The 60948-nt window shown below is 39.7% G+C and overlaps 3 protein-coding genes and 1 long non-coding RNA gene across 5 annotated transcripts in view; 3 read left to right on the forward strand and 1 right to left on the reverse strand.

Annotated features, from left to right (window-relative positions):
- Window positions 1-376, reverse strand: part of LOC113007130 (uncharacterized) — an 8783-nt gene extending 8407 nt beyond the window's left edge. The window contains exon 1 of the mRNA XM_026143568.2: window positions 59-376. Within this exon, the coding sequence (XP_025999353.1) occupies window positions 59-74 (16 nt within the window). The 5' untranslated portion in view covers window positions 75-376. The remainder of the gene's footprint in view (window positions 1-58) is intronic.
- A 14715-nt stretch (window positions 377-15091) lies between these two features.
- LOC145420537 (uncharacterized) lies at window positions 15092-17804 on the forward strand. The gene is made up of 4 exons (XR_013901860.1): window positions 15092-15472; window positions 15849-16001; window positions 16363-16452; window positions 17027-17804. It is a non-coding gene; the product is annotated as an uncharacterized LOC145420537 (long non-coding RNA).
- A 14543-nt stretch (window positions 17805-32347) lies between these two features.
- Window positions 32348-36545, forward strand: rpl7l1 (ribosomal protein L7-like 1). Its single transcript, XM_026143184.2, has 6 exons — window positions 32348-32829; window positions 33441-33549; window positions 33683-33843; window positions 33921-34058; window positions 34149-34258; window positions 35900-36545. The coding sequence occupies exons 1-6, from the start codon at window positions 32705-32707 to the stop codon at window positions 36106-36108; spliced, it is 852 nt and encodes a 283-aa protein (XP_025998969.1). The 5' UTR covers window positions 32348-32704; the 3' UTR covers window positions 36109-36545.
- Window positions 36546-38727: 2182 nt separating this feature from the next.
- On the forward strand, window positions 38728-60180 carry slc5a6a (solute carrier family 5 member 6a). 2 transcript variants are annotated; one of them, XM_026194805.2, is made up of 18 exons: window positions 38728-38859; window positions 46900-47001; window positions 48397-48639; window positions 48741-48962; window positions 49581-49646; window positions 50660-50711; window positions 50812-50879; window positions 51120-51274; window positions 51589-51729; window positions 51836-51965; window positions 52062-52150; window positions 55105-55217; window positions 55933-56000; window positions 56255-56341; window positions 56557-56726; window positions 56911-57014; window positions 59530-59651; window positions 59737-60180. In XM_026194805.2, the coding sequence occupies exons 3-18, from the start codon at window positions 48514-48516 to the stop codon at window positions 59944-59946; spliced, it is 1923 nt and encodes a 640-aa protein (XP_026050590.1). In that variant the 5' UTR covers window positions 38728-38859; window positions 46900-47001; window positions 48397-48513; the 3' UTR covers window positions 59947-60180. The 2 variants fall into 2 exon arrangements, with proteins under 2 accessions (XP_026050590.1, XP_026050589.1); XM_026194804.2 differs by lacking the exon at window positions 38728-38859 and adding an exon at window positions 39510-39648.
- Window positions 60181-60948: the final 768 nt, after the last annotated feature.

Consider the following 60948-nt stretch of genomic DNA (forward strand, 5'->3'; position numbering starts at 1 on the left):
CAGATAAAGCCATTTGAAAAGTAGTCAAACTGGTTTTATCCTGCTGGGTGCCACTTACCTGAACACTCTGTCATCTCAATTTCTAGGCAATGCCCAATCCTCCTCAAGTCTGACTGCTTTGTTTTCAGCTCTTAAACAGTACAAACTTCACTATAAAAGCCTCTGCTGTACACTGTTATATAAGAACAAGGTGCCAGTCAAAGAGAATTAGTCCAGCAGTCTGTGGCCTTTCTTCCAGTGGGCTTTAAAATCTGATTTGTAGGTTCACAATTTATATACTACTGATTTCAAGACTCTCTCTGAGCTCTGAAGCAGGCAGATGAAACTATGCAGCATATGAAAGACTTGCCAGTGTGATGGTGTGGGAACACAGCCTCAGCCGTAGCAGACGGTGAAAAAAGGGTGCGAAACTCCTGGAGCTGCAAGCTCTGCAGAGTCACAGAGCACAGAGAAAAGTGGCATCTAGACATTATGGCACCTATCCATGTTTCACTGTCTGGTCTACATAGTGTGTGTGTGTGTGTGTGTGTGTGTGTGTGTGTGTGTGTGTGTGTGCGTGCGTGCGCGCGCGCATGTGTGTGTTCTTGCTTTATTTGTGTCCTTGTGAGAACCAACTTTTGACATTCAAAGTCAGGATAATTTTAAGTGTATTCTTATAAAAAACTGACATCCTTTTTTAGTAAAATACATGACAGAATTTATTAATAGACTCATTTAGATCATCAGATTCATTCGCATGATATCACATGACTGTTGAAGAATCTTTATTAATGTAAAAGAAATATCACTTAAAGCACTTGTGGGAACACATCGGTCATAAGAACATTTTCAGCTGCATGCTTTATCTTCAAGGCAGCAGCAAAAAAAACTAATTAAAAACTTGTATTCATCTCTATGTAATTGAGTTACGAGATCACACAGTAATGAAGGACTATATAAGAAAGGTAATTGAAATACTTTAATAACCATAGCCACAAGGGTTCTTCGTGGTTTTCATCACAGTTAAAGATCTCATGCTGGCATGGGTCACAAATCATATGCAGATATTTGATAATGAGCTTTAAAAGCAGGTTGATCATAACAAGGGCATCCATGCTATCACTTACAGTTTATGTATGGATTTATCTTTGTTTCTGTGAGTTACTGAATAGATGGAGTTTATATGAAAATGTGTTGTCTGTCAAAATGGAAAAAAAGGAACTAAATTATAAAGTATTGCCATATGTTATATACTGTGCTTTTATAAACTAAGGCTACGTTCACACTGCAGGTCTTAATGCTCAATTCCGATTTTTTGATCAAATCCGATTTTTTTGTCTGCTCGTTCACACTACAAATAAAATGCGACAGCAAACGCTCTCTAGTGTGAACCCTCAAAGCGGCCCGCATGCGCAAAAGAAGATGTCACACACAACGCGCTCTGTTTAGACCCAGAGCAACAATATTGTTTGACTGATGGCCCTTAATATAAAGACTTCGGACTTCACGTTTCCCAATTTTTGCTTTAAGTTATTTTGTTATTTACATAATAATGTAGATAACCTAATAATGATCCTTATCGCCGTTTAAGAGAGGAGCGGTGCTTCAAAGGATAGCTGTAGATTTCTGTCAGAATCTGCAGATTATACAGTACAAATAAAATGTTTATGTTGTCTTCCCAACAGTTTCACTGACATCTACACTGGATGGCCAGGAAGCGTTCGCGATGTCTTCTCGGGCGCTTCTCTGGCGCTGATAATTGGCTTCAGTCTTGTGTCGGTGACGTAAAAGGCGGATTTAATGCGACTTGACCGTTCAAACAGCAGTCGCTTTCTAAAACATCGGATATGTATCGGATTCAGTACCACATACGAAAGTGACCCAGATCGGATTTGAAAATATCGGATTTGCGCCGTTCACACTGTCATAGCATGATCGGATATGGGTCGCATAGGATCAAAAAAATCGGATTTGATGCGCTTTCGCCTGCAGTGTGAACGTAGCCTAAGATCTGTTCTGACTAGATAAATAATAATGCCAAAATATATTATTTACTTGCATTTTTTCACTTTTCTTACAAATTGGTCTTCTTATTACTGCAAAACAGGAGACCCAGTACGGTCAAAAACAGATTTCTGACAGTGCCCTATGCTCTGAGCTAAATCTACAAGAACAGAAAGACACCCACAGTGTTGGTACACTACAAAGTGTTGATGTTTGCAACTGTCACAGTTTGCCTAAACAACAAATAATAAAAATATGGATAATACAAAACTAATTCTAAACGTGCTGCCTGTGACAGAAGAGTTATAAAGAGAAACGTTTTAAGGATACATTCCCTGAATACATGTGTGCCTGCACATTCACTCATACACAATGTATTAGTTTAAATCTGTGAATAATTGGGGGTAATCTAACTCAGCTCTGCATGTGCTTCTGAAGTGTAAATGGACTGGTTATTATATAGTGGCTTTCTACTCTACCTACAACATGCTTCATTCACCCAAGCATGTTCTTTTAGGTATTTTGTATGTAGCATTCAAATTCTGATGGGTGTCTTTAGGGCCTGCTATGTTACTGGGATATTTGGCATGAAGTCTGACACAGACAGGGATCAAACCACTAACCTTCCAATTAATAGTTGCTCTATATCCTGAGGTCTGAGCTTGGAAAGGAAAGTGTCTGGACTTCTTTAAGTTTCCTTGAAGCATTTCACCTCTCATCTGAGAAGCTTCTTCAGTTCTAAAAGCAACTGGTGGAGAGTTCCAGATTTTAAGCCCTATGGGAGTGTCCCCAAGAGAGTCATGAACCCCCTGTTGATCCTCCACCTAATCACACGAACCAAGGTGTAAAAGCAGGTGTGGGTCACAATCAGCCAAGGTTTCAGGTGAACCCACTGTGAAACCTAGCCCCACCCTATCATGTGATTTATGGAGGTCAAATGGCCCAGGATGTGACTGGGAGTTAAGGCGTCTGAGAAGGATCTCAAAACTGGATTACCTCCTGAGCTACAGCCACCTGGGAAAATACGTTGGGTAGGTTGAACAGTTGTGGAGCAGGCCGAAGACCAGAGTAGACTGGGAGGCAGACTCTTCAGACACCTACTATGAAACAAGCTCCCAAAGTGGAATAAGTGGACAAACACCCTCCCTACTTTCAAGATTAAACTTCAAACGTTCCTTTTTGATAAAGCTTACAGTTGGGGCTGGGTCAGGAGACCCTGAACTGCTGCTGGGAGTTTCCTATGCATGATGCCCTGACCATTTCTTCTTCATTCATCCTTTCCCTTTCCGAATGCTTGTCTCTCCCCTGACTCCCAACCAGTGAGAGCAGATCACTGTCCCTCCCTGAGCCTCGTTCTGCCAAAGGTTTCTTCCCATTAAAAGGGAGTTTTCCTTCCCACTGTCGCCAAGTGCCTGTGTGCGTGATTGCTGCGGTTTCTTTCTTTACCTTACAATATTAAGCAGCTTTAGAGTTCTGCTCAACCAATTGGTAGAGCACATTTTCAGTCCCTATATCTAACTGAGGCTTTCACTGAAATTGCCATACCTTGTTGAGTCTTTTCTACCAATTGGTTTACATCTGTAATGCCAAAAAAGAATCCACCAGAAGGCACTGTGAATGGAAACTGTTGGCTCTTCTTATACCTCTCCAACCAGGAAGTCAGAAACAAAAAACCATCCAACATATTTTGAGTTTTTTTGATGAAACTAAGATAGGAAGATATAATTTTTTTTTTATATATGATAGTGTTAGAGGACTTACTAAACAGATGTATGTCACTTGACAGCATTAAAAAAGTGAAATTAAATGTTTAAGATTTTTTTTTTAAAAGTGCTCAACCAAACGGTTGATTTGTTCCTTTATGGTGCTACTGCTAACATAACCTAAATGTTACTAAAATTGATTATTTGCCATAAAATCAGGCCACTAGACCCATTTTGTTTATCCATTGCTATTCATAAATCACATCAAGTGTTAGCACAGCAAGAATATGCTGAAATAATTTCCTCAGTAACTCATTTTTGTAACTTTCTGAGTTAATGTTAGTAAATATTGTAAAAATCAAGAATAACACGTGGAAATCACAAATATCACAACTGATTACCTTTTAACCAAATTACAGTAGTTTTAAATTAATATTACTAAATTGTCAAAATTATAATTTCATGTTTAACAAGTACTATATGGACGCGAAACAATTATATGGCTAAAAATCACATGGTCCTGTGGCATGATACTCATGATACCATCCATCTTCAACCACAGTGTGTTTGAGGTCATGGTTTGAAGCCAACAAGGCTGGCACTCTCCACCAATATATTGCCAACAAACCAGATGAGTGGGGCTTTAAATTGTTCTGCCAAGCAAGTTCATCTGGCATCATCCACGACTTGCTGTGTATCAAAGGGGATCTACATTCTTCAATGCTCCCCTCAGTGAAAAAGAACAGAAGCTACCTCTAGGGGCCAAAGTTGTAAAAAAAACTGTGTGCAAACCCATAAAAGAACCTCAGCTCTTCACAAGTTTCAGCTTGGTCCAGAACTTGCACACCTCCTTGGGTGTCAGGTCCATTGGTACTGTATGACCAAACAGCACCGTGGAGCTCCCCTGATGGCAGACAAAGACCTGATGAAGAAGGGCCATGGAGCCTGTTATTACAGGTCTGATGAAGGTCTGAGTGCAATAAAATGGTTTGACAAGAAATGTGTCAACCTTCTAAACAATGCCTGTGGGTTCATGCCTCTTTCATCAGTCAAACGGTAGAGCAAAGAGTCCAATGCAAAGATCACCATTCCATGCCCATCACTCATCCCTGTATATAATTAGCATATGGGAGAAATGACGCTTTCTGATATGCTATTACACCTGTATAAGGCAAGTTATAAGTTACAAGTTAAGGAGATGGCATATTCCACTGTTCGGCTACATCCTTGACTTGAATACCTGGTCTACAAGAGAGACTGTGCCCTACTGGACCAGTAACCGATGGCTCTCAAAAGGTTTCCACCTGGCTGTGTCTGAACCAAGTTAACAAGCCAGCACCTAGAGTTGGACAACCATGATTCAACTCTCCAAGACTACAGAATAAATGCTACACCCTAACACCCCAACGATCAAAACCACAAGCAGCTGTGCTTGATTTGCACTGTTTTAGGTTTTTATTTTTAAAACAAACATGATTTTGCACAGTAGAATTCAATCACAAGTGGCCTGAATGTGAGTATTTTGTGCTGTTACACATTTTTCACATTTGCAGATTTAAAAAATATGCATTTTGTTGTTTGATAGAATACTTTCTTTTGATGGAATGAAAACAGCAATGTTCACTGGCATGCTACTAGAAATAAACTGTATCCAATGCCCTGGATAGTTTTTGTTATTAATTTAATTATAATTTGGCCCTTTATTTGATTTTTTCAACTGTATTATCTAATGTACTTGTATTTGCATGACATTTCATACTTTTACCATTAAGTGACATCTCAACCATTTGGTAGAGATTAACATTTTAAAAACTACAGGGTCTATTGAAAAAAAATTATTGATTGTGGTTATTACTCACACAAATCAATAAGAAATGCAAGCAAAAATGTTTCCATTGTTTATTTTCTTGGTGTGGATCTCAAAGGGTTAAGGCAACTGCTGTTGTGAATTTGGGCTATATAAAAAGAACTGATTTTAACTGAGTTTACACACAGAAAAGTTTGAATTATTAGCATTGGTATTTCCAAATATAGCATTACAGTAAGGATGAGGATGTTTTCAGAGAGAACTAAAATCATGTAGGAGAACAGTTTCTGTGTAGATATATGTTTTCTCAGTGTCTTCTGTCTCACAAACAGGAATGATTGGATTAAATGCTGGGACTCTTTTGCCAACTGCCATAATACTGTGCTGTATTTACAGAATTGATATCATGCGATGACAACAGGACAGTCAGGTATTTTGAACATCCTTTGCTGTGACAGTTAGTGACACAACTGGTGCCTCAGCCATGTGTATGAGGCAGCTGCTGCACATGGAAGTAGGTCAGGACAGTAATTCCTTATGAGAGGAGAAAGCAGAAAAACTGCCAAACATGTCACTCTCTGTTACACAGCAATGAAAAGACTAAGGACTGAGGGTAGAGAGGAGAAGGGAGGGGGACAGAAACAGAGAAGGAGAAAAAAGAGAGAAACAGAAGGGAAATGGAGAAGATGGGAGAAAACAATGATGGAGCAGAAGGCAAGAGGCAAGAGAGCAAGCCAGTGAGGGAGTGGGAGGAGAATGCGAGGATCAGAGTGAGAGGAAAGAGAATATGACTGTACGAGAAGAAACCATTGCAGAAGAGTGATAGGTTAAGAAAGCGAGAATAAATAGAGCGGTGGGGGAGAGCACGGGCCAATGCTGAGCCGTGCAGCACGACATTAGGATTAATCGAGACTCTGTGGAAAAGAGGAAGCAGATGGACAGCTGTGCTGACTGGACTGATTCCTTTGTCAGAGAAAGAAGAAGATGAAAGATCTTTTTCAAACCTGGCCAGCACACACACGCACACACACCACAGTAGGCGAGCCATCTGGAATAGTGTCATTAGCCAATCACAGAGATAGAGACGGAGACAAAGCAGATAGGAGGAGAAGCAGAGAGGTGAGAAGGGAAAGAGCAGTACTGTGTGTGTGGGTGGGTGTGTAATACAAGGGCACAGAGGCAGCTTATACAGCAAACAAAGATATAACCAGTGAGAGAAGTTAGTTCAAGCTGATTTTTCCAACTCATAAGCCAATAATGATTTGAGTTTTTAATTATGGGTTATGGGTTTTTTGGGGGGGTTTTTTGGCATATCCAGAGCTTTTGCTAGAAAAGTCCAGTGGTCTGAGATCTGTTATAGTGGAAATACAAGTGTTATCAATAACATTTACAATTACTTTGTTCTATTCAGATATTCCAATAATTCAATGAGAGCTTGATCCATGAACAAACCCTGAGGTACCCCTGAGCAAGGTACCGTCCCTACACGCTGCTTCCCGGGCAACCAATGGCTGCCCACTGCTTCACTGAGTGAATGAGTTAAATGCAGAGAGGAATTTCCCCACGGGGATCAATAAAGTATAAAGTATACATTAAAGACACAGAAACAGAAGCACAAATGCACATAGTGTGTGAGTATGTATGAGTTTTTGGACTGCAATGGACTGTGGACTGTGATGGTCACTATATTTGGTTGAGAAGGAGCCATGCTAAGTTATCAACTAATGCTAACAAGTGTGGTTAGCAAGCTGCAGCCATAAAATGTATAATACACAGACATACGTCTCTGATCATTACTATTAAATAATAAAATACAAGAATTCACTCCCTGGAGGGCAAACTTCTTGGATGCTCTGTAAAACACAGCAGGCCATGTTATCTGTGAGACACTTCTACTAAAATGTTCCAAAAAGACCAGGAGTACAAACAAACCATTAAACAGCAGTCGAGATATTTCACAACCAGAACGTAATGGCATAGTAGCTCATGCCAGCTCAAACTAACACATAAACTAATAAGAAATCCACAAATGTGTCCGTTACCCTAAGAAAATGTGGGGGAAGACCCATTAGGTCAGACCTTCCCAAAGTGTGGGGCCCACCCCCTAGGGGGGGCGCAGAGCCATTGCAGGGGGGCACGGCATGAAAAGGGAAAAAAAAACAAAAAAAACAAAGCTTGGACACTGCTAGCACGGGCTCCCACACAAACGCAAAGCAGGAGATGAAGCATTGCTGAATATGTTTCCAAACCAACTTCATTCTAAGCCAAAGACTAGAAAATATGGTGAAGCATATCTGCCCTTTGGCTTCACCTGCACAAGTGCCAAGGTAGGTCTCCCCGGCAGAATTGGTTTTCCCTTCGTCAGGAGCACGCACTGGGCTCTCCAAATCAGGGACAAACAGTATCCTACATTCTTGATTTTTAGTTCACAAACACTTCTTGTAATAACTAACTACTCCTGACATTTTAGAGATGTTAGCTCTTTATACAGTAAAGTTACAGCAGGATAAAAAAAATAATATCAGGCTGTTCCTGCCACAATTTGTTCCCCCTGTCTAAATGCCGGTATGGGAAACAGTATGTTTATGTTTTTAAACCCATTTTGCACAGAGAGGCATTTTTTTAAAAAGGTATTGATAGCAATGTTGAATATTATTACACAGGAAAAAAAAACAATTACATGCAAAATAATTACACTGTGATGCCTCTGCCTTTCTAAATGGAGGGACAGTAATTGCATGTGTATGTGTAAAAGCGTGTAAAACCTGACGATAGAGACAAAATACTGTTAATCTGACTATCTGCTATTCTGCAATTCATCTCATGTAAACAATAACGTGGCGCACAGCGTGACTTGAAAGAAGGCACACTGTTAGCCTTTGCAGTAATTTCCATAGCTTAGTACTGCAAAATCAACAGTAAAAAACTCTAAAGGATGTTAGCAGTTTAGTACTGTAATTTGCATGTAATTGTGGGAAAATTCCATGCGATTACATTATTTTTACGGTAACTCACCGTACTCATGGAAACAGCTGTAAAATACAGCAAATGTAACAATTGGTGATGTTACTGAGATTATACTATTACACCATCCAGATTTCTGTTGTTTTCTACTGTAGATCTAAGAGTAATTACTTAAATCCTCATTCAGAGTGTATTACTATAAAATGTGATTCACTGTGAAAGTAGTATAACATATAAACTACAATATACAGCATCATTTTTAACTTAAGGAGTAAGTTGCAGCCACACTAAAATTTAATTCCTTGAACTGAATGGAACCTCATATATTAATAAATGTATTTGTTTAGTCAAACAATGTGAAACATTAGTAATACTATTAGTTAATAGTATACTTGTACGGTTAGTATTGTGATAGTCGAGTATATTTTAATTATACTCTTGTAGACATTATGACATTATGCTAGTACAATTATGGTGAACAAAAAGTACATCTAAAAGTTAATTTCAAGAATACTGTTATGTACTAAAATGGGGGCCAATATAGTCCCAAGAAGCATTATTAGTATACGTACTAGGTAAGGTATACTTGGGAAATATAATTGAAGTATACTTATTTTTTGTATGGCCAGTAGGGCTGGGCGATATATCGAGTTTTTTAAAAATATCGATATATTTTTATACGAGATATAAGATGTGACAATATCTTTTATATCGATATAGTCTATGTTACGTTATAATTGTGGAGCCACAAGTTTGCCTCTCTTTCGTCCGCTTTTGTCTTTACACAACGTTACTCGGCCTCGCCTCTCCTTCACTGAACACAGCTCCCCCTCCTCCCCCATTGCTTCACCTGCAGGCAGCAACAAGATGGACACGGCAAATCTCCCTTAACGTGTTACTGCGCATCGCCCCGTGCGTGGGGCTGGACGGCGTCAACGTGTTAACGAGCTAACCACGCTAATGAGCTAACCACGCTAACGCCATGCACGGCCTGAAATCCTTTCATTTTCTCAAAAATCGACAGCGCGCCCTATGTATGAATCTGGTTGTGCTTGATGACCGCGAACCGATTTTATGTGGAACACGGCGCTCAGCAATCTGTCAAAAGATGTTTTAGTACGACTTTGCTAAGCTACGGAGCATCACCGGCTTGATGGATTGTTGGAGCATTACGGGTACCGAGGAGCCTTGCGGACAGTGTTGCCAACTCCTCAGTAAGGAAAATCGCTATTGGTTGTCCTAAAAGTCGCTAGAAGTCGCTAAATGACGTCATCGCTTAATTTGCATAATTGGTCATGCTAATCTAATTGTAACCTATGTTGTTGGAGAGAGAAATAACATTGTGGAAGAGACATAAAGTGAGTAAAAAACGTCCTAAATGCATTTAGAGTTTATTTAGAACTACAAATTAAATTTCTTTTAGCAATTATTGTTTTTTTAATCTCACAATTCCAACCCTGCTCCTTTACCCGGGCTTGGACCGGCAAAAGTGACCCTAAATAGGCACTCTGGTGGAGTTACTTTGTGTGTGTGTGTTTATAAGTAGTTTTAAACCTTGTGATCCACAAAACAGCATAAGAGTAAAAGAAGAACTGACTGCGTTACAGCACCCGCTGCTTGTTGAGAGTAAAAGCAATACGCGCTTTCACGTCTTTTTTTAGCGACTTTTTTTCTAAAAAAAAGTCGCTAAGGGGTCTGAAAACTCGCTAAATATAGCAACAAAGTCGCTAAGTTGGCAACACTGCTCGCGGAGTGATACGTACTGTGCTTCAACGTAATATTACCGTATTGTGTGACAGGTGCGATAGCCGACACCACACCTTCACCTGATGTACAACGTGACGTATGACGCACACGTCGGGTATTCACTTTCTAAACAACAATGGGGATAGAAAATATTGCTCGAGGTGGTTAATGCTCCTTTCGCTGGTTGCCAACCACCATTAAATAAGAAACAAGAAGAAAATATTGATCTGCTTCTTCTAGTTTTACACGTTTAAGACGCAATTCAGACTCAAACAAAGCTGCAAAGCAGGAGAACAACATGACCATCAACTATTCTGTGCCACAGATCCAGTTCACTGCAGCACAGAGTGATGATGAGACCGTTAACATGTGCAACTTAGAAGTGGTCAGAGGTAACTGGATGTTCAATCGGATTAAATGCAAGGTTGAATGGATTATATCTGAAGATCATATGCTATTCGTGATAACTCTGCTAGACTCCAAATTGCTCATCCATGCAGGAGTATCTCAAAATTAAATGAAACCACTTAACACTTTTTCCCTAAAAAGGACTGACATGGGACACATTAAAGTTGGATCGGAACCAGTTAATCAGTCTGAAGGTAAGTGTGTTTTTCACTCATTCGAGAGAAGTCCGAAATGCGTTCTTATTACTGTTTGTTTTGACTTTTAAGCTACCCTACCAGGATATTTTCATTCAAATGCTAAGACAAAATGTCAATAGCTATGAATGTGGAGACTCAAAAGACTAGTTAGGTAATAGTTGCCGATGGATTTATGAGACTTGATAGAAACTTGGACGTTTGCAACAGGTGAATCGGTGAACTACCGAGGTTGCGCCCAAATGCTTAAAGCTGTTAGCTGGTCAGTGTTTTCAGGTGTGCTTGTACTACCTGTACGGTGCAGAGTGCTGACTAAGTCATGTTAAACCCATTAAAGCGTCGAGCTCAAATATCTTTTCATTTTTGTGCACTGTTCTCTTGTAGGAACACATTTTCTGTTTATTGAAGCCTTTTGTGAATAATTTTGATCATGTAAAAACTGGGAATTGGTCCCTATTGACAATACTCTTATTTTTTTGCATTGCATATGTCATTCAGGAAAGGTAATTGGTCACTTGTGGCGGACCACCAGGTGGCTCCACTCACACCCAAGTTGAAGGGAAGTGTTGGGGTGGAGATTTTGGCGCTCAATATATGTGAAGTTCTGAGAGAGTTAATAAAGTTGGAGTGAGACACTGAGACCTCTCCTGTCGTTATTACATTACCTCCACACACTGAACTTTTTCCAACTATGTGTATTTCTAAATTTTGTGGCTTCAGTGCACGCAAATTTATATTGTTCAGTTTGCATGTTAAAAGCTTGCCAAGCACCCCAAGGCTGATTATGCTTGGTAAGAAGTCATTTATGAAATAGAGCTGATTAGACCATATTAAAATTTCTGTTTGGCACAGGAGCTTTTCGTGGACACAGGTATCCAGTCTCTGTTTTGTTAGCTCAAATTTCTGTAATTTCCTTTATAAACCAAGGTTGTTGGACATGTGTCTCAGTGAATCCAGCAAAGTAACAATATCAAATTTCACATTACATATTATTGATCAACATAGTAGTCTAGCTACACCAACAGCAAAAATACTGAAGTCAATACTGTAAAGTTTAACAGCAGCACAAACTATAAACTCCAAAATAACCATACAGTTGATTCATCTCCGGTAATTTAATTGGTCTGACTCTTTGCTAGGTGTGTTTAATGTAATTCCCAATTATGTACAATTATAATATGTTAAAACGGACTTATGTACATAAGGCCATTAATAATTAACTGTACATAGCTCCTCCTGGTCAGGCTCTCCAGCTGGATGAGCCGAGGTCTCCCCTCTTGCCGCTGCCTCTGAACACAGAAACACAAATTGCATCTGAAGCAGGAGGTGCAGATTTTTTGTGTTATTCTTTTCTAAATCCAGGCTAGATCACATGGAGGTATTTGGAAAACTTTTTTGGCCAGTGGACGACTGTTGTCTTGCAGAAAGTCAAATCAAACATATGCGATACACAATCAATTCACAAGAACACATTATAAAAAACAAGTCCAGTTCTTGCCTGATTTCAAATGAATTCTGCATCAAAACAGGGTAAAACGAGTGTTTGCAGCAAATATGAGCACAAAGCCTCACTTTGTACAAGCCTGCTATTAAAGTTCTCCTCTATGCAGACGACTTTCCTGTTTTCAAGGCACAACTTGGATCTGCTGTACGAATCTTATGGATACACACTAAATGAAACAATAGCGTGCATGACTCCAGATTCTGATCCCTCATCCTAATATGGTCCCAACATAGCAACAGCAATAAAGCAAATGTTGAGGCTTCAAAATACAAAGTCCATAAACCAATGGCTGACATGGGTTTTATCATAAGGGTGATAAATATACAGATTTCAGTCTGTCTTAGAGATTTGATGTTCATTTAACTGCAGATGCACTACACGTACCTGCTCCATGGTTTTTCACAATATTTTGCACATCACTATTTAATACAGGAAATAGGTGAACTAAAACAAGTCATCTTTCTTTGTGAGAGGACCATGTTAATGAAACAAACCTCAATGACATCATAGGGATCTCTAAAGATGCTCCTGCTGCTTCTCTTCCTCCTCATCCAAAGCTTCCTTCTCCTTGTCCTCGCCTTCCATCCAATTGTAATTCAACCTAATTGTGTTTCTCCCCCTCCTCTTCCTCATTTTGTTGGAGCTGTGAACACAATGTGAATCTGGATTAATTTGTGCAAACAAGAAAAATCTACAGCTTTTTGGTCAGAGGTGCTCTTGTGATTTAAGCCGGGTAGAGTAGATTTATGTGTTGATGCTACCTGCTTCAGCTCTGGCTGCTGAGTGATATTTACACCCTGGCTGGATTACAAACTTTAACCATGTGCTGAACTTTGGCCCGGCGTTGATACCTCTTGTTAGTATAACGACCTCTTCTTAGCTTGTATGTATGATGTATGATGGTGGATAAATGAAATATACAAAGAAAATTTAACTATATTACAAAAGAACATCTATCTTGGAAACATCAAATGACCGGAGCATAACTTGTCAACTAGTCCAAAAATAAGTTATGCAGGAACAGTCAAAGACACACCTTCTCATGTCACATTTCTATTCATTTCTATATTAGACAATAAAGAGTTATCTAATCTAATTATTCATTCAAAACACTTATGCATAGCTGTATTTTATACAGCTCATACAGAATTCAAAGTACAGGTTCATGTGAGTATTTAATGTACGGCTCAGATCTACAGAATTTCAGAGTTTCTAGAGCAGACACAGAGCTCACATCACAACAGGCTTCAGGCGCCATTTTAGTGACTTTAACAATATATTACATTTTAATTTCGGTCTAGCTGACATTAGGTTATGTACGCAGCACGCAATTGAACCACATATTTTAGAACCTTTCGCTTCACATGGGACCACTGTGAAGCGAAAGGTTGTTCACATTAACCCTCATGTCACAACTTTCCTCCAGTGGCTTACTGAATTTGAGTGGAGAACTTCAAATTAGGTAACTGTTTTTGCCATTTTTAGTGAATTTCTTGTATAATTTAAGTGACCAATGTGTTGTTACCCATGTCTCCACAGATGATCCATGGCTCATGCTTTCTGGACATTTACACAAGACGAGCAACAATGAAGACAAGCTCTCTTGCCATCTTGCAAGACGCTGTCTCTGTCCAATAGGTTTTTTGAGTGCAACAGTTTTGATTTTTTTCCCTTCTTTTACCCGTTTGTTAAAAATTATTTCAGCTACTCACATGTATTGGCTCACCCTACAAATCAATGAACTCAGTTCACAAAGCAAGATCAGGGTTCAGTGCAGGTCAGTCAAGTTCCTTCACACCACACACGCTCATCCATGTCCTTGTGGACCCTGTTTTGTGCATTGATTTGGTGGTGTGAGCCAGTATTTTGGACAAAGTGTATATAAAGGCAGAAGTGTGGGGCTTGATATTGTATTCATTACAATTCAATTTATTTGTATGGTGCCAACGAAATGAATGCCAAGGCACTTCACATTGTAGGTTTAAGACCCTACAAAATATAACTAAGAAAACCCAACACTTGAGCATGTTGTCTGCCATGATATGGATATGACATAATATCATTATTGTTTGTACAACCATATGAGAAAATAATGGATTACATGGTTTAGTAAAAACAAGTGCTTCCTCAATGAAAATATGTTTTCAGTTCTTTTCAGTTTTTGATTTTGGAAATGTGTATTTCAGCAGGGAAAAATCAGAATTGAAATAAAGTGGTGTAAAGCACATGAATTATATTTTGTGTGTGTGTCTATCTACCTATCCATCCATCCATGCATCCATCTAGCCATCCAATTTTTTTGGAACCCTCCAGTCTCTTACAGTATGTTACTGTTAATTGAAATTACAGTAAATTACGACCTGTTAAACAGTAAATGACCGCCTGTTGCACTGAAAAAAAGGGACTGGCCATCTCTTGGATTTATGTAAGCATCTTGCATGTATTTAACACAATTGCCTCATGTTTTAAAGATAAATGTAACTATATAGTGTAAAAACTACATGATATGCAGAAAGGGTGTATTAAATTGTTCATATCATGTTCAGGTGAAGTAAGTCAATAAGATAGCAACGTTAAATCTCGTGAAACCACGCGTGATTTCATCTCGCGGGCTTTGGATCGTGGTTTAAAAAATGCATCCATCTCAGTCAAGTCAAGCAGCCAACTCTACGTTTTTTGGTATGTCTTGATTTTTTGAATTAATGTTTACCATATTTCAGCCAAATGTAGTTAAACGTCTAAAGTGCCGCCATGTAACATGCTAAAAAAGAGCCGTTAGCTTATTTGCTGTTTTATCTGTTGTCAAAGAATTGGCGCTTTTTCATTTGAATTTGTCTTTGGCACAAGAGCCGTAATATCACATTAAACCTAATTGCGAGGCACTCATAACATAATTTGGTTTTCTGTGTGAATAGATTTGTCAACTGACTCTTCAGTTACATTGTGTATTTACTGCACCGTGGTGTTAGTGAGATTTTGGACATTGAACAGCTTTAGCTAATATCATCAGCGGTATTATGCTAGCTTACATCCCTACCCCTCCTGCCCTCACCTGCTGTCCTTTTGTTTTTGTTTTTGTTTTTGTTGATGCACATTGAGAGACCACATCTATTCTGCATTTCACCAGGAGTCAGCTGATGGATTGTGGGTTCAAGGTGTTATGGTAAGAAAGTATATTCTATTTTCGCTTAAGGTTTCTGTAACTTAATTATAATAGGTTTTTTATAATTATTAGGTGCATGCATACTCAAATAGACCACCCTATTAATACAACTGAGAAATCCAAAATCTGCCATAGGTTTAACTTATACCTGTATGTATTGTCAGAAAGGTGATTACTGGACTCACATTAATGCACACTTGAACTAAAATGAGGTTGTAACTTGTGGGTTCTTGGGTTGCAAATCAGAAATAAACATCTTTGGATTTTTTTAATCCCATAAGATCTGGAAACACAGTTTTTATTCAACAAAACATTACTGATTATTAACCAAGCACAGTGCCTGCTGTTATTTCAAAATAATTTTATGTCATTTCAGATGAAATGCAGCATTCCAGTGCATCCCAACCATGCCTTTACAGTCAAGGTTTCTGACGGAGCTGAGTTTCTCTCTGACAGTCTGCTGAAAGTGTTTGCAAAGTGATCGGGGGAACAGGGCACAAAGCTAAAGGATGTAGCTGCCATAATGACAGTAAGAACTTTAAAATTCTTTAACTACAAAGTGTATATGTATTGCATTAGGTCAGTAAAAGATTTTTATGCTGCATCCATTGAAACAGTCAACTATTACCTGTGAGTACTGATTCCACCGAAAGAATGCCATAATTTTCGTCATGCATTTACTGGCCCACTGAGAAAAATTGATCTTTTTAAAAAAATAAATGTTCTGGAAACTATATATCCATAAAGTTGATGTCAAACAGGAACTTTTGATATTGCTTTGTAGATGCTGGTGTTGCATGTTGACTGGTTTAAGTTTTTGTCTGGGATCATTTTCTTCTGTGCTACTGAAAAGTTCACAAATCTCTGTTTTCTTTGTTATAATACTTTAGGATGACATTAATGCTCGAAGGGAGTCCCTCATCAAAGTGCTCTGCATCTGTGTGAAAGACAATTGCAACATCTTGGTGCAGGAGTTCATGGTGAGTGTTTTATGAGTAGATTGTGGCTTTGCAACATTTAAAAATGCATTTAGTTATCCACTTGATCCTCATTGGACTGGTTAGGACCAGTAGTCCTCTTTAATAATTTGAAGTTCACATGAGGCCTAGTAGTGAACTCGGCCACCGGCCCTTGAGGCCCCACCCCTGTATTAGGGGTCACATCAGTGTGAAAAAACTTTAAATTTGTCATTCTAGTGAACAAAGGAAAATCCCACCAATATTTACATTAGCTTTTGTTTGAAAAAAAAAAAAAGACCAACAGCTAACCAAATTGTGGGGCTGAAAGTCTAAATTCTAACATCTTCTGAGTGACAAAACCTGGATTTCTGATGGGCCGGTGTCTTTCTAACAAAAACTAATGTAAAATTATGTTTTTCACCCTCTCTTAGAAACTCTGTTAGACCATGAATGGCAGCATGGCAGGCCACTCTTTGGCTATAGCTATTTACTATGTTGCTTGCATTGGTTTAAATTACTCTAACATTAGAACTGGTAGATTCAAAAGAGATGAGTTTAAAAGGGAATCTTAAAAAAATGTTTTGTGTTTAACCAGGACTTGACTGAGGCCACTGCACAGATTGAGAAAACCACAATGAACATCTGTCTCCAGAGGATGCACCAGGCAATGACTTTTCTGATGTTGGCATCATCATCGAGGGTATAGTAGTTCTTCAAGATCTGGATAACGTGACCTTTGCAGTAGCCATGCTGTTTGGACCTTTTTTATTCCTTCAATATGAGTTACCCATCACAACTCTGCTACACTTTTGAGGTGATTCAAAGGGTGGTAATGGAGTTGGAAGCAACTCAGCTCTCAAGAAAAGTTCACAACTAAGACAAAACTGCTCCTGCAACGAAAGCTCACTGTTATGCATGTGAGGTGACCAGCTCTAGGTGAGAAGACATTTAAATCTCACACTTGTTCTGCTGCATTTTTGAAGCTCAATTCCAGGAACAGATCGCAGGGTTCATTTTTATATACACTGCAACTGCCATGAGGACGAGCCGTTTTTTTGTTGTTGTTGTTGTTTGTTTTTCCTTTTGCTCTGTACAAGTTCTCTGTTTGGCAGCATTTTTAAATTTCTCTTTGTATTTTTTCTTTCTTTTACTAGTGAAGAGATGTAGCATGAACAGTTATGCAGTCTAAATATCCCATATGGGCCGTGTGAAATGGTATTTTCAGTTTCATTCAGTTGAAGTAAGGAACGTTGAATATTTCTAAGTGTGCTGTTTTGAACCAAGATGTCACAGTATGATCAGTGCTGTAATTTTTGACAGTCACTGTATCAATGTTATTTTTGCATCTCTTGAATAAAGGTTTTGACCTGCAAGTGCTAATTTCTTTAGTTATTGGGGTAAAATGGGTAATGTTAATAGGAAGGTGTTTGCCAATTCAGTAACCTAATTTAATGTTAATGGAAACTAACATTACCTCAAATTGTTTAGTTATAATTGTTGTTTAACTGAATCTTGACGTCAGAGGCCTTAAATAGAATGTTTTGATTTGTTCTTTCCCAACATTTTTAAAAAGAAAGAGTCTAATTTCTTTGCTGTGATTGATTCCAGAGAACACGGAAGAACTGACATTATTTAACTGTTGATTTATGTAGATTCAGTAGTGGAGTAATGTCAGTTTAATTCTTTACCTACTGTCAATGCAGTGAAATTAGACATTTTGTTTTGAAAGGTTACTGGTGGATGCCAGCAACCATCTTGGAAGAGGACAATATAATCTGTTATAAGGCCTCCATTTGAAAATTGTGTATTTGATACTAGAATATAATAGCAAAATGTAATTTGAAGATAACATGTAGTATTTAAGTGACCAAGTAGTATTGGGTAAAAGTTATTGAATGGTGTTGGGATAAAGTGAGAAAATTGTGAAGGATTAAAATATTTCAAGAGCTCAAATTACTTCATCAAAACAAGTCACATTTTATCAACACAAATTGCACAGGTTTATTGAACATGAATAAATTGTGTTAATTTAACTCAATTGTTTAAGTTGCTGCCAAAGCAAAACATCTGTGTGCAACAAATGTCCACCATTGAATTAAGTAAATCCAACAACATATTTTTTTCAGTGTGGGACACGGTATCCTCTAGCAGAGATGAATATTTTTGGTACTGATGATGCGTGATAACGGTAAGTTACTGGTTAATATATTGCAGTTTATTACCTTGCAGCGGGCTTACAGTGACATATCGTGAATAAACGGTAGTATACCAATTTCTTTATCACAGTATGATGTTACTTTGTTGACGTAATTTATGACATAACGGTATCTCACTGGCGTCACTGTCGCCAGTGAGATACCGTAAAAAAGGCTACAGTGCGTTACCATAATTTGTCCAAGAGTATTATACCATACCAGCAAAAAACGGTATCATCCTGCAGAACGGTAAGCTACCGTAACACAGCGTCACGGTATGAGCTGGCAACAGTGACGCCAGTATGTTACCGTAAAGTGGCGATGAAAAGTCTAACAGTGCACATAGCTTTAACATTGCATGAAGAACTCTGTATTCCTCGTCCACACATAAACGCAAAGAAGGTTTAAAAAATCTCCGTTTTCAGTGATTCGAAACGCCGTTTACGTGTGGACGAAACAGCTGCGTTTTCAAAAATACCCGTGTAGGTGCGGACGCAGCGTAAAAGAGTTAGTAGTTTATTTTCTTACTACCTGTAATTTATTGCAGTTTACTTGTATTTGCTTAATTGTTTACTAAATGTTTGAGGTGTGAAATAAACCGCAATGGAGCAAAATATGGGTGTGTGTGGTTGGAGGATGTGTTAGTGCGTGCGTGTGTGCGCGCGAGGGGGGGCGCGAACATTTTTCCTGTAAAACAAAGGGGGGCCTAGCGAAAAAGGTTTGGGAACCACTGCATTAGGTGTACACTCTAGGAGGAAAAGTGATTCTTGTGAATTGTGGAAGGCCAAATGTGTCGCCACGGCGTGAGCTCACCGGACCTTGAGCTAAAAATAAAATCTTTTACATTCAGATATTAGGCTTCATTAGGTTGATGACTAATAATACTGCAAGGGTGCTAGATACAGTAGCTATCCATATAGTATTTGTCAAGATGATTAAGTGTGGAAAACGTGATGGCCCAATTACTGCTAAAAATAATCAACATACATCAGCCACTTGCAATTCCTTAAACTGCAATCTAGTAATTTAAATAGTAGCTTTTTTTTCTGCTTTATATATAATGTTACAGCAGTGCAGCAGGGGATATTGATATTAAACATGGCAAACAGTTTTTAAAAATGTGCTACTATTTGTGCAAATCCCTGTGAGCCAAAATCTCATACACTTTGTTCAACTCTGTGTATGATGTCAAAGAACGTGGCTATCCATTATTTGTTACCACTTAGAGACATCTCACTTTAAGTGACTCAAGTAAATACAAAAATGAATTTATGGATCTACAAAGACGCATGATGGGTCCACTCTAAACAGCATTGGTCACAAAGGTAAAGTCCAAGGACAGTCTGGGTAAGTCAGAGTGAAAAATAGATAAATAATAGAGTCAATAAAGAAAGTAAAGAGTAGCAGCAGCCTTCTTCTTCAAATTCCAAATAATTAGTATAATTTTGGCAGTACTTTCCATAACTGCAAAATTCAGCTGTTGTTCTCGTTTATCGGCACAAATCAATGGGGGAAAAAACATGCCCAAAATGGCTACTGTAAAAATATAAAAATGGAACACTGTAAAGTTGGAAAAGAAGTGACAGACCAAGGAAAACAATTAAAGAGAAGCTGGAAGGAAGGGTTGAGGGAAGAGCAAACACACAGTGCTGATGATGGCTGGCTGGTAAATGCCTCCCTCTCTCTCCACGCAGCCATCTGAAGCTGTTTACAGCCACTCAACCCACAGCACATGGCCATTCGTTTTGTATGGCGAGCTTCCAGTCGAAGCGTTTGTTAACAATGGCCCAATGCCATCAGATTAAACCTAACAGTGATCAGATGGCATTTTTATGGAGGAGCCCATCATTTGAGGTGGCTTCCGAAAGCATCGCTGTCAATAACTGGCTGCTGAAAGAGGAATGGATGCACCGAGTGCTTATTGATGAAACGACTTGACTTTACAGAGTCAATACGCTACAAATGGCGACAGTAAGTAATTGCCTTCTGGAGCACACTCCCTCAACATCAAAGCCATGGAGCTCATGAATTTATAAGGTAGTGCTCAGGTTTCTGACAAACCGCCCAACATACATGAACATGAATGATGCTCTCCCCGTGTCGGGAGGCAGGTCATAAGGGAGCAGTAAAGTTTTTAATTTGTAGTCTAAAACCACGCTAAACATCATTATTGCAGGAAAATGCCAGAAGGGGCTATGACTGCACCAACGGGAGAAACTCTGAGGATAGTATCTTGTTAGTAAAAGCTTCAAATGAGGTCTACAGTCAGAGTCAAATGTCACCACTGCAACGTATGAGGTTTAAAATAACTTGCACTGAAAGCAAGCGCCAAGGGAAAAATTACTCCAACAGTGCATTTGGTTTGTGTCGCTATCACTAAAAGAGGAGTGAAGGAATGCAGCTCTTATACACATATATGAAATATGTAGCAATATTAATATTCTGCCCTACGCTATCATCTCTTTTTCATATATTTAGGTAGCACCATTCAGTGAATGTCAGAATTTGAACAAAGATCTTCAGGGACACTGCAGCAAGGTCAGGACTGGCGCTGAGAAAGGCAGATAATGTGAAAAACAGCCAGAGCTCCGAAGCTCCGACTTCCTTTTTTTACCCGCAGCTAAACACAACATGGATATGAAGACACACAGAAAAATGACAAGCAACATGGAAAGGAAAGGAAAAGGAAGCCATGTTTTTTAATGTGCTGTTTTGCAGTTTAAGGAATTAAAAATGATCATGTAACCAGACACATTATAAGACAAAGGCGTGGCCCTCAAATCAAAAGATGTGCATGTTAGGTTAACTGGTGATTCTGAATTGACCAACAATGTGACATAAACATAAAGTATTTGAAAAAGATACACTATATGAATGCAAAGATAAACAGCACTGACTTGTAGTTTAAAGTGCTTTGAGTGGTCAGTGACACTAAAAAAGTGTCATGTAAAAGCAGGTATATTACAAAGGGGTGTCTGGGTTAGGTGACTAGCGGTAACCACGGAAAGTCAGTGAATGAAAAAACTTCTGTTAACACAAAGTGGAGTGTCTGAATCAACTGGATTACTGAGAGTGGAGGATACTGTTGATTGACACATCACACTGTGACAAAAACCTGAAAAGTTGTATTGACGTATATTTTTGGATGCTTATTATAGTCATTGGTATGGAATTTCTAATCTAGACATCAATGAGAAAGCTCACAAGTGAATTTATTAGCATTAGCATGATAGAAAGGTTGCATATGATTGCATTTGTAGGCAATATACCCTACCACGCTAGCTACCAAGTTAGCAAGCTTCGTATATTAAAACGTACAACAGAAATGTTGATGTGTGGATGAGGTTGTAGCAGGTAAACAGATTGCTGTAATTAAGCTTAGTATTTCTAGTTTTTCTTAAATTCTTGGATGTTAAAATTTGTAGTTTTCTGCTTGAACTGGCAGTGGGGGGTGGAAAAGATGCATGTATATTTGCTAAAAATTAATGTGTCTTAAATCATTGGTGCTTTTTCATTCTTATTCTCTTCTAACTGCAGTTCGGACTTAAACTCCTAAGATGTCAGCGCATGCATTCTCTGATAAGATGATTTGGGTGCTAACACCAGGTCTTCTGGGCAGGTTTCATATGGACAGATGTTGACCATAATGACACTCGAGCAAGCATGGTCAACCTAATTGCCTATTCCCCTATTGAACACCGACTCAAATGATGAGTCGAATCAACCATTGCCTATTTAAACAAGGACCCTAATTGTTCCCTGCAGGCTAATGGCTCATCACACATTAGACTCCTGAGCTCTGCTACCTCCCAGGTTAAAAGTCTGGGACCACTGAGTCTGCGGGGCACAGTAATGAATACATATCATCACCAAGGTAATGGGAAGCCCTGTGTTCAACGTGGGTCTCCAGCATCCCCTACTGGAAGTTGGTGTTTAGTGCTTCACACCCTGGTTTCAGGGGATTTGAACACTTTTCATAGGTTGTAAAATGAGATGCTGTGACCATGGCAGAAGCACCTGGCGGCCTTTTGCACTGCAGTCTGAGTTTCAGCTTTGTGCCTTGTTTTGTGAGCAGAAAGGTTTCCGTACATGTGCAAAACAGGAGCATTTCAGTTTAAGATTTTACTAACCCTGCTGATACTGGCAACTCCAGGAATTTTCAATAGATAATACATTTCAAATAAGGTCTCATAGATTCATTTTGGCATTATAGTTTATTTTTTGTTGTGAAAAGTTGTAACATTTGGTCCAAATAGGTACAAATTTTAACCTAATGTAAGAGGTTAACAAATTAGCATTTAAAACGTTTTAACTCCTGCTCTTTTGAATCTCCATTAATAAAAAATATTTTTTAAAACCGGCTTACCTGAGCTAGTCTTATTTTGACACCCTGCATTACTTGTTGTTTTTTATTTATTATTTCCTGTTACCCCTTCATTAATATAATATATATTATTTTAGAAACTGACGGTTTGAACATCAGATGGCTGCAGCTGCTCTGCTCACAGGCAGAAAAGTGTACCTGTGATGACTACAATAGTGATATCCATTCTCACTGACATCATATATAGCCAAGAGTAAAACGAAACTGTAGATCAGTCTGGCTCATGGTAATTAGTCATACATTCAACATCTCAAAATGTGGCCATAGTTGTGAACGTTTTACTTACATTTTGTAATTACAGTTAACTTACCTGAACACTATTGTTATATCATAAAGCTTATTATCATTATTTCTTAAAAACTATTCCAGTAACAGATTAGCAAGCTTCTGTGTGGTTGGTGCTTGCTTACACAGCCGTTAGCACAGATTGCTGCATAAATAAAAAGGAAAATCAGGCCATGCTGCATATTATGTAATAAATGTGTCCATCAAATACCTCATTATAGTTTGACTCATTCTTGTGAAATCATTCAGTGCTATCCACCATGCTGACGCCTCATATCTTCAAAAGGCACATGTGACGAACAGCCTGATTGTCCCATCTGCTGCGTGTGCATGAAGGAAATATGCAAAAAGAGAGCCCGAATGTATATAGCTGTGTGTGTATGTGCAAGTGCGTGTGCACATACACAAAACGTGCTGTACCTGTGTGTATGTGATTTAACACCAGGGAAGGCCTTTTTGCATCGTGTCAAAGCTGTTTGCTTGCACCGCCTGTCACTGTGCTGTCTCTGGCAGTCATACACAAACATCTCTGAGCTCAGTGACTCATCCTACTGCCAAGAAATGGAAAAGATCATATTTTCAATATCCTTTTTTTAAGTTGGCTCTAAAAGTGAGTGAGTCCCTATAGGCTCCTATTTTAAGATACTTTAGCATAGAAAAAACACATTTACCACCACAAATGTATTTATTTATTTAGTCTCTATTCAGGATAAAACCATTTGATGTTAACTTACCTGCCATTTTGAATGTGTGACATCACATAAATGGCAGACCTATAGATATCTTTACAATGGCTTTGGTTGCCCAATTTTGAATGGGCAATTTTTAGTACCATTTCTCTAGTATCTAGCAAGTATTTGCTGACAAGTCGGTATCTTCCATGGAAACCACAGGTGATACAACAATCTGGGAATGGGCAAAGCAATTACAAGCAGGTTTTTGGTGCAGCACTATGGAATTACATCTATGTTGAAAATTCAACAATTAAATTAAATTAAATTAAATTAAATTTCTCTTGCATAATTTTAAAAACCCACGCACGTAGAACTCAGAAGCCACGCACACAAAGAAACCATCGTGTACGCAAGAGTGACAACGGACAACTGTTGTTTAACAGCATCCTATTGGCTAACAACTTCTCAAACATATTTTCAGGAGATGGCTGCCCCTCCCTAAGCCTGGTTCTGCCAGAGGTTTCTTCCTGTGAAAAGGTTTTTCCTTCCCACTGTTGCCAAGTTCTTGCTGATGGGTGTCATCTGATTGTTGAGGTTTTCTCTCTGTTATCTTTATATAACAGTATAAAGCCCATTGAGATGAACTGAATTTGGACAAGAAAAAAGACAAAGAGTATAACAAGAAATCAAGGTCACCTGACCAGGTGGCTGAATTGCGCCTGTTCACATTGTCATGGCTTAAAAAGATGTTTGAATAGAACAAAACCACTGTTAATGTGAACAGTAGCAACTGTGATTTTCTTTTTATCACAAGTCAAAATATCTGCTCTATATTGTTTTGAAAATTTATTCTGCACATATAAATATGGGGTACTTTTCATATGGATTATATTGAATATAACTGTTTTAAATGTTAAGTGGTGAGAATTGTATTATCAGTTATTAAGCAGGACTTCATAAACCACTGTTAACAGCACCTATTGTCCGTACAATGTCATTCAAACTTCACATTTTCATTCATTGTTCCATAAGTCATGTTGCCACTGATTGTCAATCGAGTTAATGTGTAATTTAGCTTAGCTCAGCCTTTTCGCTTGGTTTCCTTCCTTAAGATTGACTTCCAGTTGCTCTCAGGCTTCAGCGAGCAGTACATGGATCAACCCAAGGTGTCATGGTCCCGGGTGTCCCAGTCTTTATATTTTTGATGATTAATATTCTGTGATTTAGTGGTTTTTCATGGTTTAGTCTTTTGTATTTCTAGGTCCATTAGTTATTCATTAGTATTTTGGTGATTTCTAGTCTTTAGGGTTTGTTACTGCGCCTCCCCTGTGTTCCTTGTGTTGCATCTAGTTATCCTGGTTTCTATGTTCGTGTATTTCCTGTTTTACTTTGACAGTCCCATGTCCTGTGTTAGAGTATTCTGTTTTGCTTCCTCCCTGTCTCGTGTGTGTGATTAGTCCCAGCTGTGTTTCCCTCCTGTTCCTCATTCCCGCGTTACCCTCTTGTGTATTTAGTTCTCTGTCTTCCTCTGTCTGTTGTCGGCTTGTCTGCGTTTTTCACCCCGTGTTTCCAGGTTTCTAGTTTTATGCAGTGTTTTGTATTTAGTTTTTCCAGTATAGGTTTCATTAGCTCCATTCTAGTCTTTCTTTGCTTTTTGTTTGTACTTTTGCTCAGCCAAATAAAAGGCTTATTATTTGTTCATCACCTCACTCTGCCTCCATTGTCTGCTTTTGGGTCCATATTATCCTCACTCCACCCCGTCTGCCTCTGCAGATGTGACACAAGGGTCAAATACATCTTAGGTCCTGGGTCATCTCTTTGTTATATTATATCCTATAGCCCAAAGATATCATTTTCAGATAAGGTTCATCTACTTTAGAGAGCTTTCTAGGCCTGACACTTATGGACAGCTTTGTGGCTTTGGCTCAGGAGGTAGAGCAGGTCATCTACTGGTGTTTCAGACTCTGGTTGTTCTAGTCTGTATCCCAAAGTATCCTTGGCCAAGATACAGAACTCCCAAGTTCTCCAGTTCTTTCACTGCAAACCACTTAGGTGTAGAAACACATGAATGGGTGAATAAGACATGTTGTATGAAGCACTTTGAGTGCTGAAATAGAAAACTATACAATAATAATTCCATTTACCACAACTTTTTAGGGACACTCAGCACACCATGCAGATATATAGCCAGTTTTTAGCTTAGGAATCACCTGGAGTAGATTTTTATATACCATTCAAACTCTACTTAATTATATATCTTTGTGACAAGCTGTTAGTTTAAAAGTGCCTAAAGACACTATTTAAAATGGGTTCTTTGCATTCTTTGCTCAAGACCACTTTAAAAATACAACAAAGTCTGGTTCCTTTGAAGCAAATTACAAACTGAGGGTGGCTCGAGACTTTCACACAGTAATGCATGTGCATCTATGCCTGTGAGAGGGAGAGCACAAAAAATAATCAATAAAAAATAATGTGTTATGCTTCACACACTCCTGACTTCAAAGGGACTTTAAAATCAATTAGCCTTGTCATAACCACCTCCGCCTCCCATCTATCGCTCTCTGTCCCCCACCCTAGAACCCCCACCCCAAACCACTCTGAATATATGCACAGACCTTAACCTGAATATTGTGATAAAGTACAAACACAGCCAGATGCAGGCTCAGCAGTGGTAGAGCCGCTTCTCTTTGAAGTCTGATTAAAGTGACTATTGTGCTGCATAATGAGACTTGCACTGACCTTTGTGGAATAATTTGGCTTTATTAATTCAAAAACAAAAATTATCTGAGACTTTGTAGTGTGTGTAGGGGGTGTGCATACATAGTGTGTCTGGGATTTGAATAACACAGTAAATGCATATTGCCATGGGAACCATCTGACAGTTTACCTAGGGCAGCTTCTCTGTCCTTACAAAAGGTAATATGATACGGTGGGACTGCACTCCATTTGTCCAACCATTTCAAACTGTCCCATTTACTTGACATATTCAGAATATGTGATGTGCGACACATCATAGTTCATAATTTGAAAAAACTCCTTATTCCTGGTCAACAAATATTGGTGATTACTCTCTTTCAAAGCTGGAGTAGTCAAAATGTTCCTGCTAAAAAAAGATAAATGTGTGCGCACAGACCCACAGAGCATTATAGTATCACATCTTCATGTCCCCTTAGTGACTTTTAGCTCAGTGTTTTTGCAAAGAGCTGTGCATACATAACGATGAAGCATGCTAAAATGACTAATTGCTGCTGTTAAAAAATATTTTTTCTTGTATTCCGTCTTAATCTCAATCATATGAGCTTTAGTGGCAAATACAAGTTAGAAAAATGTGCACACGTCCACATCAAAAAAGTGAAGTGGGCCAAAAAGCATGAAAGTAAAAAACTAAGCATCTCACTACAGTTTTACCTTTTTATTGCATATACTGCATGAACTGCCACAGTTCGTGCAGAAATCCCAGCTTAGCAGAGAATGTTGATGACTACTCAGGTTTTTACCCTTTATCTCCAGCTGGGGTTCTAGGTTTGATCAAGTCAGCTAAAGCAAAGAAGGCCTAAGAACCTAAGAAGTACAAAGAACTACTTTTGTCTTCTCTGTGACTGCTGCTACGCAGCACAAACTCAGGCAGTAGCAATCCACATCATCAGATGAGCCATATGCATTTCTGCGTTCTGATTAAAGAACAGAGTGTTTAACACCTACAGATTACCAATCTACCACAATGCCAGTCACTTAAGGGTTGGTGGCATTCCCTTAAGTGACTGGAATTTATTTATTTATTTTTTTGTAATAATACACCATTGCTGTATACATCTGACTCTGATTTTTCAAAGGGACAGTCCAAAAAAAATTTGGACTGACTGAATTTTAAAGGTGAATCAATGCAACCAAATTTTATGTATATATGTGGTTATGTTGTGTATTGCTTTAGCTCACCAGTTGCCCAAGAGATCATACATAAGATTAAGTGTAGTAGCCTGGGTTCAATTCCAACCTGAGTCTCTTTGTTGTGTGGCTTCCCTTGAATTCCTTCTTCTTCATTATTCTCATCAGATTAAGGCAAAAAATAAAAAATGTTGGTGTATTAACAGCATATATCAGCAATTAGTTTTTGAGTGTGTATAGGATGAAAAATAACTTTCAAAATTAACTGTGCAAACCAGCAAAAGTGAAGATCAGAAAAACAATCAACCACCTTAAGAACAGAAAGATACCAGAGACAGAAAAGAACCAACATCTTCTGAGCATGTCTCTGTATGTGAACACAATACAACTCCAGCATGGATACTGACTTACACAACACCTCGTGGAAAAAGCAGTTGTTGCTAATATTGCTATTGTTTTTCCATTGAATAATACAATGCCAAAATCCCAATTCCAGTTTACGGAGCCGTGGCTCAGGCAACAGACTGGGTTATCTACCAATCAGAAGGTCTGTCATTCGCTTCCCTGCTCCTCCAGCACTATCAGAGGTTAGCAGGCGTTCTGGCAAAGATTTGTTGAGAGCACTGGTCTTAAAGGCTGATGAGGCTCCACCTAGAGGTGGAAACCGAGAGCTAATAGAAAAACAGCCACTCACATGGACCATGACACAATCCTTCATACCCTCTCCATGACACGCTGGATAGTCGGAACACTTTCAGCCTCAAACTCTCCCTGTGACACTTGGACTATTTTCACTATTTTCACTTTCACATATCTTGTTTACATTGTATACAGCATAACTTTAGAGTACATATTTAACATGTTGCATCTTCAACAGAGTACCTTATTTTTATTTTTCTATCTTTCATATTTATAATTTAATTCAGTGTATGTAGCAAAGCAAATTCTGATGCTGATCTGAATCAAAAGCATTGTAGGGCAGGCAGAACTTTGTAAATTTTATGTAGATTTTTTTAAAAGTAAGTAAGTGTCTTTTGTCGAAGAAAATAAATAAATAAAGAGGAATGACCTCCGTGATCAGGTTATAGCCGCATCAAACTTTCTGAGCAGTGCCAGAGAGAAGGTGTTGTGTTACTCATACTTGCCCAATAAAGCTGATACAGATGTGTGCAGAATATCTCTGTTGTTGCTGTACTTTATAAAAAAAAAATTAAAAAAAAAAAACTAAGCAGTAGGGGAGACCGGGGATAGTTGTAACATTTTTGACATTTCTGTCTGTAAATTGGAGCTCTGTTAAGGTAGTGGATTCAAAATGTAATGCAAAGTATTTACATGTCTCTGCTATTAAATAGTGCAGCTATTTTCTCTGCAGCACAATTACCCATTGCATGGTATGGTCTCAAACACAAAGAGTGAAATGTTACAATTAACCCCATAGTCTGGGTTAGTTGTAACATATCCTGGGGTGAAATGTAACACAATGAAATAAGGGTACTAACAAAACATTAACATGTAATCTTTGTTTATTCAACACATGAATGCACTTAGAGCCATTTATGTAGCTCTGTGTGTGTGTGACAGAATGCCGAAATCTAGCTTTTGAACATATTCCAACCCCCCAAAAAAGACAAATTATGGAATTTTCTGCAACTGAATATTTCATTAATTTTGGTTGGTCTTCCTTGAGTTTGGCCTCATTGGCTCAGTGGGCATTATAACCTACAACTCTTGCACCAATTTTGAACATAACAATGAAGCTGAAAAAATGTAGTTGTTCACCAGCATCGCAATTCCATTACTTTTTATCATGGCTTACCTTGGTGTGGTTTTCAAAGTGCTTCAGAAAGATGAGGAAATCTGTTTCTTGCACCCATTTCCACTACCAGTACTTCCTACTGGTCCATCTCTGACACAGAGGTCTGCATAATGTATGTGTGGGAACACAAACAGTGGAGAAATTGTGTTGCCAATGGCATTAACCACATATACAAATGCGACCAGTGAACCTCTCTCTGCTGATGTCGTTGCCCCAACTTGTTTAATATAAGTTAAAGTAATAGTGTGGTAAGTTTTAACATCTGCGTTATTGTTACAACTGACCCAGACTGTTGCTGTTACAACTGACCCAGACTCCTATAGCCATGAACTAGCTAACATTACAGCCAACGGCTAAAACATTAGCACTAAAGACCTACACAGAATATATCCCCATAGACATACAAATAACATAATTTAAGTTTGATGAGTTTCGCTGCAAAGCAAATAATGCTATTAGAAATTGAAATAAATGGGAAAAACGTACTTTTTGGCATACAAATTACTTTTTTTCGTGTTAAATTGTCTGTGTTTGACAAAATGTGCTGATTTTCCACATGTGATAGCAGAACTGAGTTGGGCATGCACAGGATGAGTCACATCATTTGAAACATAGCCCTGATTGGAGAAATTGAAAGTGTTACAACTGACCCATGTTGCAACTATCCCCGGTCTCCCCTATTCAGGTCACTTTAAGCAATGCTTAAGATGGCTCACTAGATGGAGCAACACGCTCAGACCTGAAACTGCACATATTCAAAAAGTAGTTCAGTTCAGTTATTTCAGTCAATTATCAGGGAGAAATTAAACTGAAGGAAATCACAGTGCTGACACAGTCATACGAGTTTTGAACACAAAAAAGTGTGTCTTAATGTGTGAGCCAAGGTTATTATAGTTAACTTAAACTAAATAAAAACATTTAGTTTTTATTTTTATTTTAGTTCAATCAAACTTAAAGAAGTTCACTTTTGAACCTATATAAAAAGGTTTGGTTAACTAATTGATCCACAGTCAATACAGAACATAATAAAGTAACCTCTATCATCTTCTTGATGTCACTTTGAGACACAGTGAGTCTCTCTGCTACCATAGTTACTCTACCTGTACAGGGACTGTCCAGCACATAACAGCAGGGTACAAGATTCTAACATGCACGGCATACATGGAAGACCATATACAAGTGGCTGGCACACTGTATAAAATACAGGAACATCTATGTTGAGTATGGGATATACATGGACAAAATGGGATATACCCCACAGGGTGGTTGACAATGACCAGGCTAAGATCCTGCAGACTTACTGATACAGAATAAAAAAATATTTTATTCAAAGACATTTTTGGTAAAAAAAAATGTAGGCCCTACTGTAGACCCATCGCCCACAGGAGGCATAGTAGGAGTCTGTTGCAATGTATGCCAGGTAGCAGCCAAGAGCAGTGACTCTGCCAGACAGATCTCCAGCTACCCAGAATGGTTCTTGGGATATGGAATGTCACCTCTCTGAATGGGAATAGCCTGAGCTAGTATGTGAGGTTGAGCGAAACTGACTATAGTCAAGCTCGACTCAGTGCACGACTTGGGCTCTGGAACCAGTCCCCCGGAGAGGGGCTGGACTCTGTTCCAGTCTGAAGTTGGCCATGCTGAGAGGTGGTGGGCTGGGGTGGGTATCCTTGTATCCCCTTGGCCTGACGCCTATATTTTGGAGTTTTCATCATTCGACAATAGGGTCATTTCCCATTTCCCATTCAGGTCCTGAATGCCGTTTATACTTATGCCATATTTTTTAAGTGATTTCATGGACTTTGCTACAGTGAAAGAATTAGGAAAATAATTTGTGTCATCTTTTCATTTGATTTTATGTGATGTGTTAAGTGTTCATCCTTCTTAGAGTATTTGTACAACCTTTCCACAGTATAGCAGCTTTAGAGTTTAAAGCCCGAAAATGTGACACGTAGTGCTAAAATGCATCTTAAAGCACGTGTTTTGGATGCCTACACCACAGCTCTGTCTTGTCCTAGGTCTGAAGCAGTTTTTCTGAACAGTTTAACCCTGGAGAACCCATGGGGTCAAATTTGACCCCATGGGTTCCCTAGTAAACCAATGGGGTCGGATCTGACCCCATGGGTTCTCCAGGGTTAAAATATTTTCTGAAAACTGATTATTCAAACTGATATCAAGGCATTTGGAAAGATGTACTGTATGTCTCTTTACAAGTGATATAAAGAGAATATCCTCTTTTTAGAGTGTCTTTGAATTCAACCTATGTAGGTTAATTATTCTCATTTCCACGTGATATCCTTTTGTTCCTAAGACATTACCAGGTCCATATCAGTATAGATATCCTTCTCTTTTTTTGAGCAGTGTATAAAACACTGAAACCAAAATGGTGTGTGGGAACAGAGAGGCATGGCTGAATAAGAGACAGTGTATGCTTTATTCACACTGACTAAATAACTCAAACGATTAATATATGAAAATTCAAAAGAACTTTATTTTAGACTTTCATGCAAGGAAGGCAAACCTTAAGTGGTCCTGATAAAAATATTTGTGTAACCCTAGGTCATGCTTGGTGTTAAAAAAAAATCTTTTACTGTCAGATTTGCATAGATGCAAAGTGAGACAAATGTTTGTGTGGGTTCTCAGCCATCCAGGTGATGGCAGCATTGAGAGAGATCTTGACGAAGGAAACTGGACTTATAAGAAGACTTATCTCATCCAAGAGGCTTCTTCGGTTCTAAAAACAAAAGGTGGAGAGTCCCGGGAATTTAAACCCTAGTGGGGATTGTCCCATTTGGAGGCGGGTGCCTTCCTTCTTGCAACCAATCTGCAGCGGCACAACACGCCAAGTTACAAAAATTAAACCCGGAAAAGAGTAAGATGTGGGCGGATCGATCGAAATGCCGACAGCATCGATACTAGCATGATGGAATGGATGCTTTAGCTTCGTATTTTGAGGCATGTCTGTGCAAACGGCCGTGGCGTCGTCATCACCCCCAAAGTGTGGCTTGTGCCATCTTGTGGCATCACCTTAAAAATGTCAGATCTACACATGATGCCATCACCCCCAAACATCGGCAGTGGGAAACGCTGTGGCAGGTCGAGGCACCATCTGCTGACGTCATTTGTCCGCGACGAGGAATCTACGATGGCCGAATCAGAGTATGTGTTTGATTTTATAATCGTATCTAAGTCCATCCGTTCGGTTTCCTATGTGTAGATGTGCTGATTGTGCTTTTTCCTTTAAGTACGAATCTTAAAGATTCGATTAAGGTATCTATTTAGAAGGATGATGGGTGAAAAAGGCGTATCTTGAGGAGCTTACTTTCACATGGAGCTAAGTGTATACCGTCGGTGACTCGAAGGTAGCTCCGAACTGAATAAGTATACCCATGGCCTCCCGACCTGGCGTCACCCCTAAAATTTCTGGGTCAAGCTATTTGAATTTGTGTCAGACAATTCTGTTCTCCCGGCTGTCCTAATACAAGGACGCAAGAAAAGCCTTGGGACCTCAGGCTAACTAGGTCCTCATAAACACTATGTGTTTTTGGCGAATCAGTCTTAAACAGACCTATTATACCTGTCATACCCCAGTAACAAGTAACCTACCGTGGTAACACTGAAAAACCAAGTTTTAGGTGATTCCTAACAAGTTTTAGGGTTACACCTGAAGCTACTCAAAGCCTCCAGTTCTCCACAGCACAATCCTGTGACTGAGCCACGTTTATTTAGTTTGTCCAAAGCTTTCTTCTCTTACTTTTTGTTCTCTTCAGGACAAAAAAGGCAATCAAGTTGGTTCCAGAGTATCTTCTGAAAAAGAGGAAGGCATACCAGGCAATCAAAGCCACGCAAGCCAAACTCGCACTGCTCGAGAAGAGAAGGGTAAGCACTGATGCCCATATTACATATATACAATACAATATATCCAAACGTCATGACCGTGCTTTGTAGTTAAAAGCTGTATGGAATTTATGTACTGTTGTGCATTCATGTGTGTATTTCTGTAATGCTGTAGGTGACTAAAGGGAAAATCAAGTTCAAGCGTTTGGAAGATTTCTTAAAGGAAAGCCACACACAGCATCGGGATGACACCCGCATCCAAAGGGTCAAACAGAGACCAGCTGAACCACTGCCTCCAGCCAAGAACAAGCTTGCCTTCGCCGTCCGCATTAGACAGTAAGTACTGGAAAGCAGACACAGGCTTCCAGAACCGGCCGACAGTTTGTTTAACCCGACTGGTTCTCTCCTGTTAGGACTAAAGGTGTCAGCCCTAAAGTGATGAAAGTGATCCAGATGATGAGGCTGAGGAAGATCTTCAGTGGGAGCTTTGTCAAAGTTAACAAGACCTCCATCGCCATGATGAAGATGGTGGAGCCTTATGTGGCGTGGGGGTGAGTGCGTGAAACACAGTGTGCTTTAGAGGGTAATGCTGGCTTGAATTTGTGTTCAATCCTCTACATACTGGGCTGTGTGTCGGACAGATTTCCCAACCTGAAGTCGGTTCGTGAGCTCATTCTGAAGAGAGGTCAGACCAGGATAGGCAGAAGGAGAGTTCCCCTCACAGATAACACCTTCATCGAGGAGCACATGGGTGAGTCACTCACACTACACTCCCTCCCCACTCACCTGCAGTCGCAGTGCACTTCATTTCAGCTGTGCACTCTCTCTCTCTTTCCATCCCTTCCTCTTTCTCTTCCTCTCTTTCTCCCTCTCTCTCATGTTTTCTTTTTTATCTCCCTGTCTCTTCCTCCTCCCACTCCCTCTGTCATACTCCATCTTTCTTTCAAGTGTTATGTAAAAATAAAATACATGGTTCTATTTTTACTTCTTAAATTATCTTTAAGATTGTTTTTTGTAGCCATTTCCCTCAATGCCGGGTTTCGTGGCGGTTTTAATTTTCATGAATAAGACGCTCTCAGGACTCATCGAGTGACGCCACTGACCAGCCAGTGGGCTGTATGCAGTCTGACAGCATCACATTTTAGTACCTGGTCAGATCGCTTGGAACCCCGGGCAAGCAGGTGGCAAACCGTGCTGAGTTGATCCAATTAGGTACTAACAGAAAAGGGGCTATGATGTCCTCTAGAGGGCAGATGAACATAGTTGTGTGTATCAAGGTTTTGCACTCATGATCAATAACAACGTAATGTTAGCTTTCCTTCTATCACATGTGATAATTAGAAAGGTCCATGACCATCTGGTAACCACCAGGTGAGTATATCCCAACCAGTTTTGAGTGGTTGATGGAAGTTGCTGGGGAGATGATGGCTAAAGCCCCAGTCACACATGCCTACATATGGTCAGTGACTCCCTGGAAACCATCTGTGTCTATATAATAAATGGGTACTTCAGGTCCAGTTAGGGAAAATCTCCTTGTGATCTTGTGATTGCTTTGGTTGGCAGCATATTGCTCTGATCGCAGTTTGAATAGAAGTGGTGGACTTGTCTACAAACAGCATCTAGCTGTAGTGAAACAGCTCCGGAAATGGAGAAGGTCCTTAGAAACATGTTTACTGTAACACTGAGACACAGCTTTCACTTTGAGATGAACCATGTCTATTTCTGGTTTGCATTCCACTTTTTCAAATTTTACTACTACCATGCTTGGAATTGGGAAGTATTTGCTGACAAACATGAGATATTACTGGCAACCATGGCATTCTCCTAGCAACCGGAGAAATTAGTACAAGGTTCTTGGTGCCGCACCATGTTTGTAACTGATTTCACCCAGCAACAGTGGCTGTCTGTAGTACTGTCATGCAAGGACGTGAGTTGTCAAAAAGCTGTATGTAATTGGCTTTGCAATTAAAAAAGTGTGTAGCCGCAGCCTTTTATCACGATACACATAATTGCCCACTCATTTCGTTCCTGCCCATCTCAATGGAAAGTTGCTTATTTTTTATTAGTTACCCTTTCTTGAAGCCGGGCCCATTTTGCCCACTGCTCATTGTTTTTATTCACAGATATTGTTTTTATTGTGCTAACAATAAAGCACACAACCTTTTTCTGCTTTTGACTCTAATGGTAATCAGAATTTGCAAAATACAGATATTATGGATGAAAGATTATAGCTAGCGGCTACGTCTCTCTTTTAGGTACAGTCTGTGGGATATAGCTGCTACACAGGCTGTTTTGGTTTTTTTTGTTTTTTTTGTTCATGTTGGCTGAATATGAGTTCAAATTCTGCAGGAATCTGCTTTAATGAGCTTTCTCTGCTCCTCTCGGCCCACAGGTAAACACGGAATTATCTGCTTGGAGGACCTGATTCACGAGATCTACTCTGTTGGGAAGAACTTTCGAGCTGCCAATAACTTCCTATTGCCGTTCAGGCTGTCAGTGGCTCGTCACTCCATCAAAGACAAAGCTGGGCTCCTGAAGGACCTGGGAAACCCAGGGTACCGTGGCACAGATATCAATGTAATCATCAGACAGCTGAACTGAGGGGGAGCACGTGCAGGATGGACACTGGGTTGGACATCAGTTTCAGAGACACTGTACCTGTTGAGGAGCAGTTGTCACTTCTTTGGCAGAGAAGGTCTTATTACTCGTTCTGTGGAGGCTCTTGCCTTATCCTGTATGAATTATGTTAAAATATTAAAGTTAACACATACATTAAGATTCCTCAGGTTCTCTGAGGAACAGTCAATACTTGCTACTTACGCAAGGTTATTAATGAAATGATCTAGGAGGGCTGTTCTCCATGCTGAAGCCAGCAGCCCACCTGCTATAAACTCTTATGGGGTCTGTAACCTCCAGTGTCAATAGGTTTAATGTGTGCAGCATGCTCACAAAACTGATTGCTGTTATTGAAGAGGGTGATGGATGGTATTGATTTATGTTATAATACTTTGTTTTACAATTAAAAAAACTAAACTAAATGACTGTTCGTGTGATGTTTGTTGAGGTGTTTAACGCACACGTTAAACGTTAAACAGAAGCTTGCACCACACAAGGGAAAAGAAAAAGACAAGTTTTTGTGTGACGAAACTGAAAAGGTGTCTGAGGAGGAACATTTTTTTTGCAGTGTTTTCTAACAAGTGGCGAACAATTTAGAGGCTCAACCACCCCAGTTAGTCCAGATATGTCATCTGGACTAACTGCCTTTCCACTTTTCAGTGTCTTCATAAACTTATACCGTCGTATACCTTCACCTTTTAAAGCCAGCATACTGTAAACCATCATTAGCTACAATCATATTGCAATTTCTCCAGATATAGTAGTTTTTCTAGACAGCTTGACCATCATTTGTGCAAACTCATGGTCTGATACCATATAGATACCATATTTCTAGGAACTTTAGGGCAAAGTACAATATGTTAGTATAATAACCTCATTTTTATCTGAATTTAGAAGCAGAAAGTTAGAGTTCCCCCAGGTCTTTATGTCTTTAAGACATCCCTGCAGTTTAACTAACTGGTGTGTGTTGTCTGGATTCATACATAAATAAAGTTGGGTGTCATCTGCATAGCAGTGAAAATGTCTGCTATACCTTCTGATGATACTGCCTAAGGGAACCATGTATAATGTAAACAGAGGAATGGGGTCTAAAAGACACGTTGACAGTTTGGAAGAAGTAATTACTGAAGTTAACTCAGAAAGATCAATTGGAGAAAAAGAGTAAATGAATATCAATGGTATTGAAAGTAGCTGTACATAATGTTACATCTGTGAGATAATGAGTATTTTTTCTCTAATGGTTCAATTTTTATTTGTGAAGAAGTTCATGAAATCATTACTAGTTAACTTTAAAGGAATGGGTGGCTCAACAGTGTTCTGACTTTTTGTGAGCCTGGCTACAGTGCTGAGGAGAAACCTGGGTGATGATGAATAGTAAGAACTTCTAGCTTTATGAAGGGCTTTTTTTTTATAAAGCAGCAAACTATTTCTCCAGGCTAAATGATAATCTTCTAAATTTGTGATACGCCATTTCCTCTCCAGCTTACGAGTTATCTGCTTTAGGTATGCATTTGAGAGTTATACTAGGGAGTCAAGTACTTCTGATTTGAGGCTGTCTTTTTCACAGGAGCTACAGTATCCAGAGTCATACATAGAGAAGAGGTAAAATTATTAAGAACATAATCGACTTTTCTTGGAGTAGTTCTTGGTAGAACTCTCCCAGGTAGCTGCTGTGCTCTGTGTTGGTACAAGACATGATGATAACAGTGGGTGAAATGTATTCTTAAAGTTAGTTACAGCACTATTAGAAAGTGGCAGAAATGTTCCTGGTAATAAATCGCATACTGTTTAAAGTTGTTTATTTCTCCTTAAATGCTGCCACATATGTAAGAAAAATTACATTTGTGGGTTGCACCTGTGACAAACTTGCCAAATCTTCTCTGCCAATGAAAAACAGCTTCATCTGCTACTGATTGTGTGGGTCACACTGACATGAACAGCACACTCAAGCTGATCTCACATGTGTTCAGTGGGATTGAGGTCAGCATTGTTATGTTGCCGACACCAGAGCAACAGCAGTTTGTCGAATGTACTGGCTCACTCCTAATAACCCTGCAACTTTGTTTTGCAGAACACCAGCTTTAAGTTTTCCTATGGTACAGTCCCTATCCAGGTCAGTCAGATGTGGTATTCTTGGAGCAGACACTGACCCTGTAGCAGGGTCCATGTTCACAGGTGTTGCCAGCTCGGCTAACCTGATTGTCATCACCTGGGATACCCGAAGCTCAGAACAAGAGTCAATATCAGAATAAGCTGTTTGGCATTGGCAGAAAAGACTTGGCTACTTTTGCATGGGAGCAACCTACAAATGTGTTTTCCTTACATGTGGGGCACCATTTAAGAGGAAATAAACAGGCTAAAACATAATGAACCAAACACAAATTTCCTTGCTTTTAAATTTTTGTGCTAAGTTTATCTTTTCCTGCCTGTGTTTGAAGCCAAGGGAATAAAGCAATCAGTTGATGTTATGTACCCTGACTTTCTACAGTATCATCCCTCCTCTGTAGTGCCACCGTTAATTCAGTGAGGCGCATGAGTCACCAGCCGGAAGAGGGGACAGAGATGTGTGCAGCTGCGTATTTACCAATGCGCACTGGGAGCAGTGAAGGATGTCATGGGGTCCGTTTTGATGAATGTCAATAATGCATTGTCTGAACTCGGAGCGAGCGTGTGTCATCGGGGGTATGAATACTGAGAAAATGTCTTCATACTAGCTTTGGATATGGAAAAAGACAGGTAGGATACAACCGTGTGCGTGTGCTCTGTGGGGTGAACGAGGGATATGTCAATGAGTCGGCAAAATCAATCAGCTGCCATTGCCATGGTGATCAATTACCAGCGATGATGACGTGCCCCGGTTCCCCGGTACTGTTGCGGCTGCTCACTGGCATCACGACAAACATCGTCATCATGCCCGAAATGACTGCAACAGTTACAGTGCTCCCATGTTCTGTTGCCTCAATTCATTCCAGGTGGAAAACTAGAGCTCTCAAATCATAGTCTAATATTTAAAGATTTCTAGAGTGCCAGAGCAATCTATTCCCTTCACAGATTTTAGAAAGACTAGTTGTATTGGATTTGGGAAAGGGAAAGAATGGGCTGTGAACGTATTTCAAATAATTGCAAACCATTCATTAGCATTCTGATTTATTCTTCACATTATTAAAGAATTCTTTGGGTTGTGTCTCAGTGGTTTAAATAAAGTTGCCACTGCCAAAGATCTTTATAAGAGCGGCGTCAACAAATTAGCAGGATCTTGTATTTAAGTACCGTTAAGTACAAAGTTGACATGATGGATGGAGTATTTCAATTTTATGAAACTACTTGTGTAACATATTTAGTAGATACCCGGCAGTAATTTAAACCCAATGAAATATATGGAGGTGGTTAGGTTTAATTTTAGTTTACGGGGAGCACGTGAAGGCATCTAGTGTCAAGGATAATGGGAGGTCCTACTCATGAAGTGGCTTCAACCCAGTGATGTGTTGCAATTAGAGCAGGTTGCCAGCGAAGACTCGTCCACAGGTAAGCATGCTGAGCTAATAAATTCACTCAAGAGGAAATATTATCAAGGGGGACTGGTATTCGCTTGTTTAGCTGTCGCCGAGGGCTCTGACAGAGCCGGCTATCAGATTAGTTTCACGTTGGTGCACGCGGTACCAATGTGAAGTTTAGGTCAGGGTGACTGGGAAACAAGACCATGTGGGCGCACTGATCAATATTTACCTGGCTTCGTCTGCTCGTGCTTCTTTAGGGTTAAGTAATGTCTCTTATAGCTATCCTGAAAACAGAACTGCAGCTACGTAGCAAAGGTGAGCCGATTTGGCTAGCTGTGTGGCAGGCAGCTGGAATGAATAAGCGCGTGGGGAGTCTGTAGCCTGCTAATGTGTCCGTGTTTGCGTTTCCAGGTTAATGTTCCTTACTCTGCTGGGAGCAGCATTAAGTGGAAGGTTTTACGTGTGTTTTTATGTTTCACACTTAGCATAACAATACAGCAACCAGCAATTCCACTCAATGTACTGCTTACGGTGGCTTAATTACCCTGTGACGTTCACGTCACTATTAACGTATTCTGAAAATTGTCCGCTCTCAGGTACTCAGAGATAAGTACGGCGAATAATTGTGTTAACGGAGCCTGTCTCTTAATCACAATTTTTATATGTCAACTACAACATCATAAAATATTACATTACAAGAGATCCCTGAACTGGAATTTGATAACTCTGCATTTTTGTTGGGTCTAGGGTAATGGATGTGTGACAACCGTTGTGATTTGACGCTGTATAAATAAAGTTCATTTGTAACGTATTTATTTAAGGACATTCTTCTTTTGCTGCCACATTTAAAGTGTCGTCCAATCTAAGGGTCCGGTTTTCTCAGCTTATCTGTTCTGCTGCCAGTGAGAAACTACACCATACTCTGCAAGCCAGCGTTCCGACACCTCTGGCGTTACGTTACCAGTTATCGCTAAATAATAGCACACTGTCATCATTCACTACAACAACAACACTTGTATTTTCATAACAAAGCTCATTAAGTAGTGATATCAGGGTTGGGGTGTAAAACAATCACTGGTGATTGCTTTATACTCCGCATTGCACTATGCACTTTATCTTTGTTGCTTATAAAAAAACAAATCCACTGTCTCCAGTCTCCGCCCACCCCCTCTTACCTTGATATCTGTGCTCGTGGTGATTCTTTTACAGAGCAGATCAGGCTGTGGCTCAAGGTTTAATGATTACTCACATTATTGGGCTTTTAGGGTAACTGAGATACAAACTCAGCTGGAGACTGTGGCTGCACAAATTCCAGAGATGATGACAGTAGACCAGCTGTGCCTGTGTGTAAACATGGAGCTTGAACATGTACAGTGTCTCTGAAAGTGATGTATTTTTTTTAATGGTCAGTATATACAGTAGTTGTGGATTACCTAATTTCTTATTGTCATAACCTCATATAACTCATGGTCCAGTAGACAAAAGAAGTTAAATATATTTACCAGAACACGCCATTTTTATCCACGAGTCATTTTTCTTATTAAGTTGAGGAATCCTGTGACCTTTGTGCCACTTTTACAACTGACTTTTATATCAAGTGACACACTCAAACTAGGTTTGATCACTAACCGCAATGGTGATTTGGATGGTGACTTGGGCAATATACTTAACCTCGAGTTGCTCCCTTTGCGTTCACTGAATTTTCAATTTCAAATTTATATTGCGTCAAATCACAACAACAGTTGCCTCAAGGTACTTTATATTGTAAGATTGTAGATTGTAAAAACCCAATGATACTACAAAGAAAGCCCCAGCAATCTGATGATTAAAACTAACATACCCAAATCTTATTTAGCCTGTCCGCAGTTGCTACTCCTATACAAGCCACTTTGCAACCCATTTCTGCTCCACAGTTCGTCCTTTTTGTCCTGTGTCCGATTTAATAAATGTTGATCTTTTGTATGCTGGTGTCTTGATGCTGGTTTCACCACCTCCAGCATTTCATTTAATAGGGGCAGAGGTCTTGGAACATGTCAGGAAATGGAAATCGGTGTTTTCTCTTCACTGAAATGGTCCTCACTGTCCAGATAAGTATAAATTTAGAAAGTCACTTGGAAAGGACAAGTTGCACTGAGTTTGGTCAGACTGTCCTTGGAATTGCCTGAAATCAAATTAAAAAAAAAAAAAAAATCTGTTGGATGAACAATCAGTTGGATTTTTCTATTGGAGATTATGTATCTGAATTTCAGGAGCGGGACCACACCTCCAAACACGCTCCTTCCAGTTGCCATCTATATAGGTTCCCCCCAGTTCTGCAAACTGTTGATTCTCGTTTACGTACCCCACCCTTCCTCTGTCCTTGTTCTCAATTCTTTAACTTCTTCACTTCCATTTAGTAGATTTGGATTTGCCAGGCCCGGGAGCCGTTGCCAGTCCCCTTCGAGGCCTTCCCCAAACCGCAGCTCAATTCATGTCCAAGCATTCACCTTTACCTACTAAAACACTGTCAATCCTAAAATGAGGACGTGGGCCCAGCTAGTGATTACACTACAAAGGATAATAGGACATTGGTAGTATTCTTCCCATTTGCCCTGTAGTCCCTATTCTTAATATCCTGTGAAACCTAAGTTGCTTTAAGAGGAATGTTTGTGTTGAACTCTGTCTGATGAGGAGAATGAAAGCGCGTGGGTTGCTTTTAAACGGATTGTACAAAGCATTGGCCCTATTCAGGCGTTGCTCCTGTACAGATGCAAACCTTCCCAGGCTCACCCTTCCTCGCACCACCAAAAAGCAGGTTTCCTTTTTTTTTCTCTACAATTCACACACTACACAAGGATGATGCCACCACCGTAATGTACAATTGTTGTCCCATTGTTGCTAGGCAACCACGACCTCCATGACCTCGTTGTGGTGTTTTGCGTAAGATGGCACAGCCACCGCTGAAAACGCACAGGCACACAGAGCATGGTCTGTAAATGGCCTGTATTTATAAAGCGCTTTACTAGTCCCTAAAGCATGGCTAAATAAATAAGTTTGCGAGATAAGTTCACTGAGACCGTGTACACCATATAAAGGAATTTTCCCATTTTGAAGTAAGTAGGTGAAATAGGCGTTAGCCAACTGGTGCAGAAGTAAATTTCTTGCCATGAGTCTTCCTTCCTATTGAGCAAGCCATTAACTGTACACTATTCAGACTGGAGTAGCATGTGGGGTTGCTGTCAAGTGTCCGGTTAGAGGCCACATAAAGTGAACGTTCTGAGACCCACACAGCATAATTGCAGATGGACATGCAAATGGTTGTCCACGCAGAACTTGTGCACACTTTTTGAGTTACGCAAGTGTAGTCATCAATTTCTAGTGAACTCACGGACAGGAAAAGTACAGTACTGTGCAAAACTCTTGAACCAGCCCTCATTTCTTTATATTTTACTTCCAAGGACCTAGACCTTCTTGTATTTTCATTTTTTTTAAGCACTGGTGTGGACAATAATTCTTCGGTCTTTCGAGCTTTTTCTTTGGACATTGGCTGCTTTTTCAGTCATTTTCAAACCACTCAAAGAATGAACCAGCATTGGCAAAGAACCAATTTTAAATAGTATCTTTCGGCTTTTTATTAGCAGTCTGCTACAAAAGGACATAATTTATTCCAATTTCTTTGGTTGAAAAATCCCACAGATAACAGATGAGCATAAAGTAGTCTTGGACCAATAAGACGATTCTGAAAAACTATTAGTCCAAAATTTGGTAATCTCAGCCCAAAAAAAGAAAAAATGGAGAGAGAGCATAGGATAAAAGTAGCACCAGGCCTAGAAAAACTATCCACAGCATCTGATAGTCATATCCTAAAGACATGACTTAAGGACTGGAGAAATGCTGAAAATTGAGTTGAAGCTGTGTGGGATCATCTCGACAATGTACAGAACAAAAGACCGCCAACATTCAAAGAAGAGCCTAATATAAAGACCTGAGGGGTGGCTTTAAACTTTGCACATTACTGTGTAATTTAGGCTTTGCGGTGGTTCAGCTGGTGTTTATCACAGAGATTCCTTCCTGGTTTCCTTTGGTGACTCTCCATTGTCTTTTCTCTTCGTCTTCTCCCTCTGATTTCTTCTCCCACTAGGTCTGTATTCAGACCTAGTGATAGCTGTGCTGCTCCTCTCTTGGATTTGGGCCTACTGTGGCTGAATAACAACCCCGGAGTAACTAACCTTGGCTACTGTTTGTCAAACTTAAATGTGATTTTTAAACTAAATCAGCAGATTAGCTGTTCTTAAAGCTGTTTTGTTTTTGTTTTTTTTATCATTCAGGGTTTTTTTTATCATTTTTATTCAAGATCAAATATGTCTTATCTTTTACAGTTTTTTGAATATCTTATTCATGCTTTTATCACAACTTGCTTGAACCACTTTGCATGGGCCGTACCAATGCTTCACTCACATGCCTCAGTCATTTCCCACATCCTGGCCTCCTGCCACTGGCTCTTCATTTTTTTAGGGTCCATTTTAAGATTTCATTTGGTTTTAAAACTTTTAAAGGCTCAGTTACAACTTGCATTTCTGAGCTGTTGACTCTGTACATCCCCTTGAGGTTGCAGAGGTCCATAGACCAGCAGCTCCTGGTAATTCCCAAAAGCTTGATTTAAAAAAACAAAAAAACAAACAAGCTGACCAGGCTTTTTCAGGTGTAGCCTTTAAACTTTATAACCATCTTCCTGCCCATGTTGGAGTGCCTCACTCTTAAAACTCATTTTCACTCTTTGGCTTCTAACTCAAATGACAGCACTGGTTACTACCTTGTAGTTTTTGTTTTTATTGTTTTAGTGTTTTGCCATTTGGTATTTTTGTGTTATGCTTTGTCATGCAAAATAAAACTGGATTGGATCATGTATGGGAAAAGCCTGGTATTTTGCACATTGTAAGCTCAGTTGATAGCAAGCACTAAATCTGTGCCGTAAAGGTCATTTCATGTGGATTCGGGTACTCTGATGTGAGACATTTGGATAGCCCCTGCTCATGTCCCATATGGAAAAGAGGTAGAGATCTCTCTATCTCTCTATCTATCTCTCTATCTCATATAAAATATCAATAGAATCACTACTTAAAACCTTTTAAAACTGCATCTACTAACTGCCTGGTGGGCATTTGAATTTGCAAACCAGGATGAACTGTTACGACAGATCTTTATTGCTGTCATGAGTTATTCTGCTCTGTTTTTATACTTGTACCTTTGGTGAGTAGCTTTGCATGATTCCAGTTCAAAATGATCCTCGTTATACTGAGCCTTCTTGAAACCCCTCATTCACTGATTTGAACAAGCCGTCAACAAGGTTGTTGCCCTCGTTTTGCCTCTTGCAATCAGAAGAGCTGTGCAGCTGAGATGAGCATATAAGCAATATTTGCTTTCTGTGATATCATGACTGCAGCTTTCTTTCTTGCTGTGCAGATTGCTGAGGAACAGTATAGCTTTATCAGTTCTTCATTTGCTCAGAGTTGCCCTCAAGCTTGCAGCAGATCTCCAGAGCAGAGCAAGGGCTGCTGTCACCAGCTGTTGTGCCAGACAGTAGAGTTGGAGTTTGACTGCAGTGTGAGAGATTGGAGACAATGGAATAACAAGCACAATAGAAACCTGTCCAGCCTTCCCATAGGGAAACAGAAGAACAAAGGTAGCTGTTTACAAGCTACTTAAAAACAAGAGCGCAATAGTGAGCTAATCATGTTACTGTCCTGAGCAGATGAAGAAATAAAAATAAAAAAATATTCTTGGGTGGCCTGCATGTGGGCAACACTGATATAAAAGTGACCCATTTTGTGTTGTGACATTAAACAGCAGCATTGTAACTCTGCTCTGCGTTATGAGGCCTTTTGAATGAAACACTGGCAGCTGCTTCTGTTCCCAACCTGTCACAGCTGTGTATATTAGACATAATGAGCCACTGGGATATAAGTGGGATTTAAGAACATGTTTTATTGGCCAGTGTTTGATCAAACCAGCTGAGACTATTACACAGACGTGTGCGTGAGTGAGTGAGTGAGTGAGAGAGAGAGAGAGAGAGAGAGAGAGAGAGACTGGACTGACACACACACACCTTCATACACCAAGATGCTTTCTGCACAATGCTCAGTCTTTTGCACATTTCTATTGCACTTATGTGTCTGCACTGTCTTTGTTTTGTTTGCAATTTTTGCACATTGCACTTTATATAAACCTGTGTTGATTGTCTGTTATGTCATATGTAACACCACAGTCTTGGAGGAATGTTGTTTATTTTCATTGTGTACTGTACCACTGCACATGGTTGGAATGACAATAAAGCCACTTGACTTGATCTTTAAAGACATTCTCACACATCTAGTGTCACTCCTGCTAATCCTTCCCGAGCTTGTCTTTTAAAAGTTGCTAGAATGGAAACAAACAAGCGCTCCAGCCATGAAAAACTCAGTAGCCCCATCTAGATCTTTCACTACTTGTCATTTGAAACATTTGAACTTCAGGTGCCATTTACTGCTGCCAACATATGAAGATGTATCAAGTAGCTTTCTGAAGAGCAGCTGAGCAGGTGTCCATGTGAAAGTGGTATTTGTGTAAAGGCAGACAGTGACATTCCAGATGGAAATCTCATAATCCTTGAAAAGCAGTCGGTGTCAACAATGCTGGCAGTTTCCTAAAGCACCACTTTTTCTTCTCCTTTTTTTTTTTTTTTTTTTTCTTTTAGTAAGTTGCTCTCACACATTCTTTACTATCTGATCAGACAGTTAACCTTTGATCAGCTGTTGGGTGACACATTAGACACAAACAAAAACTGATGTTTCCACACAGCAGGACCTCATGGTTAAACTAAGTAATTGAGACTGACAAAGTCTCGCTCTTTGCTCTGTGTTCTTAGCCCGACCTTTTTGCAATCAGCTGCCCTTCAGCTTTTTCTTGTCATAAGAAGTGTGGGATAGTGCAGCTCAACACGCTGTGAGAAAGCAACAGCAAGAAAGAAAAGCTGGTTTAATATGTAGAGGAGAGGGAGGAATATTTTCAGTTGAGCGCTGCATGGAGTGAAAATGCAGGGGGAGGAACAATGGGAGAATCATTTTTTTCAGCATTAAACAAAGTACAGGGAACACGATTGTGTGTCTTGTTAAAGCATAATAACATGTTGGATTTTATTTGGTGAAATTAATCCTTATATATTGAATCCTTTGTAATAATATTGTGCGAGATCATTTGTCTTACTTGCTTCACAGGGGCTGCTTTTTTAAAAACATACAGAGTTTCTCCTCTGTCTTCACAGTTCTCATGTTTGACTGCTGTGACAAGGCAGGATACGTCCTCCAGTAAACCTTAAGTGAGGGTGTTGAGTGTCTGTCAGCCTGCAGCAGCTCAGTCTCAATAGGTACAGTCATTTCTTCTTTTCCCATAATTTTGTTTGTGGTATTTGTTTGTTTGGGGTTTTTTTTGATACCTAAGAATTGCATTAAGACTGACACAGAAACGGTTACATCATGATGCATAGATATTAAATCTTAGCAGACGAATAGAAACCACTCGTGTCATATGTAACTCAGCAGGTTAAACTGTCATAATGAGTATATATCAGGCATTTATTTGCATCATAGATGGTATAAAAAGATAGCTATATAACTTCCAGATCTGAAAAGTTAAACCAAAGCACAATTGCCTAAAACCTGCTGTTCTTAGTGGGCACCAGGAGATGATTACTGTTGATGCAAATGGATTTATGGGAAAATGGGCCTCTGTCCTGACCTCTGTAAATATCTCACTGTTGAGTTTATCATGGGCTCAGTCACACATTTCTGCTCCTGTTGAATAAAATATTAGGTGCATTTTATAAATTTTGCTATTTCTTAGTGTCATAAAGGAGCATATTGAGGTACCATATGCTCATTGGTGAATAACTTGTGATTAATTAGTTGCCAGTGAGTGTGGTCTTACATCCATCTTTTTTTTATTTATGGTTGATGCACACCCTCGACGGAGAGGCCAAAATGTTTCTGGAGAAGTGCTTGAGAGATATGTGAGGAGATCTCATAAGAAATTCCAGCAAGCCCAAAGCCGGCCCTACTCAGGCTTCTGTGCAGAAGATTATGATTCAAAGAAAACTGAAGAAATGTTAATGAATTTCAATCCTTTAAATTCCAGAAAGCTAATAACAACTTTGAGTGAGGGAGAGTGTGGGGACTCAGTGGAATAAGTATTACACACTAGATGAGACAGTATCCTTTCACTAGCAAGAGCAACTAGTTATTGAATGACTAACCTGAACTGTGTCTTAATGGAAACTTTCCAGACCAGATTCTCCAAAAAGTTTGTTTGTAGTAAAAAAAAAATAATAATAATAATAATAATTATAATAATAAATAAATAAATAAAAAATAAAAATGTAAAAGCACCAGACAGCAGAGCATCTGGAAATTTGAATGGTAATTATAGGCAGTGGATCATCTCTGTATCAGCATGGATGAGTGTTAGAGCTGGCAGTAATGCTGGAGTCTTGTCTGGAGATTTGTTAGTCGCACCAAAGCGAAACATCTGTATACACGGTTTTTGCAAAATTTTTACAAACCACGCACTCCTGTTTCTGTTCAAACCCCAACTCTTTGTTACCAAACTCACAAAAACTGTCCCTTCAGATTTGTTATTTTTGCATACAACATCTCGATGCCTCTGCTGCCTCAGTATATTTCTGAGCTGCTGCCCATGCTTCCTCCAGGTTTCAAGTTGGATAAATAACTTTACATCCTTTCCTACTTCCTCTTGTTTTCTCCAGCTCTCAGCAGGTCTCCCTTTGGGTGAGGTGTTCTCTCTGACATTGTCATCTCAGCCTCTCAGAGGCTGTGCTTCCAAAGGCCTTCACTCTCTCAGCCCCTCCACGTCTGTGCTCATCATGGGGGAGGTGGTGCAGATGCACTTCACCACGGTGGACTATGTCATTTTTGCCTTGCTGCTGGTGGCCTCAGCTGGCATTGGCCTCTTTTATGCCTTCTCTGGGGGACGCCAGCGCACAACACAAGTATGATTTTTTTTTTTTTTTTTTTTATTGAAAGAGTACAAAGTCAATTTTCCTTTTTAAATGTTAATAAAGATTTGTGACGCCTGTGCTGTTTGCCACAGGAGTTCCTGATGGCTGACCGCTCGATGAGCTGCCTGCCTGTGTCCCTCTCCCTGCTGGCCACGTTTCAGTCAGCTGTGGCCATCCTGGGTGCTCCATCTGAGGTGTACACATTTGGGACAGAGTACTGGTTTCTGGGATGCTCCTATTTCCTGGGTCTTCTCATTCCAGCTCATGTATTCATACCAGTCTTTTACAGACTGCGACTGTCCAGTGCTTACGAGGTATTCACAAGAACAGTTAACATGATTACACACCTGTATCTGGCCTTTACTGTTTGTGTTGTCTTGTTTTTGCTTTGTCATTGTCGTAAGTTTCCTTGGGTTAATCTCTTATCTCTCACACACACCGTAAACAAGACAATGAACAACCATCAGGCACTTGTAGTTTGACCTGACTTGGTCTCTGTTTTCTAAAATGATTATTAATTGTAATCTTTTTTTTTCCTCTGCATTTTTCAGTTTTGCACTCTCTCAGCACACTTTTTTTTTCTATTTTTGCCTTTCTCAAGTATGATCTCAGAGCTTAACATTCTTATCTGTCTTATCTGTGTTACCCCTGACACATTCACATCAGAGAAACAAATGTCCTTGCCTCAAGAATCTACGTCTCTCTTTATCTAAACTCCACTCACTTCTGGTGCTTCACTACAAATTAACTGGACAAATGACTGATGTCTAAGCCGAAGATCAGAACTTAAACAACCATTTCTGATCCTCAGTAAACATCTAATGTGCTGAATGCATATTACAGGCTGTCTCTGAGATGATATGTGGTTAGATTTTTGATTTTGCTCTTTTTTTTTTTTCTTTTTTTTTTCTTTTACATTCTTTCTTCGACAGTATCTGGAACTGCGATTTAACAAGACTGTTCGCATATGTGGGACTGCGACCTTCATCTTTCAGATGGTATTTTTATGGTTTATTTGTGAATCCTTATGAATAAGTGATGTTTTAATGTGCAATAGATACCCAGTGAAAGCTTAAATCATCTGAAACAGAGATCATATATTGCAGATTATTCTACATTTATATATCTACAGTAACTAGTAAACCGGTATTACAGTTGTCTTTAAATCAGTCTTATTGCTTTGAGCTGTTTTTAGTCACATCATCATGAGAATTTCCAGATGCAATGCAAAATCTTTACCCACCCACTGCACTGGATCACACAGCACAATCAGTTAACACTGGGCTTCACAGTTCAACTTTATGTGCTATTTAACACCGGTAGCTTGTGCCAACAATTAATAAGGAAAAAAGAAATAAAAATTCTAAAAACTCCCAACAGACCCATGGTGAGTTAGTTGAGTCTGGGGATGCGTTAGAGTAAAGGTGTTGTGGTTGTGACACCAGTGCTCGCTGTACTGTGAGATAATCATTAGTCTCTGTGTACGGCAACATCAGGCTCCACATAAAACATTGTTTTCCTAACTTTGTATAATCTAACAAAATTCAAGAATAGATCTCTGATAATGGAATTTGTTAGTAAAACAATAAATGAAAAGCGGACCAAAATAAACAAGAACCACTCCAAGAGTTCAAACCTCCACCGAGGCAGCTCACTCTCTAGGCGGCGTAATATTAGATATTGATTTGTGAATTTGACTGGCTCATTGCAACACCTTGATACTTTACTTTTCCAATCGTTTTTTTCCCCAACAATTTTTCCAAATAAACAAAACGCATAAGAACAGAATACATGAAGAATAGTTTTCTTTGTCTTTTCTTCAGATCATGTACAGACCTTTAGAGTGTAAGACCATATCGTTTATCTTTTAAAAGATGACCCAGGCTGATAAGCCTGCCCTGTACAGTGTATTTAAAAGAGCTTTATCAGTGAACTCCAAAATATGACCTCTGAACTGTGTTCTTTTTCTGGGAGCCTTACTCTTCTATATTGTTGGTTTCTTCCTCTGCAGGTCATTTATATGGGAGTAGTCTTATATGCTCCAGCACTAGCTCTTAATGCAGGTAATGCATGGGCCATTACTTCATTTTTCATGTTAGGTCACACCTAGAAGGTTGGACAACCTGTTGCAGTGTTCAATGTTTTCGTTCTGTTCAAATGCAGTGACAGGATTTGACCTATGGGGGGCAGTGCTGGCTATGGGATTGGTGTGCACTCTGTATACTGCTTTGGTAAGTCTAAATTCACCAATCTTAAGACACATTTATCAGTTTGTCATTTTGACAAAACAAGTCTTTTAAAAGATTTTCTCCAGCTGCAGCTTATATATTTCATAAGAACAAATCCTTACTAAGCAAAGGAGTGAAAAACACTGGAAAAAGCTTAGGCAAACTTAGGAAGTTCAGATGAGATTACTTGTAATGATGAACATTATGGTCCGATGTTAATCTGCTACTGTTCCTGTCTCCCAGGGGGGGCTGAAAGCAGTGATGTGGACCGACGTGTTCCAGACGGTGGTCATGTTTGCGGGCCAACTGGCAGTCATCGTGGTGGGGACTAGTCAGGCAGGAGGAATAGCAGAGGTCTGGAGGAAAGCCATCAACGGTAGCCGTATTTCTGGACTAGAGTAAGTAGTTTGCATATTTGAAAGGCAACTAAATTAAAGGAGTTCTGCTTCACTCAATGACACCAGGTAGAAAACAGGAGGTAAAAATGGAATTCACTGATTCGCAAATGTCACAAGTCCATATTTTATTTACAGCGGAACATAGAAAGACAAAAAAGAATGAGCTGGAGTCAATAATCGCATGATCGGGTATAAAAAGAGCTTCTTAGAGAGGCAGAGTTTCTCAGAGGTTCACCAATCTGCCAAAAGTACTGCCTTTACATATTTTGGAACTACTTCTTGCAAAGGAGCTCTTTCACTCTCTACCTTTGTAGCCTGAACCCCAACCCTCTGGAGCGCCACACCTTCTGGACACTTGGTGTTGGGGGGGTCTTCCTGATGTTGGCTCTGTACGGTGTGAACCAAGCCCAGGTCCAGAGATACCTCAGTTCCCGCACAGAGAAAGAAGCTGTCATGTGAGTAACATGAAGTTGTCAGAAAAAGCTTTGCTAACGCCTTCTGTTTAAAAACCACTAAACCCTATTGATAACCATCTGTTTGTCACCCATCGTGCCTTTCCAGGTCCTGCTACGTAGTCTTTCCATGCCAGCAGGTTGTCCTGTGTTTAGGATGTCTCATGGGTCTGGTCATGTTTGCTCGCTATGGAGAAGACAGCCCTCTGGATAAGGGTTATGTCACGACTAATGATCAGGTGAGCTCTTATTTCATCTTTAAAAGTATCAGTAAATTATTATTAATGTTTTAGATCTAATGTTAAGTTTCTTTTTTTTTTTTTTTTTTTTTTTAGATGGTGCTGTACTTTGTGATGGATGTGTTCAGAGATCTGCCTGGGCTTCCGGGGCTGTTTGTGGCCTGCCTCTTCAGTGGAGCACTCAGGTGATTAACCCAAGAACCACGACTGATGGTCGGGATTCACACACCCTTACACACTCTGTGTTATGACTGATTTAAGGTATTGTCATCTATTATCTCTTAATGTTAAAAATCATAGGTTACAGAGTACATCACATGTTGTGTGAATCCATGTTGTATTCACTTTAGCAATTAAGCTAACAGAATATATAACAGGACATTTGATTCATGGAGAGATTGTTTGGTTTCTGGGATTAAATCAGAACTTCAGCTATCTGTCCCTGGTGTTTACCAGATGTTTATTCAAACTAATTTGGTAGCCTTTTTGACTATGTTCATGAGACTACTCACAAAAATCGAGATTAACCACTACCAGATGGGTGCAGAATGGCCATAGTACAGCAAGCTGGCTAACCTAATCTTACTTGCTAACATCCATAGCAAAATCATGTGTCTGTGGAAATTCTAGTTGGCTAAACTACTAGAATAGTGTGATCCTTGAGATTAACTATATATGATGTACAAAGGTATATTGACTGCAGTTCACTATGTTATTAATTGCACTGGTGTCATTATTAACAGTTGTTTCCTGGAAGTTTTTCAGAGCACTTTAAATAGAGGTTGTGTTTCTTGGATTCGTCTATTTATTCGTGGCACTGATGACACTGCATACAGGGCTAGATTTTTGTGGCATTCTGCTGTGAAAATGGTATAAATGTATTTTTTTTTTTAAGTCTTAAATTGTGTTTTTAAAAAGTGTTCTGCAAACTTAAAAGTAGATGACCGCTGAAAACTTGGTCGCAATCCTTCCTGTATCAGCTTTTATAGCTGGTTACTACCTTACCACCCAGGCAGAACTACAAATGGTGTTTTAACTTATTCATGTTATTTATACAGTGGGGCAAAAAAGTATTTAGTCAGCCACCGACTGTGCAAGTTCCCCCACTTAAAATGATGACAGAGGTCAGTAATTTGCACCAGAGGTACACTTCAACTGTGAGAGACAGAATGTGAAAAAAAAATCCATGAATCCACATGGTAGGATTTGTAAAGAATTTATTCGTAAATCAGGGTGGAAAATAAGTATTTGGTCAATAACAAAAATACAACTCAATACTTTGTTATTGCCAACAAAGGTTATGTTACAGAGGTCAAACGTTTACTATAGGTCTTTACCAGGTTTGCACACACAGTAGCTGGTATTTTGGCCCATTCCTCCATGCAGATCTTCTCGAGAGCAGTGATGTTTTGGGGCTGTCGCCGAGCAACACGGACTTTCAACTCCCGCCACAGATTTTCTATGGGGTTGAGGTCTGGAGACTGGCTAGGCCACTCCAGGACTTTCAAATGCTTCTTACGGAGCCACTCCTTTGTTGCCCGGGCGGTGTGTTTTGGATCATTGTCATGTTGGAAGACCCAGCCTCGTTTCATCTTCAAAGTTCTCACTGATGGAAGGAGGTTTTGGCCAAAATCTCACGATACATGGCCCCATTCACTCTGTCCTTAACACGGATCAGTCGTCCTGTCCCCTTGGCAGAAAAACAGCCCCATAGCATGATGTTTCCACCCCCATGCTACACAGTAGGTATGGTGTTCTTGGGATGCAACTCAGTATTCTTCTTCCTCCAAACACGACGAGTTGAGTTTATACCAAAAAGTTCTACTTTGGTTTCATCTGACCACATCTGACATTCTCCCAATCCTCTGCTGTATCATCCATGTGGTCTCTGGCAAACTTCAGACGGGCCTGGACATGCACTGGCTTCAGCAGCGGAACACGTCTGGCACTGCGGGATTTGATTCCCTGCCGTTGTAGTGTGTTACTGATGGTGACCTTTGTTACTTTGGTCCCAGCTCTCTGCAGGTCATTCACCAGGTCCCCCCATGTGGTTCTGGGATCTTTGCTCACCGTTCTCCTGATCATTTTGACCCCACGGGATCAGATCTTGCGTGGAGCCCCACATCGAGGGAGATTATCAGTGGTCTTTTATGTCTTCCATTTTCTGATGATTGCTCCCACAGTTGATTTTTTTCACACCAAGCTGCTTGCCTATTGTAGATTCACTCTTCCCTGTCTGGTGCATGTCTACAATACTTTTCCTGGTGTCCTTCGAAAGCTCTTTGGTCTTGGCCATGGCGGAGTTTGGAGTCTGACTGTTTGAGGCTGTGGACAGGTGTCTTTTATACAGATGATGGGTTCAAACAGGTACCATTCATACAGGTAACGAGTGGGGGACAGAAAAGCTTCTTACAGAAGACGTTACAGGTCTGTGAGGGCCAGAGATTTTCCTTGTTTGAGGTGACCAAATACTTATTTTCCACCCTGATTTACAAATAAATTCTTTACAAATCCTACCATGTGAATTCATGGATTTTTTTTTCACATTCTGTCTCTCACAGTTGAAGTGTACCTCTGGTGCAAATTACTGACCTCTGTCATCATTTTAAGTGGGGGAACTTGCACAATCGGTGGCTGACTAAATACTTTTTTGCCCCACTGTAACCCTCGGGCTGAACCCAGTACTTTTTTTTTTTTTTTTTTTAATTACGAGTTTTGGCAATAACAAGTCAGGCTGGCAAAGGCTATGCTGCTTTATCAAAATGTCAAGCAGCTGTTATTCAGTGTGTGTGTGTGTGTGTGTGTGTGTGTGTGTGTGTGTTGTACTTGTAGCACTCAATCACAAGGCATGTCATTACCCTTTTAAGTTGGTTATTAAACAATAAAATCTAGTATATAAAAACATATTGAGTCCATGTTAACACTTTTACATGCATAGTTATCAGCTTTACTTTGATGTGCAGCCCAAAAAAATGAGTATCAGCAACTCTCACCTGAATAGATCTCACTGTAAAAGTCAGGCGTATGAGATGATGGCGTTCTGGTTCCTGGAGGCTTGTGCAGTGCAGATGTGTTTAAGCCACCCTTAACTTTCACTTAAACCGGTTTGTTTGTTTGATTGTTTGTTTTCTTCTTCTAGCACTATTTCGTCAGCCTTCAATTCCTTAGCAACGGTAACTATGGAGGACCTGATTAAACCTCATTTTCCAAATATGACTGAAAGCAAGGCCACGCTGCTGTCCAAAGGACTCGGTGAGACAAGTAGTGGAGTTTTGTTTTCTCATCTTTGCTCTAAACATGCAGTTATGTTGGAGTTCAAGTACTGTTGTGTGACTTTAATCTGGGATTGTGTTTTTGTTTGGGGTAAAGAATAATTCACATTTTACTTGCATGCTTAATGGATTCGAGCGAATATAGCCCTTTTCTACTCTACTGCAAGCCTCGTTCATTCAAGTGCTTTTATCTAACATTGACACTCCCGTGGACACATCAGGTCTGACCCCCCCACTACCTTCTGAGCCAAATGCTTTTATTCTGGTATTAGTAGTAGATGTTTTCATTTTACTTGAGTGTACTAGTGTTGTTTTATTATCTTAATGTCGGCGTATTCTACTCCATATTTTTAGAGTAGGGTATCTAGGTCAAGAAATCCTTATTTATTCTTAACTAGGGTTTGGTGTAGGCCCTCATTCACGGTCTAAAACGAGTATCAAGTCTTTCCCTGTTCTAGACAAAGCTGCTGTGCTCATAGCCAGAATTGTGCTATCAAACAATAAAAATCATAGCAGAGAACAGACTCAGTCTGCAGCAATCTGAAGTCTGATCTAGCAATTCACATAAGTATGTGTGTGTGTCTTTACCAGAGTAAAGATGCCATACAGTCCATGCTTTGCTTTTTACTTGTGGTTCTAAATACTTGAAGTTGGAGGTGTAACCACTGTGTGCTTGTTTTTCATCTGCTCCACAGCCCTGGGTTATGGTCTGGTGTGTCTGGCTATGGCCTACATTGCTTCTATAATGGGATCTATGCTGCAGGTAACTGTTCATCAAAAAGTTTGAAAATGCTTTATTACATTTAAGTGAATTGAGAAGTTTTGGAAAGTGAATGGTGGTAATCATGGCACTGGTTTAAAAAAAAAAAAAAGACTATTCATACAAGACAGTTGTCAACTTTCTGCAGAATATTAAAAGCAACAACACAGAGACACTAAGTATTTAGTATTCATTATTGTGATTTGACCTACAGTTTGTTTGTTTGTTTTTAATTAGTTCTTCTTGTGTGTCCTCAGGCAGCTTTCAGTATCTTTGGCATGGTTGGCGGACCCCTGCTGGGACTCTTCTGTTTGGGAATGTTCTTCCCCTGGGCAAACCCCATTGTGAGTCCTGTTTTAACTTGGGGCTACTAATAATTCAGTGTCTGTGAAGGTTCTCAGTCATCCAGGTCATCGTAGTCTAAGGAGCTTGGAAAGAAAAGTGTCTGGACTTCTTTTGGTTGCTTGAAAAGACTACTAATAAGTCAGTGTTTGAAACGGCTTTTGTTGTTATTTTTGTGGTCACACATAAATTGACACTGCTTCTGTCCTCCTGTCAGGGTGCAGTGGTTGGGTTGGTATCGGGCCTTGTCATGGCTTTCTGGATTGGCATCGGGAGCTTTGTGATGCGCATGTCTGTTCCCACGCCAGCACCTGCACTCAACGCCACTGCTCTGCCACTGTTTGATAACATAACTACCACTGTCATGAACACCACAGCCAAGTCAGGGTAACACATTTCATCTCAAGATAAACCACTTTAAATATGGTTTAGTAGTGTTGAGTGCTGGTTGATTGTACAGATGACCAAAGTTTGATGTTATAAATATCAGTCAGCATGGACAGTAGGGCCAGCAAGAGGGAGGTCATTTAAACTGTTGTTTTTTTGTGTGTCTCTTTATTCCCTCTCTCAGGTCAGCTGGTGTGAAGGCACTCTACTCATTGTCCTACATGTGGTACAGCGCTCATAACTCAGCCACTGTGGTGGTGGTGGGACTGATAGTTAGCCTGCTAACAGGTATACACATGTAGCTGTAGTCTGTGTCACAAATGGTTTACATCGTCTGTTATATAACCTTATTGTTTCTTTCCTCTTTTCCACTAACCCAGTGGACACCTTGATTCCCCAGCCAACTTGGCCAATATAATGACTCTGCCATTAATGTTAGAGAATTGGCTCCATTTACAGGATATGACTAGCTAGGAAAACTTTAGCATTAGCCACTTTTGTGTTACAACTCTAATCATAAATTATTATTCTGCGTCATTATATTTAAACCAAAAACTGATTTTGACCAGTACTAATTAATAATTTAACATTAACTTTGGGATTTTTTTTGACCTGTGAAATGACCAATACACTCATAACTCTCACATATAGGTGTGATGTGCTGTTGACTAAATGTTGTCTTAGCTAGCGTAGCATAATGGAATTGCGTATTCATTGCACCATGTTGGCATTCTGGTCATATAGCTAATGTGTACACTATAAGAACCTTTGCCCATAAAGCATATGGATGCTAGTGTTGGAAAGGTTACTTTCAACACTACAGATTACAGAATACATGCCCCAAAATGTATTTTGTAACGTATTCCGTTATGTTACTCAATGAGAGTAACGTATTCTGAATACTTTGATAATATAATAGGTAATCCATTTTTTTTAAACTACGTGAACGTACTATTGCTGTGTGAATTATTACTTTTACTGAAGGTTACTCGCCATACCAACACCGACTAGATTTTTAAATCTTAATATAAAATGAGTAACAGTAGGGTGGACGGCTACAGTAAGGCTGCACTTTTTGCAGCGCTCTCGTATAGAAAACTGTTTCACGCGTATATAAAACATGTCCGTAGTAAAGGGACCTCTGGCTAATACGTCGGGCTCGTAGCCGAAAACTAGCTTTACTTTTTTTTCTGGGTCAACTTTGCTAGCGAGAGACAGAGAGAGGTGTTGAAAGGCTGCTTCAACAAAACTTATTGTTTCAGAGAAAAACACCAAAAAAAAGTGTACAGTCGAGTCTTAATCCGGTTGTTCAGTGATGACGCGACGAATCCTACTTCCGGGTCTAAAGTAGTCTGCGTTTAATATGGCTTTTGTGTTGTTAACATGCTTAATGTTATGTATTTTCTTCTATTTGATCTCAAAAAGCTCCTAAAACAGTCAGTGATCACTGTTGACCTCCCTCGGCTTTTATTACCGCTAATCATTTATTTAAGCTCAGTTTTTAAAACCTTAGGATGTAACTACAGCCCAGCCCATGCAGCAGTATATGAATGACTGACCTCGTATTGTGGATGGATTATCTCAGTTGTTCTCCTGGCTGAAGTTTGGTCCTTTTACAGCATCCTGCCATGCGATTACATTTGTTCCTGACCACCGAGAACACTCACGTTAACTTTTATCGAGTGGAAAAAAGTTAGCTTGTTTATATTATGCTAACATAGCTGTGTCGCTAGCGGTCACGTAGCACATCATTATATAGCAGCTAGCCCAACTTCAGTAACCCTACAAACGTCACTGCTGTTTAGTTTTCTGTCTTCATTTATGCTGGAAGTGATAACAGAGCTGTACGTTTTAATTTGTTTCCAAAACCCCGCAGTCAGGACATGCTATATTGTATTTAGATAGAAGCTAGCGAGCTAACTCCCTGCTAACTTCTAACTCCGTTAAATGTCATAAATTCCGTTTTCATGGATGCCTGGATGTTAAACTCAATTGTTACACCTGGTAGAGCAGAACGCTGATCATTTTATTAAGGATGAAAGACTTTAGACAGTTTTTCAACTCTCAGTAATGCCATAGTGATCGTTTGATATATGGACCTGCAGCGGCGTTTAGACCCAGACACTGCTAGTGACGTCAGACTGAACAACCGGATAGCTTACTTACAACTGGGCTCGTCAGGCACTCTTTTTGGCTGCAGTGGTTATTATTATATTTGCATACTTCCATCTCCCGCTTCTGGTCGATGACAACTCGTACTTTTCGACTCTCCTTTTTCTCCCTCCTCGCGCTCACAAACACATAACGAGTATGGCAGTCCATTCTCCCTGCAGCACGGACTACACTGCCCATTCTTTAGATAGCCCTAAAGAATGCAGCTTCTATTGCCTTCATATTAAATCATTTTTGTGAATAATTCTTTAAAATATTTCAAGTAATATGCCGCAAGTAGGGGTGACATGGGCCACGAGATTGAGACACAGGCATTAGAGCCTCTTAATGCATGTTTTGTTTGGGCCGTGGAAACCAAAAATAGAGAGGGCATAGTCGAACATATGAAACGGGAAAATACAGCCGTGTAATCCCTTTATTTCAGCAAAGTAACTGTATTCTGAATACCACCTTTTTAAATGGTAACTGTAAAGGAGTTACTCATATTTTGTATTTTAAATACCTAACACCAGTACATTTATTCCATTACTCCCCAACATTGTTTATGGGTTACAGAAACTGTGTGATTTCTTCTGATAAGGTCCAGTCAGCCTCTTCTGCACATATCACCCTGTTACTGTCATCATACTAGGGCCTATGAAAGAGAAGGAGCTGACCCCGGGCACAGTGTACCCCGTCCTGGGCACGCTGCTCTTTTTTCTGCCCGACCGCTACAGAGAAAAGCTTTGCTGTATCACTCCTCTGGCTCAGAAGGTAACCTCATATTTCCACTTGTTTCCACTTTTGTTCGTCTTTCAGTATTTGTGCTTTCAATAGTGTGTTTACCCTTGTTGGCCAGCCCACACAAAGCAAGACACAGCCTTATCAAATGGCCCAAAAGGACCGCAACGGAGAAGCTTATTCCAAAGAAGACACTGTCACAGAGGAGAAGGAGATGGAGAGCGACAGAGCACAGACGGAGGAGGACGACTCGGAGGATTCGAGGGCTTGGCCCTCGTGCCGGCTGACGGCTCACACGGTTCACACGGTTCAGGAGACAGCCTTGTGATCCTCTTTTTCTTTTTTGATGCACAAATACACTTTCAGACCAACTGCTACTCTGTGCAGTCTCTCTCTCTTGGTGAGAAGTGCAACAGATTAAAAAAAAAAAAAAAAATCAGCAATGATTCTGTGGCACTAAATTTGAGTGTTGCTACTCACAATTATTTTTCTTAAACAACTTCAAATGAGCTTCTGCCAGGCTGGAACTGAGCTTTGGAAGCACAGGCATCAGCAGAACTCCACCGGTTATTCTCCATTTGTAACAGGCTTTTTAGACATGTCCCCACAGGTTCAGTCTGAAGTAACAGACTGGGCGGCTTTCATGTTTGTGCTCGACAAAAAACAGAATCAGCTAGTTAACAGATACTTAATATAAAATGTGTTATTTTTATAGAGATGCTGGAAGCACAAATTCTAGAACATGTACAAGAGAAAATAATAAAAGTAAAACAGACTGAACTTTAACAGAGGGCATGACAGGTTTGTGCTTCTATGATAGTGTAGTGTCTTAACAGGACCTCTGTTTGAATAGTCACCTTCTAGCTGCTAATGTAGATGTCTAAATATAAGTCCGTTAAAGTAGAGCTGCGAACTCTGATGAGGGCAGAGAGGGAGTCTCCAGCTGGCAGTGAAATTGGATGGAGCTCAGTAAATCCTTAACTTTACTCCAGTGTTCCTACACTGGGACAATATAACCTGCTCAGCGTATTTAAAAGAGCCCAATATCATCCATAACCTTCACACATTTAGCACTACTTTTATGTTCCAGTTTAAAATCCCAGTCAGTAAATGCACTGAATACTAATTGTAGTAAGTAGTCGTTGTGCTCTGCTGCGTCAGATACACAAAACTGCACAAACACTCCCAGCATCCTTTTCTGATGAGCTGCTTGAAGAGATGCTGATAAATATAAACAGTAGTTCAGTTTTTTTTCCACAGTTTTAATATGAACTTTAATCTTGTCCAGAGAAGACTTTAAATTTAAAATTTTTAATGTTTTGAATTTGAT

This window comes from Astatotilapia calliptera, chromosome 15 (genome assembly GCF_964374335.1).
Source record: "Astatotilapia calliptera chromosome 15, fAstCal68.1, whole genome shotgun sequence".
NCBI lineage: Eukaryota > Metazoa > Chordata > Actinopteri > Cichliformes > Cichlidae > Astatotilapia > Astatotilapia calliptera.

Excerpts from the sequence above, each read along its gene's own strand:
- rpl7l1 (XM_026143184.2), top strand. The coding sequence starts at position 32,705 with ATGTCAGATCTACACATGATGCCATCACCCCCAAACATCGGCAGTGGG. Across the intron at positions 33,844-33,920 it reads TTCGCCGTCCGCATTAGACA|GACTAAAGGTGTCAGCCCTA; the intron begins GTAAGTACTGGA and ends CTCTCCTGTTAG. Across the intron at positions 34,259-35,899 it reads CTTCATCGAGGAGCACATGG|GTAAACACGGAATTATCTGC; the intron begins GTGAGTCACTCA and ends CTCGGCCCACAG.
- slc5a6a (XM_026194805.2), top strand. The coding sequence starts at position 48,514 with ATGGGGGAGGTGGTGCAGATGCACTTCACCACGGTGGACTATGTCATT. Across the intron at positions 48,963-49,580 it reads GACTGTCCAGTGCTTACGAG|TATCTGGAACTGCGATTTAA; the intron begins GTATTCACAAGA and ends TTTCTTCGACAG. Across the intron at positions 50,880-51,119 it reads GCACTCTGTATACTGCTTTG|GGGGGGCTGAAAGCAGTGAT; the intron begins GTAAGTCTAAAT and ends CCTGTCTCCCAG.